The sequence below is a fragment of the Hevea brasiliensis genome, chromosome 7, assembly GCF_030052815.1.
Source record: "Hevea brasiliensis isolate MT/VB/25A 57/8 chromosome 7, ASM3005281v1, whole genome shotgun sequence".
NCBI classification, from domain to species: domain Eukaryota; kingdom Viridiplantae; phylum Streptophyta; class Magnoliopsida; order Malpighiales; family Euphorbiaceae; genus Hevea; species Hevea brasiliensis.
In genome coordinates, this window is record NC_079499.1 from 55,013,672 (window position 1) to 55,085,760 (window position 72,089).

Here is a 72,089-nt window from a genome sequence, read left to right on the forward strand (position 1 = left end):
AAAGGCGCAGACATTGCGGCACATCAAGAGGTTAGTGTAATCGTTCTTGATTTAATCTAGGGTTCTAAAATTAATCTGATTAATTTTAAAATCTTAAATGGCAAATACAGATCCAAAAACATATTAAAAGAGTTTTAATATGTTGTTTATCATTGAAATCAAATAGATAAAAATAAATCTTGCATGGTGCATGTGACCCTAGGTGAAAATTTTTGAATTCAATGGTATAATCTTGTGTTTTTCACGCTTCCGTTCCTTCAGACTATTCTGTGTCCTCAGAAATCTCATCGCAAAATCCATAGTTATCTGTTCCCTTATAATGTTTCATAGGGTGCCACTTGTGTGCTAGCTTGACACTTATTAATGTATACAAATTCTGTTAGTGGGATGTATCTGTCCCATCTCCTCTCGGATTCAATGACACAAGTTCTCGATATATTCTTGAGGGCTTATCACATTTTACAGGTTATTTTTATCATTTCATTTCATTATTTATAGGAACTCAATGAGTTTCCGAATTTATCTGAATTACTTGTTTCAATTGTCCATCTGTCTGAGGATGATACGTTGTACTGATATCTCTAAGCTTATAGCAATTACTGTGGTACTGGTAGTTCACATTATTGTAACCGAGTTACTGACTCCAGCTACCTTATAAGTGTAGTCTTTCGACAGGCTAGTTACGAAGTTTTAAATTTCGACTAAAATTTTCACATTTATTTCCGATAATAGTACCTATTCGTGCAATCGTATCAATTTATAGATTACTTACAAATATTCTTACTTATTGTACCACGAGGAAACACGTAGCTCTACACAATAATCCGATTAATCGATCAGTGTCTGCGACTTACAATACAAACATCGAGAACATTATATAGTCACTACGTTATAACCTCATGGACTAGGTTTTCTAACATCTTATCTTTCTCGAATCCACTAATATCCCAAACCGATTCTGATTACAATTTCCTTTGACAATTACTAACAGTAACATCTTTGCCCTCATCTAGAGTAATTCTATTACTGTAACTTACTTTTAGGTCCTCTTGCCTTACATTAAGTAGGCTCGCCATTTAGCCTTATAATTTATGGTATGTTAGAAAATACTTTTAGCTAACAATTCTTCCAAAAGTAATGTCAATCATACTTGTTATTATAGTTATTATCCTAAAGGACTAGTCACTAGTACATCAAAATTCGTTCCCATGTAAGGGAATGACAATAGAACATATAGTTCTGACACTAACACACAACTAAGTAGTGCTGGGATCAAATAATAACTAAAATTAAGAACTTACCAGCAGCTACATCTAAAGTTTCTGCTCCTTTTACTTGGCGCATAGTGGACTCTCCGACTGGTGCGCTACTATATTCGGGTTGATTCACTGTGTTATAATGGTGAGGAGTACCAACTCTATTTATATCTTGACTCTGATTGACGGTCCGTGAACTCCGGAGAGCAGATCGAGGTGGTTTAGCACAATCTTTAGCAAAGTGTCCAAGTTTTCCAGAATTGTAACAGGCTCCAGAGGCCATACGACAAATACCTCCATGATATCTTCTACAAGTTTCACATTGGCGGGAAGGGTAGGAACTTCTAGTTGTTCGACGACTAGATCTTAGTGGTCTCTGCCCTGATGATCCGCCTCTATCATATTTCTGAGTTCGGGGTTCCTCAATTTCTTTTCTCTTCCCCAAATTCTTTGTTCAACTCGACCCATAGGTTTCTCCCTCTTTTCCATTTCACACCGCCCTTGTGGGGTTGGGTGCAATACTTGGGCTTGGGGTGTGATTATCAGCCATTTGTTGAAAGAAAGTGGCCATTTGCTGGGCCATTTGTGCAGTAATTTGTACTGGTAAAATTGGTGTAGTCGGGCCTTCGACACTTTGTGGAGTTGGGGCCTCAACTTGTACTTCTGCCATCACGGACTGTTCTATTATCTCATTCTTCTCTTCCATTCTTTTCACAGAATTTTCTATTCCTGTACAACCAACACAAGGAGATTCCTCTCCATTAGTTCACATTTATGATGTAAATGTACTATATGTATCAAACATTTGAGCAGTTGTAGTTCTGACAAAAAGATTTCAAATTCACAGTTTGAAATTCACTTTAAAACCATTGCTCTGATACCACTTAAACATGTCACACCCTACCCCTCTGTAAGGCATAACATGATCCCGTAATATACCTAATGAATTACCAACTCCGTCTACTGATAACCCATTAAATACACTACAAGGGATTTTCAAAACTTTTCTTACTTCTTTTACAGTGGTGAGCACTATTTACAGGTGTTAAAACCTTTTTGTGAACTGAAGTGATAGAACTAACACATTTGACTTTTTTGGAATTTCTGTAAAACTTTTGGCAGAGTGCCATCTGTATTTTGGATAAAATAGTTCTTCAGAAAACCTGTAAAAAAGCACTTCAATATGTATTTGCAAATCTCAACTCCAACATTTTTCTCAACACAACATTTTTCTCAACTCAAATCCGCAGTGATTTTTCAAAGACTAAGATACAAGAAATATAATACAAAACTATTCAAGTAAATGAAATCTCAAATTTACATTTACAATAATTTACATTTAATTACATACCAAAATATTTTACAAGAGTTTCTATACAACTGCTCAAATAATTTACATACATATTATTACATGCATACATCAAAACCTATGTACATGGGTATACCTATGATATACCCGAGCCGATCAATATATCTTCAAGGAAATTTACTTATCATTCTATGCTCTTCTTACCTGCGACAGCATACAAAGCTATCGCTGAGTGGTGAACTCAGTGGTGCACAACTATAATTTAAAACATAGTACAATATACATTGACAAAATTTACAGTAAATAAATTGGGAATCTGAATACTCATCAAATTTCAAAACTCAAAATATTCGTTTCCAATAATGTAAATCATTTGTATAAATGACTTTGATCACAAAATTTAATTTATCAAATCATGACTAACCATTTAAGTAATTCCAACAAAATCAATTATACATAAACCATAATTGAAATCACAATTCCTTACCATTCAAAAGCCATTCTGTATCTCAAAAATTATTCTTTATCTCACTAACTATGCAAGACTAATCCGAAAGGGCCATCTTCGATGTGATTCTAACTCCCTATGGTCGGGGAGGTCGAATCAGATTCTAACTCCCTATGGTCGGGGAGGTCAAATCATCGTGCACAGTACCATCACAATAATGAATCTTCCACAAGGGCCATAACGATAAAATAAACTTAGATCTAACCTCACATCAGAGGAAAATCTAAGCCTGTGCACGTACCATGGTAATCAAAACACAACTAACTCCATTGTCTTCTCAACAAATGAGAGAGACGGGTAATAACCTAGTCAAGCATCTATAGTGAGATATAAAACAATATTACAATCCATTTAGTGAGCATAAATCACAATATAATTCGATTCAAAGTCAATTCTAATATCCAATAATTTTTATGCTCATCACAATTGAAATCATAAATTTTCATTTTTCCATGAAAATTACCATCACAATTCAAAACATGTTCTGTCACAATTTTCCAAAACATATTTTGTTCAATCCATAACAATGCTTAATACTTGTGAAAATACCATTTCACAAAGCTAAAATCATACATACTATAGCAATTTCAATAATAATTGAATTAAATCCAATGCCTGTTAAACATAGTTCATAAGAAAATATGTCATTTAATCATATAAAATATTCAGAACAAAATCAGTTAAAAACTAGTTGTGCACAAACCTCTGATGACTGTCTCCTGGTCTGGACTCTATGTTTCCTTCCCTTTCTTTGAGTCTTTACTAACTGAGAAACACAATTTGAAGTGTTTCAGTACTAAATTAAACTGTCTCTATCGATAATGTTTGACAAATAATTCACTGAAAGCTATTATTTGCTCAATTACCTAATATACCGACCCTCGATGCGTTTAAAGTAAATTAGGTTTTGGTGTCCTTAATATGTCACATTCGATAGGGTTTTAGGTTTGGTACACGCTACCAATTTCATTTCTATGTATACTGCGTTTCCTTGCATTTTATTGCAATTTGTCGGATTCCGGGATACTGGTTTGACCTAGCAGGACGGCCTAGTTTCCTCGGTTTTCGGGTTTCGGTCAAAACTACAAACTTGTAGATCTATGTCTTATGGACCGCAGTGCAAAATTTTAGGTCAATCCGAGTTAAGTAGACCAAGTTATGGTCATTATACTATTGCTGGTCAAATGGCATCAATTTAGGTCAATTTTAGGTCAATTTGGTCAACTTTGGTTCGGCCAGTTTTTAGACCCGAATTTGTGCAAGCTTTTTGACTTACTTCTGGTCATTTCTGGGTTTTGGTTGAAGGAATGGAAGCGTGAAAAACACAAGTTTATACCATTGAATTCAAAAATTTTCACCTAGGGTCACATGCATCATGCAAGATTTATTTTTATCTATTTGATTTCAATGATAAACAACATATTAAAACTCTTTTAATATGTTTTTGGATCTGTATTTGCCATTTAAGATTTTAAAATTAATCAGATTAATTTTAGAACCCTATATTAAATCAAGAACGATTACACTAACCTCTTGATGCGCTGCAGCGTGTCTGCGCCTTTGAGATTCGTCTTCAGGACACCAGATGTTGTCCCTCTAGCTTGTCCACACCAAGAACACCTATGGCAGCCATTGAAGAGCTTCTAAAGCTTTTTCTATTAATTAGAAAATCAAGTTCTGCCCTTTAAGAGATTAAAGATGTAAACAGGACACTAGAAACAATTTCTAGTGTTCTTAATTCAAGAGATTGATGGCTAATCTCTTTGAATTGATGAGAGATGAAAAGAAAAAGCTGGAGAGGCTCAAAGTGGTGTGACATATGAGAGGAGAGGCTACTGGTTATGTTTTCTTTTCATAACCACATTTAAATAGCTAGGTTAACACATTAAACCCTAGCCACATGTCACCTTTTGATTAGCTCTAGGTTTAAGTGACCCAATCACATTGTGCCAAGTGTCAAACCTATATTTAATCTTTATTTTAATCATCTTACATGATTAAAAAACATTTGGCAAGCTTATGTGTTATGCCATGTGTCACCATCTCATGGTGCCACGTGTCACACTGTAAAATGACCAAAATGCCCCTCTGTCTTAATTTTGAGTTCTCAACCCAAAATAATTATTTTTTTTCTTCTAATTAATTTATATCAAATATAAATTAATTAATTAATCTCTATTAATTAATTTCTCATCAATTAAATTCATATTTAAACACTTTAAATATAAATTTAATTTATACTACACATCCAATAATCTAGATTTGGTTTCAAGTCATGCTAGGGACTTTGCAATTTAATTGCAAACCAAATCTATTTAATTAATCAATTAAACTCTTTAATTAATTAATTAAATCATATTTAAATAGGTGATAACTTGTGTATGTGTGTGACTTACTAGGCTCATCACTAATTGGCAATGAGACATGATATCAACTCTTAATATCATCAGAACTCTTTCTTACCATAAATGATTTCTCTAAATCATTTTATGAACCTCATAGACCATGGTTAACACCTAGCATAGCATGCCATGGCCACCCAATTAGTAATAAGGTTTACCTTAAATGAACCTATAATCATATGTTACCATGCACTAAAATCTCTCATTACAAAATCCCAACTCAAGCTGAGTCATGGTTTATATCAAACTCCATTTGCTATGAATATTATGTTCTCTTTTAATTCCAGTTCTTGATTAAAAGATTTTCTCATCGAAACTCTTTTCTAAATAAATCTATCTGTCTGGCCAGAACTTGAAACATCAAGAACAATTAAATGAACATAGGATTTTATCTCTATTTACTTAGAGGAACAGATTCCATCTTGATCAACACCTACCTCCATATATAACTAGTAGGAGCCAACACATGCCCATATACCCATACACAGTACAAGTATGAAAGCAGTATCAAACTCAAACTACCTATATACAAGATAACTGTGCTATCTCAGGTCTAAAGATTTTATGCACTGATATGATTTATGACAAAACATTGACAACAGTAAACTCCATGTGCTTGTCATAAGTGTCACTGGTTCGGCCTACTTATCATTTATAAGTGCCTATCATGTTTGTTATATGGCATGAGACTCACCATTCCATCTTATTTATATCTCATATAAATAACTTGGGAACAAACATGAATACAATCTTTCTGGATAAGTCATGTCCTTATTATGAAGTACCCTCGATTGTGAACCTATTTATGATACTTTGCGCTAGAAATATTGTCACTCATATTCTTAACAACTTAAGAATAATATTTCTAACAAAATATCAATGGACCTTTTCTATTACACATAAATATATTATGTAAACGGAAAAGTGGAAATGCCTTTTATTAATAAAATATGTACAAGATACATACTAAATGATATGCTCTAGGGCATACTACTAACATTGGTGTCTTCATAAGACTTGTAGGTATTGGTCTTAACTATTCATGGTTAAAATTCCAGGTCAATTGGACCTGTTTTGAGTGAGTTATGGCCTAAACACTCACTGCTGCCCAATTAGTCATTTTTCAGGTCCTAATTGTACCTAATCCGAATTGGTCATTTTCTTAGGTCACCTTGCAAGCAGAATTTTGGTATGCTTTCTCAATGAAAGTTGGCACATTTTGTGCCTAGTTCCACCTCCAATTGGTCTCATACCAATTGAGGTTACACATTTAAACTTATTGGCTAAAATGTACACTGCCCTTGGTTACTTTGCTTAACACACATCAATTACACACATTTACCTTGCAATATGTTTACTTCCCTACCAAATCTGTTTTGGTACATTACCAAAACCACATCCCACTTTACATTATCCTCACTTTGGGCAGATTACAATTATCTTCAATACACCAATTAAAGTTCACATTTACAAAGTCTAAATACAATCACATACACACCTAAACATCACTAATTCTCACATACACTTTACAAAATACTTTCATACACATATCCATCAATCCATCTATGTCAACATTCTGCCAACACTTCCATGAATACATACATTTATTCAAGTGTCCCCAAGCTGCCGAAATTGTCCTTCAACACCAAGTGTCCTATAATTCATTAAATCCCATTCCAAGTGCAAAAATCACCTTATACATGTGAAGTAATTCACTAGGTTATTAAATCATCACAACCAACATAATTCTCATCAATTATATGTACAAATACTTCATCAATACATGATTACATGGCTGCCCAAAAATGGATATCTCAATACTCTTCAAACTTAAAAATTTCCTTCACAAAACCAACACCCGTAACATGTATACAAAGTTTATCAAAGAAATCTTCAAAAATGCTAACTTACCTTATGGTTGGAGCTTGTTAAACCTTGCTTAAACTTCTCAAATTTGGTATCAAACTCTTCCTTGTGATGAGCAGACAAACTTTCATGAAGCCACTTAAGGGATTGGAGTTGAAAATGGGGAGGTTAAGTGAGCTTGCATGAAATGCCCATGGAGTTTTCTCTCACCTTCATTCACGGCAACTTTGGTACAATGGAGAAGATGAAATTTTCTGATGGTGTAATGGAAGTAAACCTGCCCCACTATGTGTTTAATTAATCCTTTAATGGTCCACTAACTCCAAATAATCATATAATAAGCCAAATGTGCATTTATTCCACATTAACCCATGATTTTAGCTATTTGTATTAGGTACCACTAAACTAATTTTTCATTTTATTTTCTAAGTGTAATATTATTTATTTTTAATGGACATTTAGGTCAAAAGACACTTCGGGATGTCAAATGACCATAATGCCCCTGTTCGGGTTGCATTCCCGATTTTTTGGTAACACCGGTTTTTGTCCGTTTTTCGATTTCTCACTTCTCTTTGTACTAATTATTTAATTTTTCTTTGATCTTTCTAATGATATTTATTCTTCAATAAGGGTCTATTTAAGTCCTAAAAATGTTTTCCAGGGTTCCATGATCGCAGTGGCTAGTCAACGGTCCACGCCGTGACTTCCTGTCTGATCACCCATCGCTAGGTTTCCCGGCTCGCTTAACTTGATCACATTTCTTTGCTATTATTTTTCCTTTGTTTTTTTCTTGTATTTTCTTTTCTTGTATTTCATCATTTTATGTCTCCTCACTCATATTGAAGTGTAGTTCTAGGCATCCTAGCTGTCCTGACAAAGACTGGTCATCAGGCAATGAGAACGCACTACCGAACTTAGGGGTGTTACAATTCTCCCCCCCTTAAATAAATTTCGTCCACGAAATTTTACCTGGCATTAGTCTCTGAACAGCTGTGGGTGCTGTCTCCTCATATCCTCTTCACGTTCCCAAGTAGCTTCCTGGCCTGAATGATGGTTCCACAGTACTTTAACCAGGTGTATCTGTTTGTTCCTCAGCTTCTTCACCTCATAAGCCAGAATTTCTATGGGTTCTTCCTCATATGAAAGGTCTGGATTTTACCTCAATCTATTCAACTGATAGTACATGAGATGGGTCTGATCTGTACCTCTTTAACATGGACACATGGAAGACACTGTGTATCCTTGCTAACTCTGGAGGTAATGCCAACCGATATGCCAAAGGACCCACTCTTTCCAGAACCTCATATGGTCCAATGAAACGAGGACTCAGTTTCCCCTTTCTGCCAAATCTCATAATTCTCTTCGAAGGAGAAACTTTGAGGAATACCTTATCACCCACTGCATAGTCAATATATCTTCTTTTCAAACCAACATAGGACTTCTGACGGTCTGATGCAGCCTTGAGTCTATCTCTAATCAATATGATCTTTTCCTCTGTCTGCTGAACAATTTCTGGCCCAATCATCTTCCTTTCACCAACTTCATACCAACATAAGGAAGTTCTGCACTTTCTGCCATACAAAGCTTCATATGGAGGCATCCCAATAATTGATTGGTAGCTGTTGTTATAAGCAAACTCAATCAAAGGCAAGTGTGTATCCCAACTACCTTCAAACTCAATCACACAAGCCCGTAGCATATCCTCCAATATCTGAATAACCCTTTCAGGTTGGCCATCGGTCTGTGGGTGGAATCTTTGTCTTTGAAGTTCAATCTAGTTCCTAGGGCTCTCTGAAGACTACCCCAGAATCTAGAAGTGAACCTAGGATCCCTGTCAGATACAATTGATACTGGCACTCCATGCAATTTTACAATCTCATATATGTACAATCTGGCCAATCTTTCCAGGCTATAGTCCATCCGAACTGGCAAAAAGTGAGCAGACTTGGTTAGTCTGTCAATTGTAACCTGTAATACATCATGACTATTCTGTGTCCTCAGAAATCTCATCACAAAAGCCATAGTTATCTGTTCCCTTACAATGTTTCATAGGGTGTCACTTGTATGCTAGCTTGACACTTATTAATGTATACAAATTCTGTTAGTGGGATGTATCTGTCCCATCTCCTCTCGGATTCAATGACACAAGTTCTCGATATATTCTTGAGGGCTTATCACATTTCTGAGTTATTTTTATCATTTCATTTCATTATTTATAGGAACTCAATGAGTTTAGAATTTATCTGAATTACTTGTTTCAATTGTCCATCATGCGAGGATGATACGTTGTCTTGATATCTCTAAGCTTATAGCAATTCTTGTGGTCTTGGTAGTTCACATTATTGTAACCGATTCTTGACTCGGCTACCTTATAAGAGTAGTCTTTCGACAGGCAAGTTCTTAAGAATTAAATTTCAGACTAAAATTTTCACATTTATTTCGATAATAGTACCATATTCGATTGCAAATGTATCAATTTATAGATTACTTACAAATATTCTTACTTATTGTACCACGAGGAAACACGTAGCTCTACACAATAATCCGATTATCGATCAGTAATCTGCAGCTTACAATACAAACATCGAGAACATTATATAGTCACTACGTTATAACCTCATGGACTAGGTTTTCTAATATCTTATCTTTCTCGAATCCACTAATATCCCAAACCGATTCTGATTACAATTTCCTTTGACAATTACTAACAGTAACATCTTTGCCCTCATCTAGAGTAATTCTATTACTGTAACTTACTTTTAGGTCCTCTTGCCTTACATTAAGTAGGCTCGCCATTTAGCTTTATAATTTATGGTATGTTAGAAAATACTTTTAGCTAACAATTCTTCCAAAAGTAATGTCAATCATACTTGTTATTATAGTTATTATCCTAAAGGACTAGTCACTAATACATCAAAATTCGTTCCCATGTAAGGGAATGACAACAGAACATATAGTTCTGACACTAACACACAACTAAGTAGTGCTGGGATCAAATAATAACTAAAATTAAGAACTTACCAGCAGCTACATCTGAAGTTTCTACTCCTTTTACTTGGCGCATAGTGGACTCTTCGACTGGTGCGCTACTATATTCGGGTTGATTCACTGTGTTATAATGGTGAGGAGTACCAACTCTATTTCTATCTTGACTCTTCTTGTGATGCAGTGAACTCGGAGAGCAGATCGAGGTGGTTTAGCACAATCTTTAGCAAAGTGTCCAAGTTTTCCACAATTGTAACAGACTCCAGAGGCCTTACGACAAATACCTCCATGATATCTTCTACAAGTTTCACATTGGCGGGAAGGGTAGGAACTTCTAGTTGTTCGACGACTAGATCTTAGTGGTCTCTGCCCTGATGATCCGCCTCTATCATATTTCTGAGTTCGGGGTTCCTCAATTTCTTTTCTCTTCCCCAAATTACTGTTCGAACTTTGACCCATAGGTTTCTCCCTCTTTTCCATTTCACACTGCCCTTGTGGGGGTTGGAGTGCAGACTTGAGGTTGGGGTGTGATTATCAGCCATTTGTTGAAAGAAAGTGGCCATTTGCTGGGCCATTTGTGCAGTAATTTGTACTGGTAAAATTGGTATAGTCGGGCCTTCGACACTTTGTGGAGTTGGGGCCTCAACTTGTACTTCTGCCATCACGGACTGTTCTATTATCTCATTCTTCTCTTCCATTCTTTTCACATAATTTTCTATTCCTGTACAACCAACACAAGGAGATTCCTCTCCATTAGTTCACATTTATGATGTAAATGTACTATATGTATCAAACATTTGAGCAGTTGTAGTTCTGACAAAAAGATTTCAAATTCACAGTTCGAAATTCACTTTAAAGCATTGCTCTGATACCACTTAAACATGTCACACCCTACCCCTCGGTAAGGCATAACATGATCCCGTAGTATACCTAATGAATTACCAACTCCGTCTACTGATAACCCATTAAATACACTACAAGGGATTTTCAAAACTTTTCTTACTTCTTTTACAGTGGTGAGCACTATTTACAGGTGTTAAAACCTTTTTGTGAACTGAAGTGATAGAACTAACACATTTGACTTATTTGGAATTTCTGTAAAAATTTTGGCAGAGTGCCATCTGTATTTTGGATAAAATAGTTCTTTAGAAAACCTGTAAAAAAGCACTTCAATATGTATTTGCAAATCTCAACTCCAACATTTTTCTCAACACAACATTTTTCTCAACTCAAATCCGCAGTGATTTTTCAAAGACTAAGATACAAGAAATATAATACAAAACTATTCAAGTAAATGAAATCTCAAATTTACATTTACAATAATTTACATTTAATTACATACCAAAATATTTTACAAGAGTTTCTATACAACTGCTCAAATAATTTACATACATATTATTACATGCATACATCAAAACCTATGTACATGGGTATACCTATGATATACCTGGAGCTGATCTGAATATATCTTCAAGGAAATTTACTTACTGCTCTATGCTCTTCTTACTTGCGACAGCATACAAAGCTATCGCTGAGTGGTGAACTCAGTGGTGCACAACTATAATTTAAAACATAGTACAATATACATTGACAAAATTTACAGTAAATAAATTGGGAATCTGAATACTCATCAAATTTCAAAACTCAAAATATTCGTTTCCAATAATGTAAATCATTTGTATAAATGACTTTGATCACAAAATTTAATTTATCAAATCATGACTAACCATTTAAGTAATTTCAACAAAATCAATTATACATAAACCATAATTGAAATCACAATTCCCTACCATTCAAAAGCCATTCTGTATCTCAAAAATTATTCTTTATCTCACTAACTATGCAAGACTAATCCGAAAGGGCCATCTTCGATGTGATTCTAGCTCCCTATGGTCGGGGCGGTCGAATCATCGTGCACAGTACCATCACAATAATGAATCTTCCGCAAGGGCCATAACGATAAAATAAACTTAGATCTAACCTCACATCAGAGGAAAATCTAAGCCTGTGCACGTACCATGGTAATCAAAACACAACTAACTCCATTGTCTTCTCAACAAATGAGAGAGACGGGTAATAACCTAGTCAAGCATCTATAGTGAGATATAAAACAATATTACAATCCATTTAGTGAGCATAAATCACAATATAATTCGATTCAAAGTCAATTCTAATATCCAATAATTTTTATGCTCATCACAATTGAAATCATAAATTTGCATTTTTCCATGAAAATTACCATCACAATTCAAAACATGTTCTATCACAATTTTCCAAAACATATTTTGTTCAATCCATAACAATGCTTAATACTTGTGGAAATACCATTTCACAAAGCTAAAATCATACATACTATAGCAATTTCAATAATAATTGAATTAAATCCAATGCCTGTTAAACATAGTTCATAAGAAAATATGTCATTTAATCATATAAAATATTCAGAACAAAATCAGTTAAAAACTAGTTGTGCACAAACCTCTGATGACTGTCTCCTGGTCTGGACTCTGTGTTTCCTTCCCTTTCCCTGAGTCTTTACTAACTGAGAAACACAATTTGAAGTGTTTCAGTACTAAATTAAACTGTCTCTATCGATAATGTTTGACAAATAATTCACTGAAAGCTATTATTTGCTCAATTACCTAATATACCGACCCTCGATGCATTTAAGGTAAATTAGGTTTTGGTGTCCTTAATATGTCACATTCGATAGGGTTTTAGGTTTGGTACACGCTACCAATTTCATTTCTATGTATACTGCGTTTCCTTTCATTTTATTGCAATTTGTCGGATTTCGGGATACTAGTTTGACCTAGCCGGACGGCCTAGTTCCCTCTGTTTTCGGGTTTCAGTCAAAACTACAAACTTGTAGATCTATCTCTTATGGACTGCAGTGCAAAATTTTAGGCCTATCCGAGTTAAGTAGACCAAGTTATGGTCATTATACTATTGCTGGTCAAATAGCATCAATTTAGGTCAATTTTAGGTCAATTTGGTCAACTTTGGTTCGGCCAGTTTTTGGACCCGAATTTGTGCAAGCTTTTTGACTTACTTCTGGTCATTTCTGGGTTTTGGTGTCTTCATAAGACTTGTAGGTATGGGTCTTAACTATTCATGGTTAAAATTTCAGGTCAATTGGACCTGTTTTGAGTGAGTTATGGCCTAAACACTCACTGCTGCCCAATTGGTCATTTTTCAGGTCCTAATTGTACCTAATCCGAATTGGTCATTTTCTTAGGTCACCTTGCAAGCAGAATTTTGGTATGCTTTCTCAATGAAAGTTGGCACATTTTGTGCCTAGTTCCACCTCCAATTGGTCTCATACCAATTGAGGTTATACATTTAAACTTATTGGCTAAAATGTACACTGCCCTTGGTTACTTTGCTTAACACACATCAATTACACACATTTACCTTGCAATATGTTTACTTCCCTACCAAATCTGTTTTGGTACATTACCAAAACCACATCCCACTTTACATTATCCTCACTTTGGGCAGATTACAATTATCTTCAATACACCAATTAAAGTTCACATTTACAAAGTCTAAATACAATCACATACACACCTAAACATCACTAATTCTAACATACACTTTACAAAATAATTTCATACACATATCCATCAATCCTTCTATTTCAACATTCTGCCAACACTTCCATGAATACATACATTTATTCAAGTGTCCCCAAGCTGCCGAAATTGTCCTTCAACACCAAGTGTCCTACAATTCATTAAATCCCATTCCAAGTGCAAAAATCACCTTATACATGTGAAGTAATTCACTAGGTTATTAAATCATCACAACCAACATAATTCTCATCAATTATATGTACAAATACTTCATCAATACATGATTACATGGCTGCCCAAAAATGGATATCTCAATACTCTTCAAACTTAAAAATTTCCTTCACAAAACCAACACCCATAACATGTATACAAAGTTTATCAAAGAAATCTTCAAAAATGCTAACTTACCTTATGGTTGGAGCTTGTTAAACCTTGCTTAAACTTCTCAAATTTGGTATCAAACTCTTCCTTGTGATGAGTAGACAAACTTTCATGAAGCCACTTAAGGGATTGGAGTTGAAAATGGGGAGGTTAAGTGAGCTTGCATGAAATGCCCATGGAGTTTTCTCTTACCTTCATTCACGGCAACTTTGGTACAATGGAGCAGATGAAATTTTCTGATGGTGTAATGGAAGTAAACCTACCCCACTATGTGTTTAATTAATCCTTTAATGGTCCACTAACTCCAAATAATCATATAATAAGCCAAATGTGCATTTATTCCACATTAACCCATGATTTTAGCTATTTGTATTAGGTACCACTAAACTAATTTTTCATTTTATTTTCTAAGTGTAATATTATTTATTTTTAATGGAAATTTAGGTTAAAAGACACTTCGGGATGTCAAATGACCATAATGCCCCTGTTCGGGTTGCATTCCCGATTTTTTGGTAACACCGGTTTTTGTCCGTTTTTCGATTTCTCACTTTTCTTTGTACTAATTATTTAATTTTTCTTTGATCTTTCTAATGATATTTATTCTTCAATAAGGGTCTATTTAAGTCCTAAAAATGTTTTCCAGGGTTCCCAGTCCAGAGCTAGTCAACGGTCCACGCCGTGACTTCCAGTGATCACCACCCATCGCTAGGTTTCCCGGCTCGCTTAACTTGATCACATTTCTTTGCTATTATTTTTTCTTTGTTTTTTTCTTGTATTTTCTTTTCTTGTATTTCATTATTTTATGTCTCCTCACTCATATTGAAGTGTAGTTCTAGGCATCCTAGCTGTCCGGACAGCACTGGTCACCGAAACAGCAGAACGCACTACCGAACTTAGGGGTGTTACATGACTAAATCTGTTTGTCCTGGCCAGGAACTTGAAACATCAAGAACAATTAAATGAACATAAGGCTTTATCCCTATTTACTTAGGGTAACAGATTCCATCTAGATCAACACCTACCTCCATATAAAACTAGTAAGAGCCAACACATGCCCATATACCCATACATAGTACAAGTATAAAAGTAGTATCAAACTCAAACTACTTATATACAAGATAACTGTGTTATCTCAGGTCTAAAGATTATATGCACCGATATGATATATGACAATGTATTGACAAGAGTAAACTCCATGTACTTGTCATATGCGTCACTGGTTTAGCCTACTTATTATGTATAAGTGCCTATCATATTTGTTATATGTCATGAGACTCGCCATTCCATCTTATTTATATCTCATATAAATCCTTGGGAACAAAAATGATTACAATCTTTTTGAATAAGTCATGTCCTTATTGTGAAGTATCCTCGATTGTGAACCAATTTATGATACTTTGTGCTAAAAATACTATCATTCATATTCTTAACAACTTAAGAATATAATTTCTAACAAAATATCAATGGACTTTTTCTATTATACATAAATACATTATGTAAATGGAAAAGTGAAATTGCCTTTTATTAATAAAATATGTACAAGATACATACTAAATAATATGCTTTAGGGCATACTACTAATAATCTCCCGCTAGCACTAGAGCCATTCATTACAATATCTTAAACCCATCTTCTCAAGATGTCAGTCTAACTGAGCTTGTGACATAGGCTTCATGAATGGATCAGCTGGATTTTTAACTGATGCTATTTTCTACATGGCTACATCGCGTCGCCCAACTATTTCTCTGATAATGTGGTAGTGCCTTTCTATGTGTTTGGATTTCTGATGAGCCTGGGGCTCCTTATCCAAATAGCCTCTTTTGCAGCATCTGATACAGCAATGTACTCAGCCTACTTATTATGTATAAGTGCCTATCATATTTGTTATATGGCATGAGACTCGCCATTCCATCTTATTTATATCTCATATAAATACCTTGGGAACAAAAATGATTACAATCTTTTTGAATAAGTCATGTCCTTATTGTGAAGTATCCTCGATTGTGAACCAATTTATGATACTTTGTGCTAAAAATACTGTCATTCATATTCTTAACAACTTAAGAATAGAATTTCTAACAAAATATCAATGGACTTTTTCTATTATACATAAATACATTATGTAAATGGAAAAGTGAAATTGCCTTTTATTAATAAAATATGTACAAGATACATACTAAATAATATGCTTTAGGGTATACTACTAATAATCTCCCGCTAGCACTAGAGCCATTCATTACAATATCTTAAACCCATCTTCTCAAGATGTCAGTCTAACTGAGCTTGTGACATAGGCTTCATGAATGGATCAGCTGGATTTTTAACTGATGCTATTTTCTACATGGCTACATCGCCTCGCCCAACTATTTCTCTGATAATGTGCTAGTGCCTTTCTATGTGTTTGGATTTCTGATGAGCCTGGGGTTCCTTATCCAAATAGCCTCTTTTGCAGCATCTGATACAGCAATGTACTCAGCCTCTATAGTGGAATCAGCAGTCGTACTCTATTTGGAACTCTTTCAACTGACTACACCTCCATTACAAATAAACACAAACCCAGAGGTAGACTTTCTATCATCAATACCTGATTGGAAATCAGAATTAGTATAACCATCCAATTGCAAGTCACCACCTCCATAAATCAAGAATAAATCCTTAGTTCTTCTCAAGTACTTAAGGATATTCTTGACAGCTATCCAGTGTTTCAAACCTAGATTGGATTGAAGCCTGCTAGTCAAACTAATAGCATGTGCAATATTCGGCCTAGTACACATCATTGCATATATCAAACTTTCAATAGCAGAAGCATATGGAATCCTGGCCATTTTATCTCTTTCTTCAGGTGTCTTTGGAGACATCTCTTTAGAAAGGTAGATACCATGTCTCACTGATAATAATCCTCTCTTGGAATCAAGCATGTTAAACCTCTTTAACACTTTTTCCAAGTATAAACTTTGGGATAAACCAATTATTGTTTTCACTCTATCTCTATAGATGCGAATTCCAAGAATATAGGTTGCCTCTCCTAAGTCTTTCATGGAGAATGTATTTGATAACCATACCTTTACAGCTGTCAACATACTTGCGTCATTACCCATCAATAAAATGTCATTCACATATAGATAAGGAAAGTGACAACACTATCACTAACCTTCTTATATACACATGGTTCATCCTCATTTTTTATAAAACCAAATGACTTAATGGCTTCATCAAAACGAATGTTCCAACTCCTCGAAGCTTGTTTCAACTCATAAATAGATCGCTTTAGCTTGCATACCTTGGAACCATCTTGGGATTCAAAACCCCTAGGTTGTTCCATGAAAATGTTTTCTTCAATGTATCCTTCGAGAAAAGCTGTTTTGACATCCATCTACCAAATCTCATAATCATAGCATGCAACTATTGCTAATAGAATCCTAATTGATTTAAGCATGACAACAGGCGAGAAAGTCTCCTCATAGTCGATTCCTTGCCTTTGGCGAAACTCTTTCGCTACTAGCCTTGCTTCATAGGTCTCTACCTTTCCATCAGAACCAATTTTCTTCTTGAAAACCTATTTATTCCCTATAGGTACAATACCTTCAGGTGGTTCAACAAGATCCCAAACTTTATTCTTATACATGGAATCAATTTCGGATTTCATAGCTTTAATCCATTTTGAAGAGTCTATATCTGATATAGCTTCTTCATAGGTAAGTGGATCATCTCCATAATCTACTTTATCATGAGTAAACAACTCTTATTCATCTTCATGAAGGAAACCATATCTCACTGCTGGGTGAAATATCCTGGTTGATCTGCGAGGAATTACTATAGATGTTTCATCAATAGGTGTAGGTTGACTAGATGGATCTATATCCATTTGATCTATTGGTTGGTCAGAATTCTCCAATTCTAATTCTATTTGCCTTCCTTTACCTCCTTCTTGAATAAATTGTTGTTCAAGAAAAGTGGCATCTCTGCTTACCACAACCTTTTGGGATGTAGGCAAATAAAAAGAATATCCAAAACTCTCTTTTGGATATCTAACAAATCGACCCTTTTCTAATCTAGTTTCCAATTTATCAGTATTTAGCTTTTTGTTATAAGCTGGACAACCCCAAATCTTAACATGCTTAAGACTTGGTTTCCTTCCATGCCATATCACATAAGGTGTGGAAGAAACTAATTTTGATGGAATTCCATTCAGAATATACAAAGCTGATTCTAATGCAAATCTCCAAAAGAAGATTGGCATATCAGTATAGCTCAACATACGACGTACCATATCAATAAGGTATGATTTCTCCTTTTAGATACACCATTCAACTGTGGCATTCCTGGAGGAGTCAGCTGGGAAATAATGCCATGCTCTTTGAAGTATTCATCAAATTCAATACCTAAGTATTCACCTCCATGATCTGATCGAAGAGTTTTAGTACTTTTTCCTGTTTGATTTTCTACTTCAGATTAAAATTCTTTAAACTTTTCAAATGATTCATGTTTGTATTTCATCAAATACAAATGCCCAAACCTTGATTTATCATCAGTAAAGGTAATAAAGTAATGAAAACCGCCTCTAGCCATTTCCTTAAATGGACCATATACATCACTATGTATTAGCTCCAAAATATTTTCAGCTCTTAGTTCTTGTCTAACAAAGAGTGATCTAGTCATTTCGCCCTGAAGGTATAATTCACAAGTTGGAGTAGGTTCAGAGCCCAATGAGGATAAAATCCCCATTTTCTTTAGTTTTGCAATCTTATCTTCTATAACATGACCTAATCATAAGTGTCAAATATATTTTGAACTTGAGTTGATTTTCATGATGGCATTGCATTCTTTTAGATTGCTTGCATTCATTTTGTGTTTATCATTATTATCCAAATAATAAAGACCATCATGCATATAACCCGAGCCAATATATTTATTTCCAAAATAAATATTGCAAACATCATCTGTGAACTAAAATGCATAACCATTTCTAGTCAAACGAGATATAGAAATGATGTTCTTAAAAGCATCAGGCACATACAAAATATTATTCAAACACAAAACATGTCCACACATGTAAAAAGATTTAGATCATATGGCTAAAGCTTCAACAGTTGAGCCATCACCAATCTAGAGTCTAATATGTTGTTACTGCAAGCTGTTAATACTTGTTATACTCTGGGCAGTTCCTATTCCAGTGCCCATCCTTCTGGCAATGGAAACACTTTCCCTTGCCTTTGTCAGCTTTGGTCTTTATTTTCTATTTGGCTATCTTCTTGGTAGGTCCTGGAACTTGAGATTTCTTTTTCTTATTGCCCTTCTTCTTGTTGGACTTTCCAGTAGAAGAAGATGCAATCAAAGCTACCACTTTTCCTTTATTGCCTAGCATATTCTTTTGGGCAATAACAAGCATGTTAAGTAAACCAGCCAAGGTGTATTCTTGCTTAGTCATATGGAAATTTGTTACAAAATTCCCAAATGACTCAGGTAGGGAATGAAGGATTAAATATGTCTGTAGTTGGAAATCCATGTTAAAGTTAAGATGTTCCAGCTGCTCTATAAGCTGAATCATCATATGGACATGATCTCCTACATTCTGTCCCTCAGACATCCTCATGCAGAATAGTTGCCTAGATATCTCATTCCTAGCATTCCTACTATGCTCACCATACAACTCTTGTAGGTGAAGGAGGATCTCACTTGCACTTTGCATGTTCTCATACTGCTTCTGTAACTCATTACTCACAGAAGCAAGCATGTAACACTTAGCTCTCATATCATGATCCTTCCACTGGTCCAAAGTGTCATGTTCCTCTTGAGTGGCCTCTGGAGGTAACGGACCAGGAACATTTTAATCTAGAACATATCCAATACATTCTAGGTTCGGGATAAGTTTTAAATTTCTTAGCCAATAAGAAAGAATAGGTCCCGTCAACCTATTATGATTAAGTATGCTCACAAGGATATTGGATGGTGGTGGTTATCGTGTGCTCATTATTATCAAAAAATTAACTGCAGAAAATAACTAGATTAATTAGTAAATGTATCAAGTAATTAACCAAAATGATTATGGCCTTTTAATCAAATTGGTCCTCCTACTAACTTGGCGAATCCTACACTTTCAAAGTAGGAAACAGAAATCCTAGTTGGATGGATTTCTAGTGGGTGATTGAATTCTTATAGTCCTATTGATCATCCTCAGGCACATCCATTATTAGAATTACAATAAACTATAAGTGAGCAACTCCTTGCCCATCACATCTCATGTGAGATTCAATCCTTTATCTAGCCCTTGATGCTCAAAATCTCAGGCATATCCATTATTGACTTATCTTGCTGTTAGTAGTATGCCCTAGAGCATATCATTTAGTATGTATCTTATACATATTTTTCTTAATAAAAGGCATTTCCACTTTTTCGTTTACATAATATATTTATGTGTAATAGAAAAGGTCCATTGATATTTTGTTAGAAATATTATTCTTAAGTTGTTAAGAATATGAGTGATAGTATTTCTAGCACAAAGTATCATAGATAGATTCAAAATCGATGATACTTCATAATAAGGACATGACTTATCCAGAAAGATTGTATTCATATTTGTTCCCAAGTTATTTATATGAGATATAAATAAGATGGAATGGTGAGTCTCATGCCATATAACAAATATGATAGGCACTTATAAATGATAAGTAGGCCGAACCAGTGACACTTATGACAAGCACATGGAGTTTACTCTTGTCAATGTTTTGTCATAAATCATATCAGTGCATATAATCTTTAGACCTGAGATAGCACAGTTATCTTGTATATAGGTGGTTTGAGTTTGATACTGCTTTCATACTTGTACTATGTATGGGTATATGGGCATTTGTTGGCTCCTACTAGTTATATATGGAGGTAGGTGTTGATCAAGATGGAAGCTATTCCTCTAAGTAAATATAGATAAAATCCTATGTTCATTTAATCATTCTTGATGTTTCAAGTTCCTGGCCAGGACATATAGATTTATTCAGAAAAGAGTTTCTGATGAGAAAATCTTTTTAATCAAGAACTGGAATTAAAAGAGAACATAATATTCATAGCAAATGGAGTTTGACATAAACCATGACTCCAGTTTGAGTTGGGATTTTGTAACAGAGAGATTCTAGTGCATGGTAACATATGATTATAGGTTCATTTAAGGTAAACCTTATTACTAATTGGGTGGCCATGGCATGTTATGCTAGTTGTTAACCATGGTCTATGAGGTTCATAAAATGATTTAGAGAAATCATTTATGGTAGGAAAGAGTACTGATGATATTAAGAGTTGATATCATGTCTCATTGCCAATTAGTGATGAGCCTAGTAAGTCACACACATACACAAGTTATCACCTATTTAAATATGATTTAATTAATTAATTAAAGAGTTTAATTGATTAATTAAATAGGTTTGGTTTGCAATTAAATTGCAAAGTCCCTAGCATGACTTGAAACCAAATCTAGATTATTGGATGTATAGTATAAGTTAAATTTATATTTAAAGTGTTTAAATATGAATTTAATTAATGAGAAATTAATTAATAGAAATTAATTAATTAATTTATATTTGATATAAATTAGAAGAAGAAAAATAATTATTTTAGGTTAAGAACTCAAAATTGAGACACAGGGGCATTTTGGTCATTTCACAGTGTGACACGTGGCACCATGAGATGGTGACACATGGGATTACACGTAAGCTTTCCAAATGTTTTTTAATCATGTAAGATGATTAAAATCAAGATTAAATATAGGTTTGACACTTGGCACAATGTGATTGGGTCACTTAAACCTAGAGCTAATCAAAGGGTGACATGTGGTAAGGGTTTAATGTGTTAACCTAGCTATATAAGTGTTGTTATGAAAAACAAAAACAACCAGCAGCCACTCCTCTCCTTTTTCACGCCATTTTGAGGTTCTCCATCTATTCTTCTTCATCTCTCATCAATTCAAAGAGATTAGCCATCAATCTCTAGAATTAAGAACGCTAGAAATTGTTTCTAGTGTCCTGTTTACATCTCTAATCTCTTAAAAGGCAGAACTTGAATTTCTAATTAATAGAAAAAGCTTTAGAAGCTGTTCAAGGGCTTCCATAGGTGTTCTTGGTGTGGACAAGCTAGAGGGACAACATCTGGTGTCCTGAAGACGAATCTCAAAGGCGCAGACACGCTGCAGTGCATCAAGAGGTTAGTGTAGTCGTTCTTGATTTAATCTAGGGTTCTAAAATTAATCTGATTAATTTTAAAATCTTAAATGGCAAATACAGATCCAAAACATATTAAAATAGTTTTAATATGTTGTTTATCATTGAAATCAAATAGATAAAAATAAATCTTGCATGGTGTATGTGACCCTAGGTGAAATTTTTTGAATTCAATGGGATAAACTTGTGTTTTTTATGCTTCCGTTCCTTCAATTGGTATCAGAGCCACTATATTTGCCATTTAGATTGATTTTTATATGATTTAATTGTGTGTTTGATCATGAGATCAAAAGTTCATTGCTGGTTGCAAAGCCAAGGTGGCGGCACAAATGATGAACACCATGGTGCGCATGGTTGATGCACCACAATGGTGTACAAAGGTAAATGGATGGTGAATGTGCAATTGTTGTATGATCTAAGATCCATTTTATGTCTAATTAAATTGTTTAATTAGAATTTTTATCATACAATTAAATTATGATTCAAATCAGAATTTTAAAAATTATTTGAATATGATTCAAATCTGAATTTTAAAAGTTGTTTGAATGTGATTCAAATTTGAATTTTTAAAGTTGTTTGAATCATATTTAAATCTGATTTTTTAAAATTGATTGAATAAAATTCAGATCTGATTTTTTAAAAAATGTTTGAATGTGATTCAAATCTGAATTTTAAAGTTGTTTGAATGTGATTCAAATCTAAATTTTTAAATTTGTTTGAATGAGATTCAAATATGAATTTTTAAATTTATTTGAATCATATTCAAATCTGGATTTTTAAGTTGAATATGAGATATTCAATTTAGTTTAAGTATGTATGTTTTATTTAATTGTTAAATAGTGATATGCATGATGGATGATCATGGACTATAAAAGACCAATATGATTGGATTTATTTCTTTTATGTTTCTTTGGGATTGTAAATTAATTAATTTATTTTAATTTACTTTGGGCATATATTATTAAGTTTGTAATAATTTTTGGGTTGTAATTTCATTTATTTAGGTTCTTGTAAATTCGCCTTGGTATGCCAAGGATTACCATGTAATATTGGATTGCAAGAAGTTCAAGGAGGTCAAGAGCATTGGTGGGACCAGTGGGAGGAATTCAAGATCAAGTGTTGATTATGTACTCCTTCAGCAACTCTTGTAAAATGAATGAATGAATGAAATGCACCTAGGAATGCCCTGATTCAATTCTTGGTGGCTCAGAATTGAATCCCTTAGAAAGTCCATGATCATACCATATTTACTACTTATCCATGAATGCATGAGATGTATGGGAATGTATGCTATTATATGATATATGCATGCTAATTGGATAATGTGTAAAGTGAGACCTTAATAGTAATTAGAATGACCATAAAATCTTCCAAACAAATGATTAAGTTGGAAATGCTATAATTAAAGTAATTATAACATAGGCCCTCCATTGGGGCAATTATTTTAAGAAATTTTAAATAGTTGCATAAGATGCAATTAATTTAAGAGATTTTCTTAAGAATAATTGTTAAGCATGAGATGTTTTAAAAATGTAAATGGTTTAGTGGCCAATATTGGATGTACCTGAGGACATTAAAATTATTTGCATAATTACTGGCTCAATGGGATTAACTTAACTAATGCAAGATAAGTCAATAATGGATGTACCTGAGATTTTAAGCATTAGGGGCTAGGTAAAGGATTGAACCTCACATGAGATGTGATGGGCAAGGAGTTGCTCACTTATAGTTTATTGTAATTCCAATAATGGATGTACTAGAGGATGATCAATAAAATTATAAGAATTCAATCACCCACTAGAAATCCATCCAACTAGGATTTCTGTTTTCTACTTTGGAAGTGTAGGATTCGCTAAGTTAGTGGGAGGACCAATTTGATTAAAAGACCATTATCATTTTGGTTAATTATATGATACATTTACTAATTAATTTGGTTATTTTCTGCAGTTAATTTTCTAATAAAAATGAGCCTAAAACAACCACCACCATCCAATATCCTTGCAAGCATACTTGATCACAATAGGTTGACAGGACCTAATCTGTCTGATTGGCTAAGAAATTTGAAACTTGTCCTGAACCTTGAACATATAGGATATGTTCTAGATTCAAATGTTCCTGGTCCCTTACCTCCAGAGGCCATACAAGAGGAACATGAAACTTTGGACAAGTGGAAGGAGCATGATATGAGAGTTAAGTGTTACATGCTTTCTTCCATGAGTAATGAGTTACAGAAGCAACATGAGAACTTGCAGAGTGCGAGTGAGATCCACCTTCACCTACAAGAGTTGTATGGTGAGCACAGTAGGAATGCTAGGTATGAGATATCTAGACAGCTATTCCGTATGAGGATGTCTGAGGGACAGAATGTTGGGGATCATGTCCACAAGATGATTCGGCTGATTGAGCAGTTTGAACATCTTGACTTCAACATGGATTTCCAACTGCAGACGGATTTGATCCTTCAGTCCCTTCTTGAGTCTTTTGGCAATTTTGTGACAAATTTCCATAAGACTAAACAGGAATGCACCTTAGCTGGTTTACTCAATATGCTGGTTATTGCCCAAAAGAATATGCCGGGCAATAAAGGAAAAGAGGTAGCTTTGGTTGCATCTTCTTCTGCTGGAAAGTCCAACAAGAAGAAGGGCAATAAGAAAAAGAAACCTCAGATTCCTGGTCCTTCCAAGAAAATAGCTAAACAGAAAAGGAAGACTAAAGCTGATGGAGGCAAAGGAAAGTGTTGCCACTGCCAAAAGGATGGGCACTGGAAAAGGAACTGCCTAGAGTATCTTGCTTCTCTGAAGGACAAGAAGGATACACCTTCAGAAGGTATGTCCATATCTTGTTATTTAGATTCTAATGATACTCATAGTTCATCTACAGCTTGAGTTGTAGATACTGGTGCCAGTTCTCACATTTCTAATGATATGCAGGAAGTAGCAAATAGTAGCAGCTTGCGTTCTCAAGATATTAGAGTCCGGATTGGCAATGGCTCAACTATTGAAGCTTTAGCCATAGGATCTAAATCTTTTTACATGTTTGGACATGTTTTATATTTGGATAATATTTTATATGTACCTGATGCTTTTAAGAACATCATTTCTATATCTAGTTTGACTAGAAATGGCTATGAATTTCAGTTCACAGATGATGTTTGCAATATTTATTTTGGAAATAAATATTTTGGTTCGGGTTATAGGAATGATGGTCTTTATTATTTGGATAATAATGACAAACACAAAATTGAATGCAAGTGATCTAACAGAATGCAATGCCATGCTGAAAACCAACTCAAGTTCAAAATATATTTGGCACTTAAGGTTATGTCATGTTGCAGAAGATAGGATTGCAAAACTGGAGAAAATGGGGATTCTATTCTCATTGGGCTCTAAGCCTACTCCAACTTATGAATCTTGCCTTTAGGGCAAAATGACAAGATCACCCTTTGTTGGACAAGGGCAAAGAGCTGAAAATATTTTAGAGCTAATACATAGTGATGTATGTGGTCCATTTAAAGAAATGGCTAGAAGAGGCTTTCATTATTTTATTACCTTTACTGATGATAAATTAAGGTTTGGGTATTTGTATTTGATGAAATACAAACATGAATCCTTTGAAAAGTTTAAAGAATTTAAATCTGAAGTAGAAAATCAAACAGGAAAGAGTATTAAAGCTCTTCGATCAAATCGTGGAGGTGAATATTTGAGTACTGAATTTGATGAATACTTGAGAGAGCATGGCATTGTTTCTTAGCTGACTCCTCCAGGAACGCCACAGCTGAATGGTGTATCTGAAAGGAGAAATCGTACCCTATTGGATATGGTAATTAGTATGATGAGCTATACTGATATGCCAATCTTCTTTTGGGGATTTGCATTAGAATCAGTTTGTATATTCTGAATAGGATTCCATCAAAATCAGTTTCTTCCACACCTTATGAGATATAGCATGGAAGAAAACCAAGCCTTAAGCATGTTAAGATTTGGGGTTGTCCAGCTTATATCAAAAAGCTGAACACTGATAAATTGGAGACCAGATCAGAAAAATGTCGATTTGTTGGATATCTAAAAGATAGTTTTAGATATTATTTTTATTTGCCTACTTCACAAAAGGTTGTGATAAGTAGATATGCCACATTTCTTGAACAACAGTTTGTTCAAGAAGGAGGCAAAGGACGGCAAATAGAGTTAGAATTACAGAATTCTGACCAACCAACAGATCAGATGGATATAGATCCATCTAGTCAACCTATACCCGTTGATGAAACATCTACAGCTGTTCCTCGTAGAACAACCAGGGTATCTCACCCACCAGTGAGATATGGTTTTCTTCATGAAGAAGAACAAGAGTTGTCTACTCATGAAGAAGTAGATCATGGAGATGATCCACTTACCTATGAAAAAGCTATATCAGATATAGACTCTTCAAAATGGATTGATGCTATGAAATTCAAGATTGATTCCATGTATAAGAATCAAGTTTGAGATCTTATTGACCCACCTGAAGGTATTGTACCTATAGGGAACAAATGGGTTTTCAAGAAGAAAATTGGTTCTGATGGAAAGGTAGAGACCTATAAGGCAAGGATAGTAACGAAAGGGTTTTTCCAAAGGCAAGGAGTCGGCTATGAGGAGACTTTCTCGCCTGTTGCCATGCTTAAATCAATTAGGATTCTATTAGCAATAGCTGCATACTATGATTATGAGATTTGGCAGATGGATGTCAAAACAGCTTTTCTCAATGGATACATTGCAGAAAACATTTTCATGGAACAACCTAGGGGTTTTGAATCCTAAGATGGTTCCAAGGTATGCAAGCCAAAGCGATCCATTTATGGGTTGAAACAAGCTTTGAGGAGTTGGAACATCCGTTTTGATGAAGCCATTAAATCCTTTGGTTTTATCAAAAATGAGGATGAGCCATGTGTATATAAGAAGGTTAGTGACAGTGCTATTACTTTCCTTGTCTTATATGTGGATGACATACTGTTGATGGGTAATGACACAGGTATGTTGACAACTATAAAGGTATGGTTGTCAAATACATTCTCCATGAAAGACTTAGGGGAGGCAACCTATATTCTTGGGATTCGCATCTATAGAGATAGAGTGAAAAGAATAATTGGTTTATCCCAAAGTCTATACTTGGAAAAGGAGTTAAAGAGGTTTAACATGCTTGATTCCAAGAGAGGATTGTTACCAGTGAGACATGGTATCCATCTTTGTAAAGAGATGTCTCCAAAGACACCTGAAGAAAGAGATAAGATGGCCAGGATTCCATATGCTTCGGCTATTAGAAGTTTAATATATGAAATGTTGTGTACTAGGCCGGATATCGCATATGCTGTTAGTTTGATTAGCAGGTATCAATCCAATCCAGGTTTGGAACACTGGATAGCTGTCAAGAATATCCTTAAGTACATGAGAAGAACTAAGGATTTATTCTTAATTTATGGAGGTGGAGACTTGCAATTGGATGGTTATACTGATTCTGATTTCTAATCAGATATAGATGATAGAAAGTCTACCTCTGGATATGTATTCATTTATAATGGAGGTGCAGTCAGTTGGAAGAGTTCCAAATAGAGCACGACTTTAGATTCCACTACAGAGGCTGAGTATATTGTTGCATCAGATGCTGTAAAGGAAGCTGTTTAGATAAAGAAGTTCGGGAGAGAACTTACAGTAGTTCCTTCCATTGAGTCAGTAGTTCCACTACACTGTGACAATAATGGAGCAGTTATACAGGCTAAGGAACTAAGGTCTCACCCAAAATCCAAACACATAGAAAGGCGCTACCACATTATCAGAGAAATAGTTGGGCGAAGCGATGTAGCCATGCAAAAAATAGCATCAGCTGAAAATCCAGCTGATTCGTTCACTAAGCCTTTGTCACAAGCTTAGCTAGACCGACATCTTGAGAAGATAGGTCTAAGATATTGTAATGAATGGCTCTACTGCTAGTGGGAGACTGTTAATAGTATGCCCTAGAGCATATCATTTAGTATGTATCTTGTACATATTTTTATTAATAAAAGGTGTTTCCACTTTTCCATTTACATAATATATTTATGTGTAATAGAAAAGGTCCATTGATATTTTGTTAGAAATATTATTCTTAAGTTGTTAAGAATATGAGTGATAGTATTTCTAGCACAAAGTATCATAAATAGATTCAAAATCGAGGATACTTCATAATAAGGACATGACTTATCAAGAAAGATTGTATTCATATTTGTTCCCTAGTTATTTATATAAGATATAAATAAGATGGAATGGTGAGTCTCATGCCATATAACAAATATGATAGGCACTTATAAATGATAAGTAGGCCGAACCAGTGACACTTATGACAAGCACATGGAGTTTACTCTTGTCAATGTTTTGTCATAAATCATATCAGTGCATATAATCTTTAGACCTGAGATAGCACAGTTATCTTGTATATAGGTGGTTTGAGTTTGATACTGCTTTCATACTTGTACTATGTATGGGTATATGGGTATGTGTTGGCTCCTACTAGTTATATATGGAGGTAGGTGTTGATCAAGATGGAATCTATTCCTCTAAGTAAATAGAGATAAAATCCTATGTTCATTTAACTGTTCTTGATGTTTCAAGTTCCTGGCCAGGACAGATAGATTTATTCAGAAAAGAGTTTCTGATGAGAAAATCTTTTTAATCAAGAATTGGAATTAAAAGAGAACATAATATTCATAGCAAATGGAGTTTGACATAAACCATGACTCCAGTTTGAGTTGGGATTTTGTAACAGAGAGATTCTAGTGCATGGTAACATATGATTATAGGTTCATTTAAGATAAACCTTATTACTAATTGGGTGGCCATGGCATGCTATGCTAGGTGTTAACCATGGTCTATGAGGTTCATAAAATGATTTAGAGAAATCATTTATTGTAAGAAAGAGTTCTGATGATATTAAGAGTTGATATCATGTCTCATTGCCAATTAGTAATGAGCCTAGTAAGTCACACACATACACAAGTTATCACCTATTTAAATATGATTTAATTAATTAATTAAAGAGTTTAATTGATTAATTAAATAGGTTTGGTTTGCAATTAAATTGCAAAGTCCCTAGCATGACTTGAAACCAAATCTAGATTATTGGATGTATAGTATAAGTTAAATTTATATTTAAAGTGTTTAAATATGAATTTAATTAATGAGAAATTAATTAATTAATTTATATTTGATATAAATTAAAAGAAGAAAAATAATTATTTTAGGTTAAGAACTCAAAATTGAGACACAGGGGCATTTTGGTCATTTCACAGTGTGACACGTGGCACCATGAGATGGTGACACATGGGATCACACATAAGCTTGCCAAATGTTTTTTCATCATGTAAGATGATTAAAATCAAGATTAAATATAGTTTTGACACTTGGCACAATGTGATTGGGTCACTTAAACCTAGAGCTAATCAAAGGGTGACAAGTGGTAAGGGTTTAATGTGTTAACCTAGCTATATAAGTGTTGTTATTAAAAAGAAAAACAACCAGCAGCCACTCCTCTCCTTTGTCACACCATTTTGAGGTTCTCCATCTATTCTTCTTCATCTCTCATCAATTCAAAGAGATTAGCCATCAATCTCTTGACTTAAGAACACTGTAAATTATTTCTAGTGTCCTGTTTACATCTCTAATCTCTTAAAAAGCAGAACTTGAATTTCTAATTAATAGAAAAAGCTTTAGAAGCTGTTCAAGGGCTGCCATTGGTGTTCTTGGTGTGGACAAGCTAGAGGGACAACATCTGGTGTCCTGAAGATGAATCTCAAAGGCGCAAACACGCTGCAGTGCATCAAGAGGTTAGTGTAATCGTTCTTGATTTAATCTAGGGTTCTAAAATTAATCTGATTAATTTTAAAATCTTAAATGCCAAATACAGATCCAAAAACATATTAAAAGAGTTTTAATAAGTTGTTTATCATTGAAATCAAATAGATAAAAATAAATCTTGTATGGTGCATGTGACCCTAGGTGAAAATTTTTGAATTCAATGGTATAAAATTGTGTTTTTCATGCTTCCGTTCCTTCAATCTTGCATTAGTTAAGTTGATCCTATTGAGCCAGTAAACATGCAAATAATTTTAATGTCCTCAGGCACATCCATTATTGGCCACCAAACCATTTACGTATTTACAATATCTCATGCTTAATAATTATTCTTAAGAAAATCTTTTAAATTAATTGCATCATATGCAAGTATTTGAAATTTCTTAAAATAATTGCCTCAATAGAGGGCCCATGATATAATTTCCTTAATTATACCACTTCCAACTTAATCATTTGTTTAGAAGATTTAGTGGTCGGCTTAATTACTATTATATCTCACTTTGCACATTATCCAATCAGTATGCATATATCATATACTTGCATACATTCCCATACATCTCATGCATACATGGATAAACATATAAAATGGTATGATCGTGGACTTTCTTAGGGATTCAATTCTGAGCCACCAAGAATTGAATCAGGGCATTCCTAGGTGCATTTCATTCATCCATATTACAAGAGTTGCTGAAGGTGTACATAATCAACACTTGATCTTGAATTCCTCTTACTGGTCCAACCAATACTCTTGACCTCCTTGATCTTCTTGCAATCCAATTACATTGTAATCCTTGGCATACCAAGGCGAATTTATAAGAACATGGACTTTAAAGTCCTCAAATAAATGAAATTACAACCCAAAATTATTACAACACTTATAATACATGCCACCAAAATAAATTAATTAATTTACAACCCAAAGAAAAATAAAAAGAAATAAATCCAATCACATTGGTCTTTTATTGTCCATGATTATCCATCATGCATATTACCATTTAACAATTAAATAAAACATATATACTAAAGTTAAATTGAATATCTCATATTCAACTAAAAAATTCAGATTTGAATCTCATTCAAACAAATTTAAAAATTTAGATTTGAATCTCATTCAATCAAATTTAAAAATTCAGATTTGAATCTCATTCAAACAAATTTAAAAATTCAGATTTGAATCTCATTCAAACAATTGAATCAAAATTTAATTGTGTGATTAAAATTCTTAATTAAACAATTTAATTAGGTATGGGCCTAATTATGGGCCTCAAATCCAAGCCCATGCATCAAGCCCAAAACCATGTGCATGGTTAAAGGGACCAAACCATGTGCACTATTGGTGCACTTCATCATGCTGCCAACTTTGTTGGTCCAATCAGCAATGAATCAATCAATTTTTGATCAAATCACACAATTAAATTTGATATTAAACAATCTAAATGGCAAATGTAGTGGCTCTGATACCAATTGAACGAGCAGAAGTATGTAAATTGTTAGATTAGAGCATTGAATTTCAAAATTTTCTTCTAGGGTTTCATGCATCATGTAACATCCATTATGTGCCTAATTAATTTCAATGCTCAATTGCATATTAAAACACTTTTAATATGTATTAGGATCTACGTTTGCCATTTAAGATTTTTGAATTAATAAATTAATTCAATTGAACCCCAGTTTGAAAGAAGAAAATGTGCACTAACCTTTTGATGCACAAGTGATGTAATTACCACCTTTAGGAAGCACCTAGGACCCCAATTGTTGTCCTTCTAGCTTGTCTACACCAAGATCACTAATGGGCAGCCCCTAAATCAGCTTCTCAAGCCTTGCTAACCAATTGTAATTTAGGTTTTTGCCTTTAGAGAGGTTGTGGATGTGTATAGGACACTAAAAACAATTTCTAGCAATTTTAATTCAAAGAAATTTGGGCAATTCTCTTTGAATTGATGAGAAAAGAAGAAGAGGAGAGGGGGAGCTCAAGGTGGTGGCAACTTTGAGACAAAGAAGAGTATGTATTATTTTTCATTCTTTTCCATTTTGTAATTAGGTCATTACTTAAAACCTTTGCCACATGTCATCACCACATTGCATCTTAATTTTAATTGACTTAATCATATTAAGCCAAGTATCAAACCTAGACTTAATCTTGACTTTGATATCTTATGTGATTGGAAGACAAATGGCAAGCTTATATGGTGCCATGTGTCACCATCTCATGGTGCCATGTGTCACCCTATGAAATGAGCAAGTTACCCTTATGTTTTAATTTTGAGTTCTCAACCCAAAATCATTATTTCTTCTCTTCTAATCAATTTATATCAAACTCTTCCAAAATTAATTTCAATTATACTTGTTATCATAGTTTCTATTCTAAAAGACTAATTACTAATGCATCAAAATTTATTTCCCTATAAAGGAATAGAGCAGAACATATAATTCCAACACTAACCTACAAATAATTAGTGCTGGGATCAAATAATAATTAATTGTTTCTTTCAAAAATTAAGAACTTACCAGCAACTATATCCGAAGTTTCTGTTCTTTCTCCTTGGCATATAGTGGACGCTCTGACGGGTGTGCTACTATATTCGGGTTGATTCACTGTGTTATAGTTGTGAGAAGTACCAACTCTATTTTTATCTCGACCTCTACTAACTGTCTGTGAACTTCGAAGAGTAGATCGAGGTGCTCTAGTACAATCTCTAACAAAATGTCCATGTTCATCACAATTGTAGCAGGCTCCAGTGGCCTTATAATAATTACCTTCATGTAGCTTGCCACAAACTTGGCAGATATGGGCAGAATAGGAACTTCTAGTTGTTCGATGACAGGACCTCAGTGGCCTCTGCCTCGAAGATCTACCTTTATCAGATCCATAACCACTAGGCTCTCTAGTGTTCTTCCTTTTTCCCAATTTACTATTTGAACTTTGATCACCAGGTCTTTCATTCTTCTCTATTTCATATTGTCCTTGTGGGGATTGGGTCTATACTTGGGCTTGGGCTAACAGATTATTAGTCATTTGTTGAAAGAAAGTGGCCATTTGCTAGGCCATTTGTACAATAATTTGTACAGGTGGGGCTGGTAAAGTCGAGCTTCTGATTCTCTGAGGGGCTGGGGCCTCACCTTGTACTTCCACTGTCATAGACTGTTCTATTATCTCATCCTTCTCTTCCATATCTTTTCACAGGATTTTCTATTTCCTGTACAACCAACACAAGGAGATTTCTCTCCATTAGTTCATATTTATGATGTAAATGTACTATATTTATCAAACATTTGAGCAGTTGTATTTACTGACAAAAAGATTTCAAATTCACAGTTCAAAATTTACTTTAAAACCATTGCTCTGATACCACTAAACATGTCACACCCTACTCCTCCATAAGATGTAACATGACCCCGTAGTACACCAAATGAATTACCGTACTTCGCCTACCAGTAACCCATTAAATATACTACAAGGGATTTTAAATCAATTTTCGTGAAATTAAATCATCGATTAAAATCTAGTGTTACAAAAAATTTTCAAAATTTCAACAGAGTGTCGGCTGTATTTTGAGAAAATAGTTCTTCAAACTTGAAAAGGAAAACACTCCCAATATGATTTCTCAAATATAACTCCAATAAACTTCATTTCATCTCACAATTCAAATCTCAATAATCAAATCAATTAATTTTCAAGCCAACCTCATCATAAAAGTTTCATTGATTACAAGGCTCAAAAATTAATATTACAAAATTATATAGGTAAATGAAATCTGAAATTTACATTACAATAATTTGCATTTAATTATATACCAAATTATTTTATAAGAGTTTTTATACAAATGCTCAAATAATTTACATACCTATTAATACATGCATACATCAAAACCTATGTACATGGGTATACCTATGATATACCTGGAGCTCATCTGAATATGTCTTCAAGTAAGCTTAGTCACCTGCTCTATGCTCTTTTCAGCTGCGACAGCATGCAAAGCTATCGCTGAGTGGTGAATTCAGTGGTGCACAACTATAATTTAAAATATAATACCATATATATAATGACAAAATTATATCAAATAATTTGAAAATCTTGAACTTCATAAAAATTCCAAAGGTCAAAATAATCGTTGCCAATAATATAAATCATTTGGTAAAATAATCTTGATCAAGAATTTCAATTTATCAAATCACAACTGAACAATTAAAGTAATTCCAGTAATTTATGGAAATAAACATTAATTTCAATAAAATCAAATATACATAAATCATAATTGAAATCACAATTCTTTACTATTCAAAAACCATTCTTTATCTTACTAACTCTGCAAGACTAATCCGAAAGAGCCATCTCCAAGGTGATTCTAACTCTCTATGGTTGGGGAGGTCGAATCAGGATTCTAACTCCCTATGGTAAGGGAGGTCGAATCATTGTGTACAGTACACACCACAATAATGAAACTTCCGAAAGGGTCATAACAAAAAAAACTTAGATCTAACCTCTAATAAGAGGAGAATCTAAGCCCTTTCACGTACCATGGTAATCAAAATAAAGCTAACTTCATTATCTCCTCAACAAATGAGAGAGACGAGTGATAACCTAGTCAAGCATCTATAGTGAGATATAAAATAATATAATAAATGTCTTTGTCCTTTTTGTGAGCATAAATCACAACACAATTCGATTCAAAGTCAATTCCAATATCCAATAATTTTTATGCTCATCACAATTCAAAACATAAATTTGTATTTTTCCATGCAAATTGCCCATCATAATTCAAAACATATTCTATCACAATTTTCCAAAAAATAATTTGTTCAATCCATAACAATGCTTAATACTTGTTGAAATACCATTTCACAAAGCTAAATTCATACATACTATAACAATTTCAATAATCATTAAATTAAATTCAATACTTGATAAACATAATACATAAAGAAAATAACGTCATTTAATCATATGAAATATTTAGAACAAAATCAATTAAAAACTAGTTGTGCACAAACCTCTGATGAGTCGCCTCTTGGCTTTGACTCAGTGGGTTTTTTCCCTTCCCAGTGTCTCTTCTAATTAAAACACATAATTTAAAGTGTTTCAGTACTCATTTAAATTGTTTCTAATAATAAGGTTCAATAATTAAATTTTATTGATACTATTCCTTTCATTAGTCAACCTATAATGTTGACCTTTAATGCACACTAGGTGAATTAGTTTTAATATCACTAATATGTTCCATATTCCTCACATGTTGACATATGTTACCAATTTCATTTCAAAGCATATTGCATTTTATTGCAATTACTCAGATTTCATGGCCAATGCTTACAGTCTATTGGACCAAGTTACAGTGTAAATTTAGCAGATTTCTCTTCAATAAATTGTTTTTTATTATGTCATCTTTAATTTCCTTTTTGAATCACTCCATTTGGAGTTGTATAGCTCAAGTTATGGTCAATTAACCATAACTAGGTCAAATCTAAATTTTAGTTTTCTTTTTAGGCAGTTTCGGTTCTGACTTTACTAATTTATTTGGACTATTTGTAATCACATTGAGGTCTAGCATTCTTCATAAGTATTGTTGCCCTATGTCTTAGGGACAACCAAAAACTTTGCTTACGATTTTTCAAGTCTTATAGAATTCTTTATAGACAAATTGTTAACTTTGACTCAAAGGTCCTATATTGGCATGGTCCTCAATTAGGTCAATAGCTTTGACCTTAAATTCTGACCTTATACATTTATAATTTGAGGAAGTTGTCTAAAATAAAGTTTGAGTCTCTCTCTTAGCTTTCTAGATTCGTATGGCTCATTACATTGGGAGACTTTTGGTGGGAGATATGCCTATTTAAATTTTATGGACTTAATGGTCAATTGTACCCATTCCAGATTTAGTATGTCAATTAATTAACTTAATTGACCTAGTTTCCTTGATTTTTGGATTTTGATCAAATTACCAATATTGCAAATATATGTTGTATTGAACTTTTGGCACTGATTTTAGGTCATTTGGAGTCGCGTAGACCAAGATATGGTCATTTTACTAATGCTTGACAGATTGTATTCTTATTGCAAAGTTTAGGTCACTTTCAGGTCATTTCCGATTCAGGTAGATTTTATAACTGAAATTGTGCAAGCAAATTGACTTACCTAAGGTCATTTCTGGGCTTTGTGGTCTTAACCAAAGTTGTAGCCCTATGTCTAAGCTTTCCAACGATATAAATTTTAGGTCATTTGGACCCATGTGCAAGGAGTTATGATCATTTCCGCGATTACTATTCAATTGGTAAATTTTTAGGTTTGAAAGATTGCAAATCCGAATTAGGTTAATTTTCATGTCACTTTTCGGACAGAATTTAGGTGTGCTTTCTGCATGAAAGTTAGCCTATTTTGTATCTAGTTTTGCCTCCAATTGGTCTCATACCAATTGGGGTTATAATTTTACACTTATAGCTCAATTTAGCTACTGCCCTTGTATACTTCCCTTAACACCAACTGCATGCATTTTTACTTGCTAAATTTAAACTTCACTTACCTAATTCTGATTTGGTATGGTACTAAATCCATTCATTACATCACATTATAGTTAATTTGAGCATAATACAATCACCTTTAATGCACCAAATATCATCCCAATTCACAAAGTCCAAATTCTAACAATGCATACACATAAACACTCCTAAATTTACATATAACTTCCACTACTAATTTACATATACATTCATCAATCTTTAATACAACAATTCATCAATCCATTCCATTAAATTAAACACTCTTAATTACATCATAGGGCTGCCAAATTGTCCAATTGCACGTGTCTCCCTCAATTGCTTTCAAGCACTCAAAATTAATTGCTCAATCATCACATACACATTAAGTTAGCTTACTAGCACATTAAATCACCTTAACCAACATTAATTCCCAACAATACATGTAGGAATCATTCATTACCCATGCAATTCCATGGCTGCCCACTTTAATTAATTACACAGAAAATTCCCAATTCAAAATCAAATTCCAATTCAATTACTCAAACTCAACATACACTTAAAATTAACTTGCTAGAACTATTAATTACTTCAATCAACATCAATTTCCATCAAATTCATGTGAAAACCATGGCTGCTGAATTCAAGACTTATCAAAACTTAATCATCTCCTCAATTTTTCTTCACCATTCAACTTGTCTCAACCTCAACACAAAGTTTAATTAAGGAAGATAAGAAAACTAGCACTAACCTTTTGTGGATCTTGCTAAAACTTCATCAAATACTTCCCTTTTTACTCTCTATGTGTTGCCCATGAGGTAAGGACAAGTTCTTGTGAAGGCACTTGCAAAAATCATGGCTTGAAAATGGACCTTTGAAGCTTGCATTAAGGGATGGCAATGGTGGAAAATAGAGAGAAAATAATTAGGCAATGTTGAAGGGAGAAGATGAAGATGATGAAATGGCATCCTATTTTCTTCTAGTGACTATATATAATCTCACTTAGTGGAGCACTAACCACCATTAACATTAAAATATGTCAAAGTTTCCCTTAATTGCACTAATGCCCTTATATTCCTTTAATTTATATTATGTGTAATATTTCTTATTTCCATGGCATTTCCAAAATTTAATACCATTTATTTTTAATGGACATTTAGGTTAAAAGCCAACTCTAGGTGTCAATTGGCCAAAATGCCCCTTTTCGGGTTATATTTTCGATTTTTTGGTAACACCGATTTTTGTCGTTTTCTTGATTTTTTGTTTTTCTTTGTACTAATTCATTAATTTTTCTTTCACATTTCTTATGTCAATTACACCTCTATAGGCCTTTAATTATGTCTCGAATTTTAATTCGGAGGGTTTTTCGCAGTTCTGGGGTCGGCTATTGCCTGCGCCATAACTTCTCTGTGTGGTCACCCATTACTTCGGTGCCAGCTCACTTAACCTAGTTTCATTTCCTCTCTTTTATTTTTTCTTTTATTTTTCTTGTATTTTCTTATTATTTATTTCATCATTTTATGCCTTTTCAAAATCACAGAAGTGTAGTCCCAGATATCCTGACTTGTCCGGATAGACATTAGGTCACCGGAGTAGCAGAATGTATGGACTACATAAAGTGAGGGTGTTACAGTCATATATCATATCAGTGCATATAATCTTTAGGCCTGAGATAACATAGTTATCTTGTATATAGGTAGTTTGAGTTTGATACTGCTTTCATACTGTGTATGGGTATATGGGCATGTGTTGGCTCTTACTAGTTATATATGGAGATAGGTGTTGATCAAGATGGAATCCGTTACCCTAAGTAAATAGGGATAAAATCCTATGTTCATTTAATTGTTCTTGATGTTTCAAGTTCCTAGCCAGGACAGATAGATTTAGTCAGAAAATGGTTTCTAACAAGAAAATCTAATTAATCAAGAATTGGAATTAAAAGAGAACATAATGTTCATAGCAAATGGGGTTTGACATTAACCATAACTCCAACTCGAATTGGGATTTTGTAACGAAGAGATTCTAGTGCATGGTAACATATGATTAAAGGTTCTTTTAAGGTATTCCTTGTTACTTATTGGGTGGCCATGGCATGCTATGCTAGGTGTCAACCATGGTCTATGAGATGCCTAAAATGATTTAGAGAAATCATTTATGGTAAGAAAGATTTCTAATGATATTAAGAGTTAATATCATATCTCTTTGCCAATTAGTGATGAACCTAGTGAGTCACACATATATATAAGTCAATCACCAAGTAAAATTTGATTTAATTAATTACTTAAAGAGTTTAATTGATTAATTAATTAGGTTTGGTTTGTAATGAGATTGCAAAGTCCCTAGCATGAATTGAAACCAAATCTAGATTATTGGATGTATAGTATAAGTTAAATTTATGTTTAAAGTGTTTAAATATGAATTTAATTGTGAGAAATTAATAATGGAGATTAATTAATTTATTTATTTATATTTTATATAAATTGATTAAAAGAGGAGAAATAATGATTTTGGGTTGAGAACTCAAAATTAAAACATAAGGGTAATTTGGTCATTTCACATGGTTACATGTGGCATAATGAGATGGTGACACATGGCATCATATAAGTTTGCCATTTGTCTTCCTATCATGCAAGGTGATCAAAGTCTAGATTAAGTATAGCTTTAACATTTGGCTTAATGAGATTAAGTCAATTAAAAATAAGATGCAATCTAATGGTGACAAGTGGCAAAGGGATTAAATGATTATTTGACCTAATTATAAAAGGGAAAGAAAGAAGAAACAAAAGAGAATTCTCTCTATTTTTCTAAAGGTGGTGGCACCACTACTCCCTCTTCTTCCTCTTGCTTTCTCATCAATTCAAAGAGAAATCATTCAGTCCCGAATTAAAATTGTTAAAAATTGTTTCTAGTGTCCTATACACACATACAACCTCTCAAAAGCAAAACCCCAAATTATAATTGGTTGGCAAAGGCTTGAGAAGCAAAATTGGGGGCTTCCATTAGTGATCATAGTGTGGACAAGCTAGAGGGACAACACTTGGGGTCCTAGGAGCTTCCTAAAGGTGTCAATTGCATCCATAGTGCATCAAAGAGGTTAGTGCCCAAATTCCTCTTTCAAATTAGGGTTTAATTGAATTAATTTATTAATTCACAATCTTAATGGCAAATGAAAATCCTAATACATATTAAAAGTGTTTTAATATGCAATTGAGTATTAAAATTAATTAGGCATATAAGAGATGTGGCATGATGCATGAAACCCTAGAAGAAAAATTTTGAAATTCAATGCTCCACTGCACCAATTACCATGCTTCTGTTCCTTCAATTGGTATCAAAGCCACTATATTTGCCATTAAAGATTGAATATGAGATTTAATTGTGTGATTGGATCAAATTTGGATTGATCTAAAGCTGTTTTGGTGTTCATGTGTGGTGGCATCTATGTCATGGTGCTCATAGGTGGTAACATGGTTGAGATGAACACCCTATGGGTGCATTTTGGTTTTGGGCTTGGGTTTGGGCTTCTTTATGCAATTGTTGTATATCTTAAGACCCATAATTAGGCCCATACCTAATTAAATTATTTAATTAAGAATTTTAATCAAACAATTAATTATTGAAAAATGTTTTTAAGGTATTAAATTTGGAAAGAGTTTCTAAATTTAAATTTGTTTGAATGAGATTCAAATCTGAATTTTTTGGTTGAATATGTGATATTCAATTTAATTTTTTAGTATGTATATTTTATTTAATTGTTAAATTTTAATATGCATGATGGATGATCATGGATAATAAAAGACCAATGTGATTGGATTTATTTCTTTTATTTTTCTTTGGGTTGTAAAATAATTAATTTTATTTTAGTTGCAAGTATTATAAATGTTATAATAATTTGGGTTGAAATTTCATTTATTTGAGGACTTTAAAGTCCATATTCTTGTAAATTCACCTTGGTATGCCAAGGATTACAATGTAATTGGACTGCAAGAAGATCAAGGAGGTCAAGAGCATTGGTGGGACCAGTGGAAGGAAATCAAGATCAAGTATTAATTATGTACTCCTTTAGCAAAAATGAATGAATGAAATATACCTAGGAATGCCTTGATTCAATTCTTGGTGGCTCAGAATTGAATCCCTTAGAAAGTCCATGATTATACCATATTATTTGTTTATCCATGTATGCATGAGATGTATGGGAATGTATACAAATATATGATATATGTATGCCACTTGGATAATGTGCAAAGTGTGACCATAATAGTAATTAAGCTGACCACTAAATCTTCCAAACAAATGATTAAGTTGGAAATGGTATAATTAAAGTGATTATATCATGGCCCTCCATTGAGGTAATTATTTTAAGAAATTTTAAATACTTGCATGTGATGCATTTAATTTAAGAGATTTTCTTAAGAATATTTATTAAGCATGAGATGTCGTAAATATGTAAATAGTTGATGGCCAATAATGGATGTGCCTGAGGACATTAAAATTATTTGCATGTTTACTGGCTCAATGGGATCAACTTAACTAATGCAAGATAAATCAATAATGGATGTGCCTGAGATTTTGAGCATTAGGTGCTAAATAAATGATTGAACCTCATATGAGATGTGATGGAGTTGCTCATTTATAGTTTATTGTAATTCCAATAATGGATGTGCCTGAGGATGATCAATAAGACTACAAGAATTCAATCACCCACTAGAAATCCATCCAACTAGGATTTTCGTTTCCTACTTTGGAAGTGTAGGATTCCCCAAGTTAGTGGGAGGACCAATTTGATTAAAAGACTATAATCATTTTGGCTAATTACTTGATACATTTACTAATTAATCTAGTTATTTTCTGCAGTTATTCTTATGATAATAATGAGCACACAACAACCACCACCATCCAATATACTTGTGAGCATACTTGATCACAATAGGTTGGCGGGACCTAATCTTTCTGATTGGCTAAGAAATTTAAAACTTGTCCCGAACCTAGAACGTATTGGATATATTCTAGACTTAAAGGTTCCTAGTCTCTTACCTCCAGAGGCTGCTCAAGAGGAACATGACACTTTCGATAGGTGGAAGGAGCATGATATGAGAGCCAAGTGTTACATGTTTGCTTCTATGAGTAATAAGTTACAGAAGTAGCATGAAAATATGGAAAGTGCAAGTGAGATCCTCCTTCACCTACAAGAGTTGTATGGTGGGCATAGCAGGAATGCTTGGTATGAGATATCTAGGCAGCTATTTCGAATGAGGATGTCTGAGGGATAGAATGTTGGGGATCATGTCCATAATATGATTCGGCTTATAGAGCAGCTGAAACATCTTGACTTTAACATGGATTTCCAACTGTAGACGAATTTGATCCTTCAGTCCCTACCTGAGTCATTTGAGAATTTTGTGACAAATTTCCATATGACTAAGCAGGAATACACCTTTGCTGGTTTACTTAACATGCTAGTTATTGCCCAAAAGAATATGCCGGGCAATAAAGGAAAAGAGGTAGCTTTGATTGCATCTTCTTCTGCTGGAAAGTCCAACAAGAAGAAGGGCAATAAGAAAAAGAAACCTCAAGTTCTAGGACCTTTCAAGAAGATAGCCAAACAGAAAGTGAAGACTGAAGCTGACAAAGGTAAGGGAAAGTATTTCCACTGCCAGAAGGATGGGCACTGGAAGAGAAACTACCCAAAGTATAGCAATCTAAATGAATGTAATGCCATGATGAAAATCAACTTAAGTTCAAAATATATTTGGCACTTAAGATTAGGTCATGTTACAGAAAATAGGATTGCAAAGCTGGAGAAAATGGGGATTTTATCCACATTGGGTTCTGAACTTACTCCAACTTGTGAATCATGCATTCAAGGCAAAATGACTATATCACCTTTTGTTGGACAAGGGCTAAGAGCTGAAAATATTTAGGAATTGACACATAATGATGTATGTGGTCCATTTAAGGAAATGACTAGAGGCGGTTTTCATTACTTTATTACCTTTACTGATGATAAATCAAGGTTTGGGTATTTGTATTTCATGAAATACAAACATGAATCCTTTGAAAAGTTTAAAGAATTTAAATCTGAAGTAGAAAATCAAATAGGAAAAAGTATTAAAACTCTTCGATCAGATCGTGGAGGTGAATACTTAAGTACAAAATTTGATGAATACTTGAAAGAGCGTGGCATTGTTTCTCAGCTAACTCCTCTAGGAATGCTACAGTTGAATGGTGTATCTGAAAGGAGAAATCGTACACTATTAGATATGGTATGTAGTATGATGAGCTATACTGATATGCCAATCTCCTTTTGGAGATTTGCATTAGAATCAGCTTTGCATATTCTGAATAGGATTCCATCAAAATCAGTATCTTCAACACCTTATGAGATATGGCATGCCACACCCTACCCCTCTGTAAGGCATAACATGATCCCGTAGTATACCTAATGAATTACCAACTCCGTCTACTGATAACTCATTAAATAAACTACAAGGGATTTTAAAAACTTTTCTTACTTTTTTTACAGTGGTGAGCACTAATTACAGGTGTTAAAAACCTTTTTGAACTGAAGTGATAGAACTAACACATTTGAATTATTTGGAATTTCTATAAAAATTTTTGCAGGGTGCCATCTGTATTTTGGATAAAACAGTTCTTCAGAAAACCTGTAAAAAGCACTTCAATATATTTCCAAGTCTCAACTTCAACATTTTTCTGAACACAACATATTTCTCAAGTCAAATTCACAGTAATTTTTCAAAGATTGTGATACAAGAAATATAATACAATTTTTACCAATCAAAATAACTCATAATTATTTTACAACTTCAAGGTACAATTTGAATTTACAACTGCTCAAAACCAAAAACAATATGTACATACAGTGGTCATACATTACAGTACAAAATGCAAAATGTTGGTATACTCATTATACCCGAAAAATCTCTCACTGGGTGTACTAGCAGCCTAGTCTCATCGCCTGTCTGTCTCACTGCGACAAAGAATAAAGCTATCACGAGACAATGTCTCAGCAGTACAACATTAACCAAATACATCTTTAAATCACAATTCATAAATCATACAAATAGTGGATACTTAAAACCATAGTTAATTTCAAGACAGTAATTGTCAACAAGAATTTAAACTCCATTTCTCAATATCACAATAAATTTCAATAAGTCAGATCATGGTTGAATTCAAAAGACAGTATATGTCAATAAGAGTTTAAATTCATTTCACAATCTCACAATACAAATTAATAAATCACACACAGCTTAATCATGTACCAAAGTTCAATTCGTCCCAAAAGCCGATGGCTAATGAGGTATTCAATTCGTCCCAAAAGTCAATGACTAATGAGGAATAACATAGCTAGCTAGCAAAAACATGAGTACTCATCCAATTCGTCCTCAGCAGGCACACACCTCAACACTTCAGCCAAAGAGGGAATTCAATTCGTCCCACTAGACAAGCTAGTGAGGAATACAATCAATATACATGATAGCTGTGGTTTCAAACCATTTCCAATACTTTTCAATCAATAAGTATCCATCAATATCATTTAAATAATTTCTCACAGTTTCAAATCATTTACAATGCTTTTCAAGCAATAAATATCCATTCAAACACATTTCCACAATTTAAAACAATAATGTACAAATAGTCATAATTCATTTCAATTGAAAAATTCAAAAGAAATAGTTGTTGTGCACAAACCTCTGATAACTGTCTCTTGGTCTGGACTCAGTGTTTCCTTCCCTTTTCCTGAGTCTTTGGTAACTGAGAAAAACAATTTGAAGTGTTTGAGTACTAAATTAAATTGTCTCTAACGATAATGTTCGATAAGTAATTCACTGAAAGCTATTATTTGCTTAATCGCCTAATATTCCGACCCTCGATGCGTTCTAGGTAAATTCGGTTTTAGTGTCACTAATATGTCACATTCGATAGTGTTTTAGGGTTGGTACACGTTACCAATTTCATTTCCTTGTTTAGTGCATTTTATTGCAACTTGCTGGATTCCGGTATACTAGTTTGACCTAGTCGGAAGACCTAGTTTCCTCGGTTTTCGGGTTTCGGTCAAAACTACAAACTTGTAAATCTATGTCTTACGGAACGCGGGGCAAAATTTTAGGTCATTCTGGGTTATGTAGACCAAGTTATGGTCATTTTACTATTGCTGGTCAAATGGCATCAAATTAGGTCATTTTAGGTCAAATTTGGTCAACTTTGGTTCGGCCAGTTTTTGGACCCGAACTTGTGCAAGCTTTTTGACTTGCTTATGGTCATTTCTGGGCTTTGGTATCTTCATGAGACTTGTAGGTATGGGTCTTAACTATTCATGGTTAAAATTTCAGGTCAATTGGACCTTTTTTGAGTGAGTTATGGCCTAATCACTAACTGCTGCCCAAATGGTCAGTTTTCAGGTTTCACTTGCACTTAATCCGAATTGGTCATTTTTCATGCTACCTTGCAAGCAGAATTTTGGTATGCTTTCTTAATGAAAGTTGGCACATTTTGTGCCTAGTTTCACCTCCAATTGGTCTCATACCAATTGGAGTTACACATTTAAAGTTATAGATTAAAATGTACACTGCCCTTAATTACATTGCATAAACATGTATCAGTTACACATTTACCTTACTCTAAGTCCATCTCTCTTACCCATTCTGTTTTGGTACATTACCAAAACCATTTACCACTTCACATAAAAATCATTTTGGGCAGAATACAAACATCCTCAATACACCAAATAAAACTCTAATTCATAAAGTCCAATTACAACCACAAATACACATAGCACTACTCATCATTTCATACAATTTTCACCTCTAATTTATATGCATATCCATCAATCCTCAATGTTATAATTCTGCCAATATCTTCATGAATTCATACATTCATCACGGAGTCCCAAGGCTGCCGAATTGTTCCACAATGTCAAAGTGTCCTACAATTCATCAATTTCCATTCCAAGTGCACAATCACCATATACATGTGGAATAATTTACTAGGACATTAAATCACCCTAATCAACATAATTTCTCATCAAATATATGTATGAATATTTCATTAAACATACAACTCCATGGCTGTCCAAAATTGATATATTAAGAACTCCTCAAAACTTAAAATTTCCTTCACAAAGCAAACACCCATAACATGTATACAAACTTTAACAAAGCAATATTCAAAAATACAAACTTACCTTTGGTTGGGACTTGTTAAACCTTGACTAAACTTCTTGATTTTAGTATCAAACTCTTCCTTGTGATGTGGGGATAAAACTTAATGAAGAAACCTAAGTGATTGGAAGTGAAATGAGGAGTGGAGGAAGCTTGGAGCAAAACGGCAATGGAAGTTTCCCTAGCTCTCCATTTCGGCAAGGTTGAGAGGATTTGGAGAAGATGAAGTGCAGATGGTGTAATGGACTTACACCTGCCCCATTTAGTGTTTAATTAAATCCCTAGTGGTCCACTCACCAAATTTAAATCGTATAATATGTTAAATGTGTTATTTACACAATTTTCACTCCACTTTTGGCTATTTACATTAGGTATGTAACACCCTCCCGGTAACTACTCCGTACATCCTGCTGTTCCGGTGACCAGTGTAGGTCCGGACAGCTAGAATGTCCGAAAAAATATTTAAACTAAAGTGAGGGACCATAATTAACTCAAATATTAATAAGAAAAATTTGGTAAAAATTTTAGAAATAAAATACAACCAAGTTAAACGAGCCGGTGCCCTAGCGATGGGTAACCAGAGGGAAGTTGCGGTTCTCGCAACGAGGAGCCATAGACCCGGGGGAAAAATTATAAAATAATTTATGGGACTCCAGAGAAGGGTTATTGAGGTTCCCATGACATTAGAATGCCAAGAAAATACCAAGAAAAAATTTTCAATCGGTACAGACAATTTTGACCCGTTAAGCCAAACGGAGGGCATTTTGGTCATTTCGCCTTCGGAGGTGATTTTTGGCTGACTTGTCCAGTTGAGTAAATAATTAATATGGCATAAAATATGAATAAACATTACTAAAAATTAAAGTGAAAATGAGTAGAGAAGAAGAGAAAAGAAAAATGAGAATAAATGTCAATTTTGACATCATATGATGTCATCTAAGAGTTTCCCACCAATCACATTTAACCAACCATTTACTTAACTAATAAAAGAGACAAACAAAGACTAAAAAAATTAAAAAGAAAACAGCCATCACCCTCCTCCCCAAACCAGCCGAAACCCATGGTTTGCCCTAACCCTCCATTAACACACCATCAAGCTCCATTTCCTCTTCATTTCACCCTAAAACCCTAGAGACCTTTCACTAAAATTTGTCCTTGCATCTTGCAAAACCTTTTGGCAGCCAAGAAGAAGAAAGAAAGTGAAGTTTGGGGCTTAGAAAAATCTGCCTACAAGAGGTTAGTGCATATTTATACATAAACCTCTTTTAATCCATGATAGTGACTTGAAATAGGTGAGATTTTGTAACTTAAATGAATAAAAGTTGAGTGTATGCACCCCATGGATTTCGGCTGCCCTAAAGAAGGAATAGAATTGGGTGTTTTTGATTGACTTGGAATGAACTACAAATCAAGTTTAAAGTATATAAACAAAAGGATATTGATTTAGTTAGTTAACTAGGGTAGTTTGTACAAAACTATGAATTTGAGCTAGGGTTTAGGAGAAAAAATTTGACTTGGCTTATGAAATTGTTAAAGAACACTCTAATGGTCAATTAGTGACCATTTGAGGTAAATTGACCATAAATTGGACTGAAATATAGCATGGCAAAGTGAATGAGTATGCTGCCCAATGAGGGCAGCAGGGTGACTGAGATTTCAGTCCACTTGGACTGCCATATCTTTGGCTGTGTTGGTCCAATTGGTCTTTGACCAATTGGACATGAAACTAGGCTTATAATGGCACATTTTTGCTGAAGAAACCATGCCCAAAAGACCAAAGCAAGAGGACCAAAAGTTGGCCCCAATCCGGATACCCTGCAACAGCACCTGCAGAAATGACCAAATGAATAGTAACTGTTCATTTGGCCATAACTTACTGTAGATATGGTCAATTGACCTGAAATTTTTACAGCAACAAGTTAAGACATAGAAAAACAACTTTCATGAAGGAACTTACCCCAAATTATGGCCAGAACCCATCCAACAAAGTGATTTCATTCACTGTTCATGTTACTGTAGATATGGTCAACTCTGCAAATTGGCAATCCGGCTAGCTGTGGTTTTTGGGCCATATCTGGAGCTACAAAACTCCAAATGGAGTGATTCAAAAAAATAAATTCAACTAGACAAAATAAGGAACAACTTTCATGTTTGCCATTTCTTCAAATTCCCACTGAAACAATGCTTAATGGAACAGTAAACTTATGCTACAAAAACTGAAATTTTCTGCCCTCTTGGTTTTAAGTTAGAAATGGTAATGGTGACCAATTCTAACAAGTTTTAAACGTGAAATGTGGTATGTTGGGAGTGCCAAAGTCAATGTACATATTGTCTATCCAAAAGTCAACATTTTTGTTGACCAATGAGGTGAATAGTAACACCAAAACTTGAAATTCACAAATTGAAGAATTTAAAAGTTTCAAATGCCCTAGTATACCTAACAAGATTGGTTTGGATAGTTTGCCATGCCAATAGGGTTCAATTAGCAGTACTGCACATGGCAATATGCCGTTCTGTGATTTTATGGTTTTTAACCATTCTTGCCTTGTATTGAGATTTGGCCTTGTGCCTGATGTATTTACAGCTTGTTAGCTGTTCTGTTGCACACCGGGAGATGCATATGTGACCGATGGTGTGACGGCCCAAGGTACTTGATACCCAGTGCCAGTTTACCCGTTATCCAGTCCAGTCATCTAGTGTAGGTTACTTGGGCAACCAAATGAATGAAAGTGAACAAAATTAATGAATATAATGGATATACCAATACCAAACAAATAAAACATATACATTCACTACATATTCATTTTCTGCTATTTTCTTTTATTTTATTATTGCACCACTAAGCATTATTGCTTAGCGCGTTGCTTTTGCCACGCGTAGGTACTGGAGATACTGATCATGAGCCCAGTAGACCGCAGACTGGGTGAGTCCATCTTGTAGTTCTGCACAGTGTCCGTGTCACCTCAACTTCTGCAGTGCATTGGTAGGACACTAGGTCTCATTTTGAAATTTTGTAGCTAATTTTTACTTTCTCATATGTATTTGAACTTATGTAATGTATTCTGATGTTCATGTAAATAATGAAAGTTATGGCTATGAATGCAAAATTTGAGCATTTATTTATTGTTTGTATATGAGAAATGGATGTTTGAGAAATGAAAAGGTTATTGAGAATTAAAATTGAAATGTTGTTGAGATCTTGATATTGAGATTTTGTTGATGAATTGAAGTTGGGATTGTTTGGAAATTATTTGGAAGTGTTTTTAACAGGTTCCGAAGAACTGTTTTCTCCATTTTTAGCCGGTACTCTGCCAGATTTTCTTTAAAATTTTTGAAACCTCAAATGAATTATGATTTCAATAAATGACTTAAATGAGTTATCTTTCACAAATTATATTCAAAATTATGATGAAAATTAATTAAGGTATATTAGAGTGTGCCGGTACACCGTGTGGCATTACTTACTCGAGTATATTGTACACGGGTAAGAGGTGTCACATTTAGTGGTATCAGAGCCTGGTTTAGGTGTTTCTGGGCCTAGATTGAGTCCATACCATGCATTGCATTTGTAAGAGTCGAGGTGACACTAATGCAGATCTGTTTGTCTTTCTTATTTTGAATAGGATATGGACCCTACATCACAGAGAGCAGTTGAGGAGGAAGTGGAGAGTCATGCTCCACCTGCAGCAGCTGAGACTGGGGGTATGGGAGAACACTCGCCCGGCTCAAGCGAGCACCTTTCAGCCTCCACAGGCCATGTTCCAGCAAATGGCCAATTTCTTTAGACAAATGGCCGGGGTAATGCCAGCACCACCACCACCACCAGCTCCACAGCAGAAATCACACCTGGAAAGGCTAAGAAAGTTTGGAGCAGTGGACTTTTTCGATAAGAGAGAAGATGACTCTATTGCGGTAGAATTGGTTGAGCAGGCAGGCGAGTTCTAAAACAACTCCACCGCACCCAGAACAAAACCTAGAGGCCGCCATATCCTGTTGCAAGATGATGCCTACGCATGGTGGGATCTGTGTCCGATGAAGTGCAAATAAGTCAGAATTTGGGACTTCTTTCTCTCAGAATTCAAGAAGAAATATGTGGGTATTGTATACCTAGAAGAGAGAAGAAGAGAGTTTATTAACCTGAGGCAGAGACAGCTATCAGTGGCCGAGTATGAAAAGGAATTCGTCCGATTGAGCCGCTGTGGAAGGGAGATAGTCCCTAATGAAGCTGAAAGATGTAAGAGATTTGAAGAGGGACTAAATGACAACATCAAGATCCAGCTCACTGCCTTGGGAATCACAGAATTTAGCAAGTTAGTGGAAGCTGCAATAAGGGTTGAAAAAGTGAGAATCAGTGAGCAAACCAGAAGGGATAGACAGCAGAAGAGGGGACCAGGTCAGTCTAGCTCATCCCCTGCACCTGGGAAGAAGTTTAGAGGTCCATCTACACAGAGTTCGGGTCAACCACAAGGTCAGGGTCAGTCTCAGGGGCCCAGGCCATAGTTTACACCTAGGAGAGGTCTGTGACACCCCTTACCCGACTACAGTGTAGCCGAGCAAGTTATGCAACTCAGTGTGCCGAGCACTCTATTTTATCTTAATTCATTTTTATTCTTCCTTTTGAATATAACTTGTGAAATATAATTTATTTAAGCCATTTATCGAAATTATAATTTATTTGAGGTTCCGAGAATTTTATAGAAAATCCGGCAAAGTACCTGCTAAAAATGGAGAAAACAGTTCTTCGGAACCTGTGCAAAACACTTCCTATGATCATATTCAATCATCTCATCACTCTCAAACTTCAATATCAAAATCTCAACATTTTTCACCATTCATTTCTCAATCATTCATCGCATGTGATATCATGTATAAATCACAGATAAACATTCACTTTTACATTCATTAATACGATTTTTCATTATTTTCATGAACCTCAAAATACATTCCATAAGTTCAAATACATATGAGAAAATAGAAATTAGTTACAAAATGTCAAAATGAAACCTAGTGTCCTACTAATGCACTGTGGATGGTGAGGTGACACGGACACTATGCAGAACTGTGAACTGCCTTACCGAATCTGTGGTCTACTGGGCCCTCTGTCCAAATCTTCAGTACCTACGCGTTGCAAAAGCGACACGCTAAGCATAAAGCTTAGTGGTGCAAATAATACAAGAAAATATAATATGCAAATAAAAATAATAATTTCCTTGCTATTGTGTTCATAAGAAATGAATAATTACTAACTTATTGTTTAGTCGAGGGCTAATCATGTTTTATGATATTAACTTCTTCATGCATTTTGTTAATTATTTTCTTCATGATCTTGAGCTTCTTTGTATTTTTGTAATCATTCCTGATTCTTAATTTTCGTATTTTCTTTAATAATCAGTTCAATCACAGTTATACTTTTCTATGCCCAAGTAACCTATCTTTGGACGATCGGATCGATAACGGGTCATTGGCACCGACACCGCGGTGCCTCGGGCGTCATACTATGGGACCTTGAACGCCTACCACGTATGCGATCGGTATGGCTAAAAAGCCATGATATCACATAATCGGGCATAAAAGCCATGAATACGGGCATAAAAGCCATGAATACGGGCATAAAGCCATGAATACAGGCATAAAGCCTTTCGCAGTACTGCTAAAACAATACCCTATTGGCATGCCAAACTATCCAAATCAATCTTGTTAGGTATACTAGGGCATTTGATACTTTAAAATTCTTCAATCTTTGAATTTCAACTTTTGGTGTCACTATTCATTTCATTGGTCAACAAGAAAGTTGACTTTTGCATAGAAAGTAGGTACATTGACTTTGGCACTTCAAACATACCACATTTTTCATTTAAAACTTGTTGGAAGCGATTACCATTACCATTTCTAGGCTTAAACCAAGGGAAACAAAATTTTCAGTTTTTGAAGCTTAAATTTACTATTCCATTAAGCACTGTTATAGTGGGAATTTGAGGAAATGGTAAACATGAAAGTTGTTCCTTATTTTGTCTAGTTGAATTTCTTTTTTTGAATCACTCCATTTGGAGTTTTGTAGCTCAAGTTATAGCCAAAATAAGTTTCTTGCTCACTGCATTATTCTGCTGAAATTTTGGGTTTTGGCAGATTTTGGTCCAACTTTGGTCAGTAATTTGACCAAGTTAAGTTCATAATTTGGTCTAAATTTCTTCATATGAAATGTTCTACCATGCCTTAGATTTCCATCGGTTCAAGAATTGCCTAAATCCGAGTTTTCTAGAGAGAGTTATAGCCATCCAAACATTACTGTTCAAATGTAAATCTACAGAGTTGCAGGTTTGATAACTCAACTTTGTTAAATAATTTGAATGGGTTAATGGCATAATTTGGGGTAGGTTTCTTCATAAAAGTTGTTTTTCTATATCATATCTTGTTGCTGTAAAAATTTCAGGTCAATTTGACCATTCTACAATGAGTTATGGCCAAATGAGCCATCTTGCTCATTTGGTCATTCTGCAGTCTTTGTTGCAGGGTATCCGGATTGGGGCCAATTTTTGGTCCTCTTGCTTTGGTCTTTTGGGCATGGTTTCTTCAGCAAAAATGTGTCATTATAAGCCTAGTTTCATGTCCAATTGGCCAAACACCAATTGGACCTACACAGCCAAAGTTATGGCTGTCTAAGTGGACTGAAATTTCAGTCACCCTGCTGCACTTACAAGGCAGCCTACTCATTCCCTTTGCCATGCTACATTTCAGTCAAAATTGTGGTCAACTTACCTAAAATGGTCACTAATTGACCCTTATAATGTTCTTTCACAATTTCATAAGCTAAATCCAAGTTTCACACCTCAAAACCCTAATTTCCATTATAAATTTTCACAACTACCTTAATTAATCACTTTCATTCCTTACATATATATATATATATATATTTTTTTTAAACATACTCTCTAGTTCACTCTAAGTCCATCAAGACACTCAATCATGTTCCTTCTTTAGGGCTGCCAAAAATCATGGTGGACATACACATAACTTTTATTCATTTAAGTTACAAATTCATACTTGTTTCAAGTCTCTAGCATGAGATTAAAGAGTTTTAAGTATATATGTGCACTAACCTCTTGTAGGGTAGAATTTTCCCAAGTTAATCTTCACTTTCTTTCCCTTTCTAGGCTGCCAAACACTTCCCAAGAGGTAGAGACAAGTTTTTAGTGAAGGGACTTAGGGTTTTGGGGTGAGAAAAGCATGGAAATTGAAGCTTTAGAAAGTTTGTTAATGGAGGAGTGAGGGAGGAGGTGAAAAACGTTTTTGAAGGAGAAGAAGGGCTACTGTTTGCTTTTTAATTCTTTGGTCTCTTTTGACTCTTTTTATTAGTTAATTTGATGGTTACTTAATTGTGATTGGTGGACAATTTTAAATGACCTCATAATATGTCATAATTGGCATTTTATTGTATTTTCTTTTCTCTTCTTCTCTACTCACTTTCAATTAATTTTTTATCAATATTAATTCATATTTTATGTCATAATAATTATTTACTTAACTGGACAAGTCGGCCAAAAATCACCTCTGGCGAAATGACCAAAATGCCCTCCGCTTGGCTTAATGGTCAAAATTATGCACTGATTGAAAAATTTTTCTAGGTATTTTCTTGGCATTCTAATGCCATAAGAACCTCAATAACCCTTCTCTGGAGTCCCAAAATTATTTTAAAATTTTACCCCTGTCTAGGGCTCCTCGTTGCGAACCGCAACTTCCCTCTGGTTACCCTTCGCTTGGCACCTAGCTCATTTAACTTGGTTGTATTTTATTTATAAAATTTTTACTATATTTTTATTATTAATTTTTGAGTTAATTATGGTCCTCACTTTAGTTTAAATATTTTTTCCGGAAGTTCTAGGTATGGGACCGACACTAGTCCAGGAGCAGTGGTATCTTGAGAATTGCTCGGAGGATGTTACAAGGTCAGTCCACACCATCAGTGGGCAGCTCTCCAGGGATGGGGTTCAGGGGACCAGCCCCAACATCTTCTGCATGTCCACACTATCTGAAATGGCACAAGGGGGAATGTTGGAGAGTAACTGGTGCCTGTTTAAGATGTGGGTCGACAGAGCATCAGCTGAGGAACTGCCCACGCAGAACTACTACAGCTGCTCCAACACAAGCAGACAGACCTACTCCTGCACCACAGAGGGGTAGAAAATCTGGCAAATCTGAGGCTGTGGGACCATCACAGAGGCTCAGATCTGAGCGGCAGAGAGGCGGATAATGGACCACCCGCGAAATTATGCCCTGATAGCTCAGGAGGAGCAAGATGCCCCGGACGTCATCAGGGATACGTTCTCCCTCTACACTACACCTGTGCATGCATTGGTGGATCCAGGATCCACTCATTCATATATCTGCATCAACCTACCCGTAGAAAGGGGGATACTAGTAGGGGAGAGTGACCAAGACATTCTGGTCACTAATCCAATGGGTCACAGTGTAGTGGTGAATAAGGTATACAAGGGTTGCCCGTTATGGATTCAGGGGTATGAATTCTTGGCAGACCTGATTGAGTTGCCCTTCCACGAGTTTGACATGATTTTGGGAATGGACTGGTTGTCTCGTCATCAGGCAATAGTTGATTGTAAACTGAAGAGGATTTCTTTGAAAACTTCAGAGGGTAATGAGATCATAGTTGTGGGAGAAAGGACAGATTTCTTGTCCAATGTCATCTCAGCCACAGTTGCAAGAAGAATGATGAGAAAAGGCTGTGAAGCCCACCTAGCACATGTGGTGGATACTAAGCAGGCTAAGCCAAACCTGAGTGATATACCCACAGTAAGAGACTTCCCAGAGGTATTTCCTGAAGAGTTGCCTGGTTTGCCACCAGAAAGGGAAGTTGAATTTGCTATTGAGACACTGCCGGGTACAACACCCATTTCCATTGCTCCTTATAGGATGGCACCCACTGAATTGAGGGAGTTGAAAACTCAGTTGCAAGAGTTGCTTGATAAGGGGTTCATACGTCCCAGTGTGTCACCATGGGGAGCTCCAGTGCTGTTTGGAAAGAAGAAGGATGGGACTTTGAGGCTTTGCATTGATTACCGGCAGTTGAATAAAGTGACTGTGAAGAACAAATATTCGTTGCCTAGAATTGATGATCTGTTTGATCAGTTGAAGGGAGCAGGAGTATTTTCTAAGATTGATCTCAGATCAGGGTATCATCAGTTGAGGGTGAAGGATGTAGATGTGCCCAAGACTGCATTCAGAACCCGATATGGGCATTATGAGTTTCCGGTGATGCCCTTTGGCCTAACAAATGCACCAGCAGCATTCATGGACCTTATGAACCGTATCTTCCATCCATACCTAGATCGGTTTGTAGTGGTCTTTATTGATGATATTTTGGTGTATTCCAAGACCAGGGAAGAACATGATGAGCATTTGAGGATTGTTCTGCAAACCCTGAGAGAAAAGAAGCTGTATGCTAAGTTGTCCAAGTGTGACTTCTGGTTAAATGAGATTGCATTCCTTGGACACATAGTGTCAGTCGATGGGATTAGGATGGATCCCAAGAAAATAGAAGCAGTGATGGAATGGAAGCCTCCCAGAAATACAACTGAGGTCAGAAGCTTCTTGGGGCTAGCTAGGTATTACAGAAGATTTGTGAAGGGATTTTCCTTAAGAGCTGCTCCAATGACCAAGTTGTTACACAAGAATGTCAGATTTGACTGGAATGACAAGTGTCAGACCAGTTTTGAGAAGTTGAAGGCTATGTTGACAGAGGCACCAGTGTTAACACAGCCAGTGTCAGGAAAGGACTTCGTGGTCTACAGTGATGCTTCTCATGATGGGTTAGGGTGTGTATTGATGCAAGAGGGGAAGGTGGTCGCTTATGCTTCTAGGCAGCAGAGGCCACATGAACATAATTACCCTACCCATGATCTAGAGCTTGCAGCAATTATCTTCGCACTGAAGATATGGAGGCATTACTTGTATGGTGAAAAGTGCTATATTTACACAGACCACAAAAGCCTGAAATATTTGCCAACCCAGAAGGAGCTCAACCTTAGACAGAGGCGATGGATTGAGTTCCTAAAGGACTATGATTGTGTAATTGACTATCATCCTGGGAAGGCAAATGTAGTTGCTGATGCTTTGAGCAGAAAATCCATGACAGTTTTAAGATCATTGAATGCCCGTCTAACTTTGATTCGAGATGGAGCTATTTTGGCTGAGTTGCAAGTGAGGCCAAACCTGCTACAGCAGATTTTAGATGGGCAAAAGGCAGATGAAAAGTTAATGGCTATTATGAGCACAATCTCAGAGGGAAAAGCAACTGACTATGAGGTGAAAGCAGATGGGTGTCTGTATTACAAAGGAAGACTGTGTGTACCAGATGATGGGGAATTGAAGGCCAGTATTCTAAAAGAGGCACACACCAGTGTATATGCTATGCACCCAGGAAGTACAAAGATGTATCATGATCTGAAGCTTCAGTATTGGTGGCCTGGTATGAAGAAGGACATAGCTGACTACGTGACTAAATGCCTGACATGTCAGCAAGTCAAGGCAGAACATCAAGTTCCATCGGGTTTGCTACAGCCTATACGCATACCTGAATGGAAATGGGATCGGGTCACCATGGATTTTGTAAGTGGTCTACCTCTCACCCGAAAGAAACATGATGCAGTATGGGTGATAGTTGATAGATTGACAAAGTCAGCACACTTTCTGCCAGTTAGGACTGACTACTCACTGGAGAAGTTAGCAGAATTGTATATCAGTGAGATAGTTAGACTGCATGGAATCCCACTTTCCATCATATCTGATCGAGACCCAAGGTTTACATCGAGATTTTGGAAGAAGTTGCATGAGTCCTTGGGTACACAACTCCACTTCAGCACAGCTTTCCATCCTCAGACGGATGGGCAATCAGAAAGAGTAATCCAGGTAAACAATTGAAACCAATGGAATTGATACAAATATTGAATTGAAATGATAATAATAACATGAAATATATGTCAGGTCCTAGAGGATATGCTGAGGAGTTGTGTCATTGAGTTTGAGGGAAGTTGGGATAGGTACCTCCCACTGGCAGAATTTGCATACAATAATAGCAAGTTGTAGCACCCTCCCGGTAACTACTCCGTACATCCTGCTGTTTCGGTGACCAGTGTCGGTCCAGACAGCTAGAATGTCCGGAAAAATATTTAAACTAAAGTGAGGGACCATAATTAACTCAAATATTAATAAGAAAAATTTGGTAAAAATTTTAGAAATAAAATACAACCAAGTTAAACGAGCCGGTGCCCTAGCAATGGGTAACCAGAGGGAAGTTGCGGTTCTCGCAACGAGGAGCCCTAGATCCGGGGGAAAAATTATAAAATAATTTATGGGACTCCAGAGAAGGGTTATTGAGGTTCCCATCGCATTAGAATGCCAAGAAAATACCTAGAAAAAATTTTCAATCGGTACAGACAATTTTGACCCGTTAAGCCAAACGGAGGGCATTTTGGTCATTTCGCCTTCGGAGGCGATTTTTGGCCGACTTGTCCAGTTGAGTAAATAATTAATATCGCATAAAATATGAATAAACATTACTAAAAATTAAAGTGAAAATGAGTAGGAAGAAGAGAAAAGAAAAATGAGAATAAATGTCAATTTTGACATCATATGATGTCATCTAAGAGTTTCCCACCAATCACATTTAACCAACCATTTACTTAACTAATAAAAGAGACAAAAAAAGACTAAAAAAATTAAAAAGCAAACAGCCATCACCCTCCTCCCCAAACCAGCCGAAACCCATGGTTTGCCCTAACCCTCCATTAACACACCATCAAGCTCCATTTCCTCTTCATTTCACCCTAAAACCCTAGAGACCTTTCACTAAAATTTGTCCTTGCAACTTGCAAAACCTTTTGGCAGCCAAGAAGAAGAAAGAAAGTGAAGTTTGGGGCTTGGAAAAATCTGCCTACAAGAGGTTAGTGCATATTTATACATAAACCTCTTTTAATACATGATAGTGACTTGAAATAGGTGAGATTTTGTAACTTAAATGAATAAAAGTTGAGTGTATGCACCCCATGGATTTCGGCTGCCCTAAAGAAGGAATAGAATTGGGTGTTTTTAATTGACTTGGAATGAACTACAAATATAGTATAAAGTATATAAACAAAAGGATATTGATTTAGTTAGTTAACTAGGGTAGTTTGTACAAAACTATGAATTTGAGCTAGGGTTTAGGAGAGAAAATTTGACTTGGCTTATGAAATTGTTAAAGAACACTCTAATGGTCAATTAGTGACCATTTGAGGTAAATTGACCATAAATTGGACTGAAATATAGCATGGCAAAGTGAATGAGTATGCTGCCCAATGAGGGCAGCAGGGTGACTGAGATTTCAGTCCACTTGGACTGCTATATCTTTGGCTGTGTTGGTCCAATTGGTCTTTGGCCAATTGGACATGAAGCTAGGCTTATAATGGCACATTTTTGCTGAAGAAACCATGCCCAAAAGACCAAAGCAAGAGGACCAAAAGTTGGCCCCAATCCGGATACCCTGCAACAGCACCTGCAGAAATGACCAAATGAACAGTAACTGTTCATTGACCATAACTTATTGTAGATATGGTCAATTGACCTGAAATATTTACAGCAACAATTTAAGACACAGAAAAACAACTTTCATGAAGGAACTTACCCCAAATTATGGCCAGAACCCATCCAACAAAGTGATTTCAGTCACTATTCATGTTACTGTAAATATGGTCAATTCTGAAGATTGGCAATCCGGCCAGCTGTGGTTTTTGGGCCATATCTGGAGCTACAAAACTCCAAATGGAGTGATTCAAAAAAATAAATTCAACTAGAAAAAATAAGGAACAACTTTCATGTTTTCCATTTCTTCAAATTCCCACTGAAACAGTGCTTAATGGAACAGTAAACTTATGCTACAAAAACTGAAATTTTCTGCCCTCTTGGTTTTAAGTTAGAAATGGTAATGGTGACCAATTCTAACAAGTTTTAAACGTGAAATGTGGTATGTTGGGAGTGCCAAAGTCAATGTACATATTGTCTATCCAAAAGTCAACATTTTTGTTGACCAATGAGGTGAATAGTAACACCAAAACTTGAAATTCACAAATTGAAGAATTTAAAAGTTTCAAATGCCCTAGTATACCTAGCAAGATTGGTTTGGATAGTTTGGCATGCCAATAGGGTTCAGTTAGCAGTACTGCACATGGCAATATGCCGTTCTGTGATTTTATGGTTTTTAGCCATTCTGACCTTGTATTGAGATTTGGCCTTGTGCCTGATGTATTTACAGCTTGTTAGCTGTTCTGTTGCACACCGGGAGATGCATATGTGACCGATGGTGTGATGGCCCGAGGTAATTGATACCCAGTGCCAGTTTACCCGTTATCCAGTCCAGTCATCTAGTGTAGGTTACTTGGGCAACCAAATGAATGAAAGTGAACAAAATTAATGAATATAATGGATATACCAATACCAAACAAATAAAACATATACATTCACTACATATACATTTTCTTCTATTTTCTTTTATTTTATTATTGCACCACTAAGCATTATTGCTTAGCGCATTGCTTTTGCCACGCGTAGGTACTGGAGATACTGATCGTGAGCCCAGTAGACCACAGACTGGGTGAGTCCATCCTGCAGTTCTGCACAGTGTCCGTGTCACCTCAACTTCTGCAGTGCATTGGTAGGACACTAGGTGTCATTTTGATATTTTGTAGCTAATTTTGTAGTACTGCACATGGCAATATGCCGTTCTGTGATTTTATGGTTTTTAGCCATTCTGACCTTGTATTGAGATTTGGCATTGTGCCTGATGTATTTACTGACTTGTTAGGCTGTTACATTTACTGCCGAGATGCATATGTGACCGATGGTGTGATGGCCCGAGGTAATTGATACCCAGTGCCAGTTTACCCGTTATCCAGTCCAGTCATCTAGTGTAGGTTACTTGGGCAACCAAATGAATGAAAGTGAACAAAATTAATGAATATAATGGATATACCAATACCAAACAAATAAAACATATACATTCACTACATATACATTTTTTGCTATTTTCTTTAATTTTATTATTGCACCACTAAGCATTATTGTTTAGCGCATTGCTTTTGCCACGCGTGAGTGCGGAGATCCGATCGTGAGCCCGGTAGACCACAGGTGGGTGAGTCCATCCTGCGATTACGCAGCTGTCCGTGTCACCTCAACTTCTGCAGTGCATTGGTAGGACACTAGGTGTCATTTTGATATTTTGTAGCTAATTTTTACTTTCCCATATGTATTTGAACTTATGTAATGTATTATGATGTTCATGTAAATAATGAAAGTTATGGCTATGAATGCAAAATTTGAGCATTTATTTATTGTTTGTATATGAGAAATGGATGTTTCAGAAATGAAAAGGTTATTGAGAATTAAAATTGAAATGTTGTTGAGATCTTGATATTGAGATTTTGTTGATGAATTGAAGTTGGGATTGTTTGGAAATTATTTGGAAGTGTTTTTAACAGGTTCCGAAGAACTGTTTTCTCCATTTTTAGCCGATACTCTGCCGGATTTTCTTTAAAATTTTCGGAACCTCAAATGAATTATGATTTTAATAAATGACTTAAATGAGTTATCTTTCACAAATTATATTCAAAATTATGATGAAAATTAATTAAGGTATATTAGAGTGTGCCGGTACACCGTGTGGCATTACTTACTCGGGTATACTTTACACGGGTAAGGGGTGTCACAAGGTACCACCAAATTAATTTTTCATTTTATTTTCTAAGTGTAATATTATTTATTTTTTTTGGACATTTAGGTCAAAAGACAACTCGGGATGTCAAATGACCATAATGCCCCTGTTCGGGTTGCATTCCCGATTTTTCGGTAACATCGGGTTTTGTCTGTTTTTCGATTTCTCACTTTTCTTTATACTAATTATTTAATTTTTCTTTGATATTTCTAATGATATTTATAATTCAATTGATGTCTCTTTAAGTCCTATAAATATTTTCCAGGGTTCCCCGCAGTCCAGGGCTAGTCAACGGTCCACGCCGTGACTTCCCGGTGCGGTCACCCATCGCTAGGGTTCTCGACTCGCTTAACTTGGTTACATTTCTTTGCTATTATTTTTCCTTTATTTTTCTTGTATTTTTTTTCTTGTATTTCATTATTTTATGTCTCCTCACTCATAACGAAGTGTAGTTCTAGGCATCCTAGCCGTCCGGATAACACTGGCCACCGAAACAGTAGAACGCACTACCGAACTTAGGGTTGTTACAATTCTCCCCCCCTTAAAATAAATTTCGTCTCGAAATTTTTACCTGGCATTAGTCTCTGAATAGCTATGGGTGCTGTCTCATCATATCCTCTTCACGTTCCCAAGTAGCTTCTTGGCTTGAATGATGGTTCCACAACACTTTAACCAGGTGTATCTGTTTGTTCCTCAGCTGCTTCACCTCATATGCCAGAATCTTTATGGTTTTTTCCTCATATAAGAGGTTTGGATTTACCTCAATCTCTTCAACTGATAGTACATGAGATGGGTCAGATCTGTACCTCCTTAACATGGACACATGGAAGACACTGTGTATCCTTGCTAGCTCTGGAGGTAATGCCAACCGGTATGCCAAAGGACCCACTCTTTCCAGAACCTCATATGGTCTGATGAAACAAGGACTCAATTTCCCCTTTCTGCCAAATCTCATAATCCTCTTCCAAGGAGAAACTTTGAGGAATACCTTATCACCCACTGCATATTCAGTATCTCTTCTTTTCAAATCAACATAGGACTTCTGACGGTCTGATGCAGCCTTGAGTCTATCTCTAATCAATCTGATCTTTTCCTCTGTCTGCTGAACAATTTCTGGTCCAATCATCTTCCTCTCACCTACTTCATCCCAACATAAGGGAGTTCTGCACTTCTTGCCATACAATGATTCATATGGAGGCATCCCAATGCTTGATTGGTAGCTGTTGTGATAAGCAAACTCAACCAAAGGCAAGTGTGTATCCCAACTACCTTCAAATTCAATCACACAAGCCCGTAGCATATCCTCCAATATCTGAATAACCCTCTCAGACTGGCCATGCATGCGTGGGTGGAATCTTTGTCTTTGAAGTTCAATCTAGTTCCTAGGGCTCTCTGAAGACTACCCCATAATCTAGAAGTGAACCTAGGATCTCTGTCAAACACAATTGATACTGGCACTCCATGCAATTTTACAATCTCATATATGTACAATCTGGCCAATCTTTCCAGGCTATAGTCCATCCGAACTGGCAAAAAGTGAGCAGACTTGGTCAATCTGTCAACTATAACCCATACTGCATCATGACTACTCTGTGTCCTTGGAAGTCCTGTAACAAAATCCATAGTTATTCGTTCCCATTTCCACTATGGTACTGACAAAGGATGTAACAAACCAGCTGGAACTTGATATTCTGCCTTTACTTGCTGACAAGTTAGGCATTTGGAAACAAACTCAGCTATATCTCTCTTCATGCCCATCCACCAGTAATGCTCTTTCAGCCCTCTGTACATTTTAGTTCCACTAGGATGCATAGCAAATAGAGACTCGTGTACTTCCTTCATAATGATCTGTCTCAATTCAGCATCATTTGGAATGCACATTCTGCCCTGATGTAGCAATAAACCATCATCTCTCATAGAGAATTCGGGTTTCTTGCCCTGCTGGACTTCTTTCAGTAGCTTCTGATATTTTTCATCACTCTGAGTAGCCATTCTGATCTGATCAATCAACACTGGCTGTACATGCCATGCAACTACTGTCTGTCCCTCATCATCAATCTCTAAACTGGCATGCTGTGCTTTCAATTCACATACCATGGACAAAGGAGAAACTCTGAGACTTGCCATAGTCTTGCAACTTAAGGCGTTAGCCACAACATTTGCTTTCCGTGGCTGATAGTCTATTAAGCAATCATAATCTTTGATGAGTTCTAACCATCTCCTCTGCCTCAAATTCAATTCCTTCTGGGTGCCTAAGTACTTCAAGCTCTTGTGATCTATGTAAATGTAGCATTTTTCCCCATACAAATAGTGTCTCCAGATCTTCAGAGCAAAAACAATAGCTACTAACTCCAGATCATGTGTTGGGTAGTTCCTCTCATGTGATTTTAGCTGGCGTGATGCATAAGCAATGACATTCCGATCTTGCATCAGTACATAGCCTAAGCCATTGTGAGAAGCATCACTATAAACTGTGTATTCTTTACCCGGAGTAGGTAAAGTGAGGACTGGAGCTTCAGTCAAACACCTCTTCAACTCATCAAAACTTTGCTGGCATTTATCAGTCCACTAAAATTTTACATCTTTCCAAAGTAGTTTGGTCAGTGGAGAAGATAACATAGAAAACCCCTTCACAAACCGACGATAATATCCAGCTAAACCCAGAAAACTGCGAATTTCTGTGATGTTCCTGGGCGGCTTCTAATTAAGGATAGCTTCTACCTTGCTAGAATCTACCTTGATCCCTTCAGCTGACACAACATGTCCCAAAAAGGAGATTTCTTTCATCCAAAATTCACATTTCGATAATTTGGCGTATAGCTGTTTCTCCCTTAAGGTCTGCAGTACAATCCGCAGATGTCTGTCATGCTCCTCTGCATTCCTTGAATATATCAAAATGTCATCAATAAACACCACCACAAATTGATCAAGATATGGTCTGAAGATAGTGTTCATCAGATCCATAAAAGCAGCTGGAGCATTTGTTAACCCGAATGGCATCACTAGAAACTCATAGTGGCCATACCGAGTTCTGAAAGCAGTTTTTGGAATACTCTGCTCTTGCACCTTCAACTGATAATAACCAGATCGCAAATCAATTTTGGAGAATACAGCTGCACCCTTTAACTGATCAAACAGATCATCAATGCGAGGCAATGGATATCTGTTCTTTATTGTCACCTTATTCAACTGCCGGTAGTTAATGCATAAGCGGAGAGTACCATCCTTCTTCTTAACAAACAACACTGGAGCTCCCCAAGGTGACACACTAGGGCAGATGAAGCCCTTTTCAAGTAATTCTTGCAATTGTATCTTCAACTCCTTCAACTCTGCTGGTGCCATTCTGTATGGCGTTATGGAGATTGGATCCACACTATACATAACATTAATTTCAAACTGCACTTCTCTTTTCGGAGGTAATCCTGGCAATTCATCAGGAAACACATCTGGAAAGTCATGTACTGTAGGGATGTCCTTCAATGCTGGACTCCCCACTTGGGTGTCTACCACATGTGCCAAGTAGGCTTCACACCCCTTTCTGATCATTTTTCTGGCTAGAGCAGCCGAAATGATGTTTGATGGCAATAACTGCCTTTCCCCATGTATTACCACATCAGCATGCGAGGAAGGCCAAAAGTGATCGTCTTCACCTCTGATCCAATCATGGCATGATGCCTAGCTAACCAATCCATGCCCAAGATGTGACACCCCTTACCCGTCTACAGTGTAGCCGAGCAAGCTATGCCACACGGTGTACCGGCACACTCTATTTTATCTTAATTAATTTTCATCATAATTTTGAATATACCTTGTGAAATATAATTTATTTAAGTCATTTATTGAAATTATAATTTATTTGAGGTTCCAAAAATTTTATAGAAAATCCAGCAGGGTACCGGCTAAAAATGGAGAAAACAATTTTTCGGAACCTGTTAAAAACACTTCCAAATAATTTCCAAACAATCCCAACTTCAATTCATCAACAAAGTCTCAATATCAAAATCTCAACATTTTCCAATCTCATTTCTCAATCATCATTTCTCAGGGTATTCATATATAAGCAACAGATAAATACTCAATTTACTTCCATACATATCCAAGTCATAGATAGATATTTACTTTTCCATTCACAAATACAATTTTCATAATTTACATGAACTTCAAAATACATTACATAATTCTAAATACATATGAGAAAATAAAAATTTAGTTACAAAATGACAAAATGACACCTAGTGTCCTACCAATGCACTGCAGGTGGTGAGGTGACATGGATCGTGCGAATCGCAGATGGACTCACCGGTCTGCGGTCTCACTGGGCTCACGATCTGTATCTCCAGATTACGCTCACGGCAAAGCAACACGCTAAGCAATAATGCTTAGTGGTGCAATAGTATAATAAAAGAAAATAGCAAAAAAAAATAAGTATGTATAGAATGTGTATGATTTCTTTGTTTGGTATTGGTGTATCCATTATTTCATTATCTTTGTCCACTTTCATTCATTTGGTAGCCCAAGTAACCTACACTAGATGACTGGACTAGATAACTGTAACCGCACGGGTATCAAGTACCTTGGGCCACAAAGATTGGTCACATATGCATCTCCGATGCAAATGTGAGAACTAACAAGCTGTGATAACATGAAGCACAAGGCCAAAGCTCAATACAAGGTCAGAATGGCTAAAAGCCATAAAATCACATAATGGCAAATTGCCATGTGCAGTACTGCTAACTGAACCCTATTGGCATGCCAAACTATCCAAACCAATCTTGTTAGGTATACTAGGGCATTTGAAACTTTTAAATTCTTCAATTTGTGAATTTCAAGTTTTGGTGTTACTATTCACCTCTTTGGTCAACAAAAATGTTGACTTTTGGATAGACAATATGTACATTGACTTTGGCACTCCCAATATACCACATTTTACATTTAAAACTTGTTAGAATTGGTCACCATTACCAGTTCTAACTTAAAACCAAGAGGGCAGAAAATTTCAGTTTTTGAAGCATAAGTTTACTATTCCATTAAGCACTGTTGCAGTGGGAATTTGAAGAAATGAAAAACATGAAAGTTGTTCCTTATTTTGTCAAGTTGAATTTCCTTTTTTGAATCACTCCATTTGGAGTTTTGTAGCTCCAGATATGGCCCAAAAACCACAGCTGGCCGGATTTCCAAAACTGCAGAATTACCAAATCTATAGTACCATGAACAGTGACTGTGATTGCATATTTGAATAGGTTCTTGCCATAATTTTGGGTAGGTTTCTTCATGAAAGTTGTTTGTCTATATCTTAACTTGTTGCTGTAAAAATTTCAGGTCAATTGACCATATCTACAGTAAGTTATGGCCAAATGAAGGCCAACTTTTGGTCCACTTGCTTTGGTCTTTTGGGCATGGTTTCTTCAGCAAAAATGCGCCATTATAAGCCTAGTTTCATGTCCAATTGGCCAAATACCAATTGGACCTACACAGCCAAAGATATGGCTGTCCAAGTGGGCTGGAATCTCAGCCACTCTGCTGTTGTCCCTAGGCAGCCTACACATTCACTTTGCCATGCTATATTTCAGTCCAAATTGTGGTCAACTTACATAAAATGGTCACTAATTGACCATTAAAATGTTCTCTAACAATTTCCTAAGCCAAGTCAAATTTTCACTACTCAAAACCCTAATTTCCACTTCCATTTCACACTAGTTACCCTAGTTAACTAGCTAAGTCATTATCCACATAATTATGTACTTCAAACATGATCTCTAGTCCACTTTAAGTCCATCAAAACTATCAAACCCATTCCTTCCATAGGGCTGCCGAAATCCATAGTATGTATACACATAATTTTTGTTCATTTTAGTTACAAATTCTTACTTAATTCAAGCTGCTAACATGGAAAATAAAGGTTTTAAGTAGATAGGTGCACTAACCTCACTTAAGAGCTTTTCAAAAGCTCAAATTCTTCACTTCTTCTCTTCTTCTTACTATCAATCTTCTTCTCAAGGTGAAATAATTAATTTTTGTACTTAGAGGGTAGGGAAATATGGTGGAAATGATGGAAATCTAAAGCTTGAAAAAGCTTTAATGGAGGGTGGCTATGGGAATGGGTTTCGGCTGGCTTCTGGGGAGGGAGATAGCTGCTGTATTTTTGGTTATTTTGGTCTTCATTTAGTCTCTTTTATTAGTTGGTCAAATGGTTGCTTAATTGTGATTGGTGGAAAATTTTAAATGACATCACAATGATGTCATAAATTGCATATATTGTATTTTTCTTTTCTTTCCTCCACTACTCATTTCCAATTTAATTTCTAGTAATGTTTATTCATATTTTATGTCATATTAATTATTTACTCAACTGGACAAGTCGGCCAAAAATCACCTCTGAAGGCGAAATGACCAAAATGCCCTCCGTTTGGCTTAACGGGTCAAAATTGTCTGTACCGATTGAAAAATTTTTCTAGGTATTTTCTTGGCATTCTAATGCCATAGGAAACCTCAATGACCCTTCTCTGGAGTCCCAAAAATTATTTTATAAATTTTTCCCCTGGTCTAGGGCTCCTCGTTGCGAGAACCGCAACTTCCCTCTAGTTACCCATCGCTAGGGCACCGGCTCGTTTAACTTGGTTGTATTTTATTTCTAAAATTTTTACCAAATTTTTTCTTATTAATATTTGAGTTAATTATGGTCCCTCACTTTAGTTTAAATATTTTTCCGGACATTCTAGCTGTCCGGACCGACACTGGTCACCGGAATAGCAGGATGTACGGAGTAGTTACCGGGAGGGTGTTACAACTCTTCCCCTCTAATTTAAATTTCATCCTCGAAATTTACCTGATGCAAACAGTTGAGGGAACTGTTGCCTCATCGTCTCTTCACTTTCCCAAGTTGCCTCCTCGGTGTTGTGGTGCCTCCAAAGCACTTTCACCAGTGGAATCTATTTGTTCCTCAACTCTTTCACTTCCCGAGCCAGGATCCGTAGAGGTTCTTCTTCATACGTCAAATCCGGTTGTATTTCAATTTCTTCCCTGGAGATGACATGTGAAGGATCTGAGCGGTATCTTCTGAGCATGGATACGTGAAACACATTGTGGATCTTGTCCAGCTCTGGAGGTAAAGCTAGCCTATAGGCCACTGGACCCACACGTTCAATGACTTCATATGGGCCAATGAACCTAGGGCTTAACTTACCTTTCCTTCCAAACCTCAATACCTTCTTCCATGGTGACACCTTGAGGAACACTTTGTCGCCAACTGCATATTCTATTTCTTTTCTCTTCAGGTAGGCATAAGATTTACATGCATGCGAGGCAACCTTCGATTGGCTTTGATTAGTTTCACTTTCTCCTCGATCTGTTTCACAGTGCAGCCCCACCAGCTTGTCTTCGCCCAATTCAGTCCAAAGACTGCTGAGTTCTACATTTCCTCCCATACAGTGCTTCATATGGGGCCATTTGGATGCTAGCTTGGTAGCTATTATTGTATGCAAATTCTGCCAGTGGGAGGTATCTATCCCAACTTCCCTCGAACTCAATGACATAACTCCTCAGCATATCCTCAAGAACCTGACATATATTTCATGTTATTGTTATCATTTCAATTCAATATTTGTATCAATTCTATTGGTTTCAATTGTTTACCTGGATTACTCTTTCTGATTGCCCATCCGTCTGAGGATGGAAAGCTGTGCTGAAGTGGAGTTGTGTACCCAAGGACTCATGCAATTTCTTCCAAAATCTCGATGTAAACCTTGGGTGTCGATCAGATATGATGGAAAGTGGGATTCCATGCAGTTTAACTATCTCACTGATATACAATTCTGCTAACTTCTCCAGTGAGTAGTCAGTCCTAACTGGCAGAAAGTGTGCTGACTTTGTCAATCTATCAACTATCACCCATGCTGCATCATGTTTCTTCTGGGTGAGAGGTAGACCACTTACAAAATCCATGGTGACCCGATCCCATTTCCATTCAGGTATGCGTATAGGCTGTAGCAAACCCGATGGAACTTGATGTTCTGCCTTGACTTGCTGACATGTCAAGCATTTAGTCACATAGTCAGCTATGTCCATCTTTATACCAGGCCACCAATACTGAAGCTTCAGATCATGATACATCTTTGTACTTCCTGGATGCATAGCATATACACTGGTGTGTGCCTCTTTTAGAATACTGGCCTTCAATTCCCCATCATCTGGTACACACAGTCTTCCTTTGTAATACAGACACCCATCTGCTTTCACCTCATAGTCAGTTGCTTTTCCCTCTGAGATTGTGCTCATAATAGCCATTAACTTTTCATCTGCCTTTTGCCCATCTAAAATCTGCTGTAGTAGGTTTAGCCTCACTTGCAACTCAGCCAAAATAGCTCCATCTCGAACCAAAGATAGACGAGCATTCAATGATCTCAAAGCTGTGATGGACTTTCTGCTCAAAGCATCAGCAACTACATTTGCCTTCCCAGGATGGTAGTCAATTATACAATCATAGTCTTTCAGGAACTCAATCCATCGCCTCTGTCTAAGGTTGAGCTCCTTCTGGGTTGGCAAGTATTTTAGGCTCTTGTGGTCCGTGTAAATGTAGCACTTTTCACCATACAAGTAATGCCTCCATATCTTCAGTGCGAAGATAATTGCTGCAAGCTATAGATCATGGGTAGGATAGTTCTGTTCATGTGGCCTTAACTGCCTGGAAGCATAGGCGATTACTTTCCCCTCTTGCATCAATACACACCCTAGTCCATTATGTGAGGCATCACTGTAGACCACAAAGTCCTTTCGACCTTGTGCTGCTGGTGCCTCTGTCAACATAGCCTTCAACTTCTCAAAACTGGTCTGACACTTATCATTCCAGTCAAATCTAACATTCTTGTGTAACAACTTGGTCATTGGAGCAGCTATTAAGGAAAATCCCTTCACAAATCTCCTGTAATACCCAGCTAGCCCCAAGAAGCTTCTGACATCAGTTGTATTCTTGGGAGGCTTCCATTCCATCACTGCTTCTATTTTCTTGGGATCCACCCTAATCCCATCAGCTGACACTATGTGTCCAAGGAATGCAATCTCATTCAGCCAAAAGTCACACTTGGACAACTTAGCATACAGCTCCTTTTCTCTCAGGGTTTACAGAACAATCCTCAAATGCTCATCATGTTCTTCACTAGTCTTGGAATACACCAGAATATCATCAATAAAGACCACTATGAACCGATCTAAGTATGGATGGAAGATACGGTTCATAAGGTCCATGAATGCCGCTGGTGCATTTGTTAGGCCAAAGGGCATCACCAGAAACTCATAATGCCCATATCGGGTCCTGAATGCAGTCTTGGGCACATCTACATCCTTCACCCTCAACTGATGATACCCTGATCTGACATCAATCTTAGAAAATACTCCTGCTCCCTTCAACTGATCAAATAGATCATCAATTCTAGGCAACGGATATTTGTTCTTCACTGTCACTTTATTCAACTGACGGTAATCAATGCAAAGCCTCAAAGTCCCATCCTTCTTCTTTACAAACAGCACTGGAGCTCCCTATGGTGACACACTGGGGCGTATGAACCCCTTATCAAGCAACTCTTGCAACTGAGTTTTCAACTCCCTCAATTCAGTGGGTGCCATCCTATAAGGAGAAATGGAAATGGGTGCTGTACCTGGCATGGTCTCAATAGCAAATTCAACTTCCCTTTCTGGCGGCAAACCAGGCAATTCTTCAGGAAATACTTCTGGGAAGTCTCTTACTGTGGGTATATCACTCAGGTTTGGCTTAGCCTACCTAGTATCCACCATATGTGCTAGGTAGGCTTCACAGCCTTTTCTCATCATTCTTCTTGCAACTGTGGCTGAGATGACATTGGACAAGAAATCTGTCCTTTCCCCCACAACTGTGATCTCATTACCCTCAGAAGTTTTCAAAGAAATTCTCTTCAATTTGCAATCAACTATTGCCTGATGACGTGACAACCAGTCCATTCCCAAAATCACGTCAAACTCGTGGAAAGGCAACTCAATCAGGTCTGCCAAGAATTCATACCCCTGAATCCTTAACGGGCAACCCTTGTATACTTTGTTCACCACTACACTATGGCCCAATGGATTAGTGACCAGAATGTCTTGGTCACTCTCTGCCAAGAATTCATACCCCTGAATCCTTAACGGGCAACCCTTGTATACTTTGTTCACCACTACACTATGGCCCAATGGATTAGTGACCAGAATGTCTTGGTCACTCTCTCCTACTTATATCCCCCTTTCTATGGGTAAGTTGATGCAGATGTATGAATGAGTGGATCCTGGATCCACCAATGCATGCACAGGTGTAGTGTAGAGGGAGAACGCACTCGATGACGCCCGGCATCTTGCTCCTCCCGAGCTCTAATAGCATAAGCTCTCTTGTGGTGGTGCGGTCGGGCCTCTCTGCGGCTCAGTCTGAGCCTCTGTGATGGTCCTACAGCCTCTGACTTGCCAGATTTTCTACCTCTCTGTGGTGCAGGAACAGGTCTCTCTGCTTGTGTTGGAGCAGCTGTAGTAGTTCTACGTGGGCAGTTCCTCAGCTGATGCTCTGTCGACCCACATCTTAAGCAGGCACCAGTTACTCTCCAACACTCCCCCTTATACCATTTCAGGCACTGTGGACATGTAGCAGATGCGGGGGCTGGTCCCCAGAACCCCATCCCTGGAGAGCTGCCCACTGATGGTGTGGACTGACCTCTCCTAGGGGTGAATCGTGGCCCAGGCCTGAGACCGACCACGACCTTGTGGCTGACCCGAACGCTGTGCAGGTGGACCTCTGAACTTCTTCCCAGGTGTAGGAGATGAGCTAGACTGACCCGGTCCCCTCTTCTACTGTCTCTCCCTTCTGGTCTGCTCACTTATTCTTACTTTTTCAACCCTTATTGCAGCTTCCACTAACTTACTAAATTTTGTGATTCCCAATGCAGTGAGCTGAATCTTTATGTTGTCATTTAGTCCCTCTTCGAATCTCTTGCACCTTTCAGCTTCATTAGGGACTATCTCCCTTCCATAGCGGCTTAATCGGACAAATTCCTTTTCATACTCGGCCGCTGACAACTGTCTCTACCTCAGGTTAATAAACTCTCTTCTTCTCTCTTCCAGGTATACAGTACCCACATATTTCTTCTTGAATTCTGAGAGAAAGAAGTCCCAAGTTATAGCTTCTGGCTGCACTTCACTGGATACCGTGTCCCACCATTCGTAGGCATCATATTGCAAGAAAGATATGGCAGCCTCTAAGTTTTGCTCCGGGGTGCAGTGGAGTTGTTTTAGAACTCTGCCCGTTCTGTTCAACCAATTCTACCGCAATGAGTCATCTTCTCTCTTAC